The sequence below is a fragment of the Emydura macquarii genome, unplaced genomic scaffold (assembly GCF_026122565.2).
Source record: "Emydura macquarii macquarii isolate MOO-44397 ecotype Brisbane River unplaced genomic scaffold, CSIRO-AGI_Emac_v2 contig_312, whole genome shotgun sequence".
Taxonomy (NCBI): Eukaryota; Metazoa; Chordata; order Testudines; family Chelidae; genus Emydura; species Emydura macquarii.
In genome coordinates, this window is record NW_027130449.1 from 1,329,533 (window position 1) to 1,394,692 (window position 65,160).

Below are 65,160 nucleotides of genomic sequence, written 5' to 3' on the forward strand. Positions count from 1 at the left end.
TCCCAGGCGAGACGGAAGACGTTCCTGTTTGCTTCAACCAACCCGATGGCGGCTGCTTTAAATCATCTCTCGTCCTTTGAGATGTGCAGGAGAGCCCAGCCGCCGGGCCGATAGCGCTGTGAGAGTCAGCGAGGAGCGGGGTGGAGGTTGCCAGGTGCCAGAGGGGCAGGCTGCACCTGTCGACGGGCTGTAGTGCCTGACTTCCACCCCGAATAAGAGAAGAGCATGACCCAACTGTGTCTGCTTCCCCTCTAGCCCTGTGTCTGTGTTTCCACTTGTGATCACCTCGGGCCAGGGGCGTTTGTGGTGTGAGCACACTGCTGGGCCTACAGATAGCAGCATTCAGTGCCAGCCAGGCTGGGGGACTGTGTTAGAGGCCTCCAAGCATACACAGCCCCCAGCCGCAGCCGTGAAGAGAGGGCGGTAACTGCATATGCAAGAGGAATGATTGCGTATTGTGTCCCACTGACCATAAATACACAGTCACGGTGGACAGGGCCACTTCAGAAAGCAGAGGGGCCTCCTGCGCTGGGGAGAGTGATGTATGACATGCAAATTCAAGAGGAGGATGAAAGGCATCTGGGTGCCTCAAACAATAGCTCCAATTAATTGCTACTCTGAGAACAAGCAGGAGCAGAGGACCCTTCCTTCTCCTCTACCTGCTCCAGCTTTCTGATGTGACTGGCCCAAGCGGCGCTGGGCGCACATCATTACGGCACAGGAGCGCTGTAATAGATTGTGAGCCAAGTGACATTATTTCATTGTAAAATGAACAAACAGGCCTAATGTACAGGCCAGGCTGCATTTCAATCAGCTGTTCTAAATAATGAATTTTTCAATACGTAATTAACCGTTAACCTCATCTGCATTCCTCAGACACTCTGGACCATCGAGATCCCTTCTAATTGTGTTCTGATTATCTCCCCAACAGGAATATTTTCATAAGGCAAATAGGCGGCTGTGCCCAGGATGAACCGTCTTTTGAGCAAACAATTCCGGGAACGAGCTTTTCACTCCGTCCCGATACGTCAGGGTCTTAGCGGAGATGGAAAGAACGATCCAGCCACCATGGTTGGGAACAAATCCTCTCTCTGTGTTTTGGGATTAGGAGGCCAGAAATCTAATTTAAATCCACATTACAGCTTGGCTGTCTAATTCTCCCACTGCCGGCAGAAACCTTGAAACTCCAGGAACCGGCTAAGACCAAAAGTCAAGGACGTTTTGTTACACAATGGAAGCAAAGAAAAGATAAGATCCATAAACCACAGCCAGCCATGCCTAGCCAGCCATGCCTAGGCAGGCCAGAGTCCTGCACTTCCATCCCTGCACCTCCCGGCTTTATGTCAGACCAAGACCTGAGCTGCCTTCTGCCAGCCAAATCCTCAGTGTGGGTGAACTGATGCAGCACCGTTGATGGACGCCAGCTGAGGATCTGGCCATTGCACCTGTCACGCTGTCTGAAGTGGCTCACAAGGGTGAGTGCCACCCTCGGGGCAGACCGTCGAAGGGCAGGGCTGATACCCCAAACTGGTTGTATGTTCTATAATCAGATTTCACCGACCCAGTGCCAAACGTGAACTCCTAACGCGCTATAACAGTCTTACCATGGAGTCACAGCCAGTCCCCTGGGTCACTCCAGTCTATCGTGCAACCCAGGCAAACTGGACTATGTGATAGACGGTCACTTTACACCAAAAATCACAAGAAGATTCAGGTTACTCCACCGCCCCAAAGGACTTAGCCCAGGTCAATTCTACTCAGATCTCAAACCAAGGACGTCGGTAGCCAGTCCTGTAATAAACTAACTAAAGATTTATTAACTGAAAGAAATGAGAGTAACTGACAAGATTAAAGCAGGTAAGCATACACGCACAGAGAGGCACAATCTTACGTTCAAAAGGTAATAAAGGCTGCTACAATAACTCAGAGCCTTCAAGGCCAGAAGGGACCATTGTGATCATCTAGTCCCCCTGCACATCACAGGCCACAGAACCGCACCCACCCACTCCTGTAATAGAGCCACAACCTCTGGCTGAGTTACTGAAGTCCTCACATCATGGTTTAAAGACTTCAAGTTACAGAGAATCCACCATTTACACTAGTTCAAACCTGCGAGTGACCCGTGCCCCAAGCTGCAGAGGAAGGCGAAAACCCCCCAGGGTCTCTGCCAATCCGACCCAGGAGAAAATTCCTTCTCAACCCCAAATCTGGCAATCAGTTAGACCCTGAGCGTGTCGGCAAGACCCACCAGCCAGACCCCTGGGAAAGAATTCTCTGTAGTAACTCAGAGCCTTCCCCATCTAGTACCGCATCTGCAGCCATTGGGGATTTTTGCTACTAGCAATTGCAGATGGGCCACTTTAGACAATCTCATCATCCATCCATTCCATAAACGTATCAAGCTCAGTCTTGAAACCAGCTAGGTTTTTTGCCCCCACTGATCCCCTTGGGAGGCTGTTCCAGAACTTCACTCCTCTGATGGTTGAAACCTTCATCTAATTTCAAGTCTAAACTTGTTGATGATAAGTTTATATCCATTAGTTCTTGTGTCAACATTGGCACTGAACTTAAATAACTTCTCTCTTTCCCTGGTATTTATCCTTAAAATATATTTATAGAGAGGGCAATCATATCTCCCCTCAGCCTTTGTTTGGTTAGGCTAAACAAGACAAACACCTTGAGCATCTTCTCATAAGGTAGGTTCTCCAATCCTCTGATCATCCTAGTAGCCCTTCTCTGCACCTGTTCCAGTCTGAATTAATCTTTCTTAAACACAGAAGACCAGAATTGCAGGCTGTATTCCAGAGTCTCACCAGTGCTTTGTATAATGGCAATAAAGCTTACCTATCTCTACTGGAAATACCTTGCCTGATGCATCCTAAGACTGCATTAGCCTTTTTTCATGGCCATATCACATTGGTGGCTCATAGTCATCCTGTGATCAACAATACACCCAAGTCTGTTTTCTCCTCTGTTGCTTCCCACTGATATGTCCTCAACTAATAGCAAAAATTCTTATCTGTCCCTAGAGTGCATTACCTTGCACTTTGACCTATTAAATTTCATCCCATTTCTATTACTCCAGTTTTCAAGGTCCCCCAGATCTTCTTGTATGATATTCCAGTCCTCCTCCATAGTGGCAATACCTCTCAGCTTTGTGTCATCCACAAATTTTATTAGCACACTCCCACTTTTTGTGTCAAGATCATGAATGAAAATGGTAAATAAGACTGGTTTCAAGACTGATCCCTAAGGAACTCCACTAGTAACCTCTCTCCAGCCTGATGTTCACCTTTCACTATGATCTGTTATTGTCTTCCCTTTAACCAGTTCCTTAGCCACCTTTCAGTTCTCATATTAATCCCCATCTTCTGCAATTTAACTGATCATTTCCCATGTGGAACTATATCAAATGCCTTACTGAAATCCAGGTAGATTAGATCCACTGCATTTCCTTTGTCTAAAAAATCAGCTATCTTTTATATTCTTTCGGGCTAACCCAAGCCAAGTAGCCTGCGAATCTCTTGCTTGTGTCTAGGAATCTTTGCCCCTCAGAAAATATAAAGACACCCAGTTTCTCCTTGTGAAGGCTTTTTATCCCCCCCTCCCCGCTTCACCCCAGAATCCAAGCAGATGGGAAGAGCGTTCCTGCATGTAACCTCTTCACAGGTGGGTGGGGGAATAACTGACAAAGTCTTTGTTCCAAAGTGGCCCATTTGATGGGCAGGAGATAACACCTCTTCGGGTAAACTAATATTTTCACACTTGGTAATGCTTCTCCCCTGGCTGTGGGGAATTTACAGTCTTAACAAACGCTTCTATAGTTACAGAGCAAACATTTAACCATTGCCTTATAACATGGGTGTGATGGGGTGGACGAGGTCCAGAGACCCCCTGCTGGAGGCCTCGTAGCCCTGCCTCACCCCACCCCAGGATAGAGCAGAAGAGAAGTCCTTCATGCAGCCTAGAAGGGCTGCAAGGGAGCAGCCAATCAGAGTGGCTGCTGGAGTGACCAATTGGGGCCAGAAGGGCCATATAAAAGCAAGCAACAAAGGCAGAGCATTCAGTTGCTGCCTGGAGCTTGAAAAGGGAGGACTGGGTGCCTGGCTGGCTAGAAGAGCGGCAGGACCATGGACAGGTGAATGTGGGCAGGCTGAGCCCAGGGGACTGAGCCCAGAACCTAGCCAGACCAAGTGAGGGTACTGCTGGTCTGGTTGAAGGCTGAGCCCAGGGAGGGCTGAAGGTACCCAGATGGGCCCCTGTTAGGTTTCTGAAGAAGGCAGTGCCTCCAAGAAGGAAGCCATACCAGGGCCATGAAAAGAACAACAGACTCTATATCCTGGAAGGGGGGCAGTGTGTGTGGTTTGGTGTTAGGGCTCCCCTGTCCCCTCTCTCCCGGTTCCCAGACATAATTTGCCGGAAGGCAACAGTCCAGAGTCCAATCTGCAGGCGATGCAATGGGTTTATTGGGGCTAAACAAGCAAGCATAAAACCATAGCCCTTCACACCCGTCAAACTCCCTCCTCCCCTGACCATAGCTCTGATGCCGACAGATCTCCACCCTTCTTCTTGATAGGCTTAATTATACCTGTAGGGCCCCCTCCAGGTATCACCCCTTCCAATGTATGGTCATGTTCTGTTTTGGAGGGGCTTAAGGCTGGAGGCTTTGGTGCTACGTCTTTTATATCTCATGGAGAGAGCTAGAGAGTGAGGTTACATTTTGGCCGTGGTCATGTTGTGGTCATTCAGTGTTTCTTTCTCAAACCTCCCTTTATCCCCCTTACTCCACACAATCAGTTGCTTGACCTTGCTCTGGTGTCTGTCTTGAAGAGGAGTCAGAGCTTTCCTTCATTTGTACATTCATGTATCAAACCCCCACTACAGTCCTTATCTCGTCTCGCAGTAATGAAGAAAACCTATCTGGTTGTGGGTAGGCAAGAGCAAGACACAGTATCTTTGTTCTCTGCTTACATGTGTATCTTGAAGACCTTAGTTACCAGGCGGACAAGCAGGCCCAGAATACCACGTCAGGCAGACACACAGGCCTAAATAAGTATACAAACCTAAATTATATACTTATATCCTAGTACTCGGCCGGCTGGCTGAGTCGCTGTAGACCTGCTGAGAACCATCAGCCAGGAGGGATGCCTGTGAGAGGTGGTTGCCACCCCATTGTAAGACCAAAAAAAGAAGCAGGTTCACACCCGAACAGAAAGAGGGCGCCTGTGAGAGGTGGGGGCAGCCCCATTCCAAACTGAGAGATTACAGGCACGCATCAAGCAGAGAGGTGGGTGCCGACCCTGTTACAATGGGATACAGATGCTATATGTAGGATTAATACATGCCGCACCCTACGAGCATTCCATAAAGGCTGAACACTGAAGACCGCGTTAGAACTGTAATATCTATTTTAACACAGGCGTGCTGGGCTGGTTTCCAGCTGTGCATTTGTCAGTGTTCAGTCAGGCCGAGGGACCTTGCCATGAGCTGGCACCTGGCCTGCCCGTCTGGCAGCCCCTTTAAGGCCCAGTTTGGGGTTGGGGCAGAGTGGAGCTACCCGACCCCCAGGGTGATCTCCAGGAGAAGCGGTGCGGGGCAGAGCCTGGTGGGTGGGGCACTGGTGCAGGAATCAAGAGACCTGGAGTCTATTCTGTCTCTGCCACTGTCCTGCTTTGAGACCTTAGGCAAGTCCCTTTCTCTCCGTGTCTCTGATTCCTCTCCCTGGGGTGTCTGTTGAGACTGTGAGCTCTCGGGGGCAGGGTCGCCTGGGCTGTGATGAGACGGCAGCACCACTGAGAATCGGGGCTGCATTGTGGCACCGAGCAGGGAGGTTATGCACTCTGTGCAGCTCTGATGAGACACACCTGCAGCTCCTGCCACCTCATCCCCGGGAGGATGCTGACCAGGAAGAGAGAGTGACTGGAAGAGTCCATCTGTCTGTACTGGATCAGAGGTGGCTGGGGGTTTGATATAAGGCACTGGCTGGAGAACGGCCCAGGGGAGTGCTAGAGAGGACGAGGTCAGAAGCAGAGAGACTAGCCAGAAGGTGGGCCCTGAACACCCCTTTCTGTCTGCAGTGGACATACAGGGGACCATGCAGATCTCTGACTCGTGGCCGAATAGGTGTGCTAAGCACTGCAACCTGTGGAGATGAAGCTGGATCTCTGGCTGGTGGGACTCTCAATAGTGGTAGGAAACTCTTGAGAGGAGTTCAATGGACTTTCACTGGATACGCCGGGCCCTTGTCTCATTCCAAGAGTCCAGTCCTCTGCAATGCCGCCCTGGAAATGGAACGGCACCCAGCACCAGAGCCCCATTTCTTCCCTACCCTCAATCTCCCAATGGCTGGCATTGGAGCCACACAAACGCAGCAAACCCAGGGCCAGCTGAAATGTGCTCAGCGAAACGAGCGTGGATTCAACTAACCAGAGAAACCACGGCAGATTAACCACCTACACTAAGGGCCCTTATTTACTGTGTCTTTTTTAGTCACATCACATAGGCAAACTCTTTGTATCGATCATCTCAGACGATGCTGATGCAGGAACGAGAAGCAAACCCATTGTAAAGGCAGGAACCTCTCTTCTGGCGGGCTGTAGTGGCAGGACCCAGAGAGGAAACTTTTGTCAGATGTTAGAATTACAAACGGGACTTGGGGGTAATGGGTTTGCTACACAGCATTGCCAGGACTGGTGGGGGAGCAGGCAAGTGGAAGCAGCAAAAGCCACTGACTGCAGAGGGGAGGCGAGGAGCATTCAGAGACCTTCCCGGTAAAAGCACATTATCAGGTCTCCTATTCAGCCTCATGGACCAAGGACACAATGGGATTTTCCGTTTCAAACCATCTCCTATAGCTGATCTTCCACCCCCAGCCCCAGTCCCTGCTGCTTTTGCACAGACAATATTTCATCAGGTCTTAGAAAAGGCCAGCGTTCAATAGCGGGGTGAATGGATAAACCCAGATTGGATACTGACACCTATAGTTTTGATGGAATGTAGCTGGCTGGGAGGCTGTGGATGCCCCAGTGCTGTGACGCTGGGGAGTGAGAGGAAATCAGATGGCGTACGGGCAGCCTTCTGCTTAGTACAATTAAGCCCCAGGTGCAAGCTGTCAGCTTGTTGGGAAATCAGTACTGTAAGTTTGGGGGGGGGGCTCATTTTGCCAGATCCTGCCCCCTGAATCAGGTGAGTCATTCCTGGCCCTGAGTTTCCTGCAACGCCATGGCCTTTGTGTTGCTTTGTAACGGAGCAGATTCAGCCGTGATTAAAGATTTGGATCAAGAAACCACTGCCTGTTTCTGGCTTCTGCCTGTGCTGTGCGGCGGGCTGCAGAGACACTCACCGCTGAGCAGGCGGGGGCTCGGGGTCCCACAGCGTGGCAGCAGCAGGAGGAAGGAAAGGCAGGCGCATGTGAGTGGAATAATCCCTCCAGCAAAGATCCGGCACCCAGGTTGGTTGGCTGGTTTTAATGAGGCAATAAACGGACGGTTGTCGCTGGAACCCCAGGTATTCATTAACTTGAAATGAAAGGCGCTTGCTGTAACTGCCAGCTCCTCTGTTGGTCTGCCGATGGCTGTCTCTCTCTTTAAAAGGGACACGGTCGGTTCTGGCAGCACTTCTGTTAAAATGCTGTCAAATCAACACGCAGAGCCAGGTCATCTAGAAAACCGCTGTGCCAGATAAGGTCTCGGGGTGGTGTTTGGGGGGCTAACATGGGATCATTTGGTTGAGGGGTTCCCAAGATATAGCCCCCCACTCCAAAAGAGATGAACCGTTTTTACCATTTCACTTGTACTTGGCTGGGAGAGAGAGAGAGGCTCGACTCTGAGCAGCGCCCACGGGGGACGTCAGTCCCTGCTCTGCCCTGGGAGAGCCAGGGTCAGGCACCAAGGACCAGCTGGCAACACTGTAAAATTAAACAATCACGTTAGTTCTCCAGGGGGATGCACCAGGCTCCAGTCAGCAATGCCCATGTGCAGAGCGCCTGGGAAAAAGGCCAAGGACCCTGTAGCCAAGGGCACAGGGACTGCGCACCCACTGTTCATCTCTCCCCTTCCAGTGGCGCCGTTGCTGGGCTTTCTTATTCCTGACTGAGGCTTTGCCCCAGAGGGAAGCAACGACCACTCTCACGCTACCTGTAAATGGGAAACCATCAGTGAGCAGGGGCGTTGGGTTTTGTAGGAGGGTCTTGCCGGGATCGGTTCGTGGTTCACGCTATTTTAATAGCGGTATCAATGAGCTGGAGGAAAACATAAACTCCTCGCTGATGACGTTTGCAGGTGACACAAAGATTGGGGGGTAACTCACGAAGAGGACAGGTCAGCGGCACACAGCCAGCGGGAAGGGGAAACTTTTTAACAGCGCCGGTAATTAACCAGCAGGACAAGCTCCCCAGGACTGTGGCGGATTCTCCATCAGGGGACGTTTTAAAATCAAGAGTGGATGTTTTCCTAAGAGATCTGCGCTGATTCAGCTGCTGCTGGCTGGGAGGCAGGAAGGAAGTCCTAGGGCGTGGGTTAGACAGAAGGTCCGATCACAGGAGTCCCTTCCGGCCTTTAGACTGTGCGGTCCCTCACTTTGCAGGCCGTGCGTGGTCATTTCTACCTGAGCTGGGCTAGACCCCATGGCTGTGCTGGAGCAGCAGCCCTGTTCCCGCGGAAGCCAGGCTGCTTCCATGGGGCATTCTGACATCTGCGCACGGTGAGGCGGGCTTCGCCCGGCCCAGACTCAGTATTGCTAACCTCGAGAGTTCAGCAATCGTGAGATCGGCCCCCGAAATCAGGGGATTTTTTTTTTTTAATCGAGTGTTTTAGTTTGTTTTTTGCCTTAACTCTCCTCTGCCCAGAAGTGTGAGACCTGCCGGTTGAAGAGTTTGCATTCAGTGCACCCATCTCCCGGGCTGCTCAGATGGAGACTTTACTTACCCTTGTCTCACCCCTAAGATAGGGGACCCACCGTCCATTTCCTGTTACCGTCTTCACCCTGCAGCCAGAGCTTTCTACCTCTCGCTGCCCGGTGTTCTCTACCCGCAGCCCAGGATCCTCTCTCTGCTCTACATACATTAAAGGCTGGGCTCAGCGGCAGGGCAGATCCATGTCCCCAGCCTCGAGGATCTCACACAGAGCTCTGCCCGTGGGCCAGCCCTGAAAATCATGGGATCAGAGGAGCTTCTCGGGGCATCATGACAACTCCTTGTGCAGATCCTGTGGCCTGTGATCAATGAACAAGTTGGCAACATGGCCTTCCCCTGGCTGGTCGAAGGGGACTCCCCTTCTCCACTACTGCCCCCAGGTTGGGGGAGCTGCCTCCCTAAACCCCCATCCCCCTGTGCCCCAGCTTCCCTCCCAGCACCCCAAATCCCTCTACACCCTTTTAGTCTCTCTTGCCCCCCAGCCTCCTTCATGCCCCCACAAAGAACAGGCTTCCCCGGTCTCCTCACTCACTCCCCTTCGGCGTGCAGGAAGCATTTAATGTATTCTAATGCCTGCAGCTCATGCAATTTGTAGTGCCACGATCTCTGTAATCCCTATCATTAGAATTGTATAATTACGGATCTGATTGCCCCTCTTCTGTTCTCCCACCAGCTGCGGTTGCATCGGACGCTGTATTGCGGCAGCGTTCCTGCAGCCGTCCCTCCTGGCGGCGGAGATTAGACCCCCTTTCTCCAAACACTGATTTGTTTAACCAACATGGGTACAAATGGCTCTAATTAAAGCATTTCGCTTAATGTACAGAGCGGGGCATCCCTAGCAGAGAGGTGACACCTCCCCATTGAACAGCTGCAGTAGGGACACAGCTCCCAGGGCTAGGGTGCGTTGCTCTAACATGCCATGCCCCGTAGTCTCGGCTCTCCCCGCAGAGAGGCCCTGGAAATATATCAACCTGCCCTAAAAATAGAGCTCTGATCACGGGACACGGAACCGGCCTCTCGGTTACATGGCGTGCAAGGCTTTCCTCGTTGTTTCTCCCCTGCTCGGGGAGTTTGCTTCTCAGCACACACTCACCCAGCATGCACACACGTGGGTGCACTGTCTCTCTTGCACACGCTCAGGAGTTGGTTGCCAGTGACACGTCTCCCTCCTCCCTGGAAGCAGCTCTGGGCATCACTGATCATTCGGGCTGCGTTGAGCCATGTCGCGCCCACGGCCTGACGCCACCGTCAGACACGGCCCTTCACTCCCTGGCTCCTGCTAGCCCCATTTCACAGCCAGGAGCTGAGACCCAGAGAGCTGGACACGGCATCGTGCCCCACTGTGATAAGCTGCCTTGTCTGTCTTATCTCAGAAACCTGACTTAGGAGGAGAGGCTGAGGGAACTGGGCTTGTTTAGTCTGCAGAAGAGAAGAGCGAGGGGGGATTTGATAGCAGCCTTTAACTACCTAAAGGAGGTTACAGGGAGGATGGGGCTAGGCTGTCCTCAGTGGTGGCAGATGACAGAACAAGGAGCAACGGTCTCAAGTTGCAGTGGGGGAGGTCTAGGTTGGACATTAGGAAGAACTTTTTCCCTAGGAGGGTGGTGAAGCACTGGAATGGATTACCTAGGGAGGTGGTGGAAGCTCCGTCCTTAGAGGTTTTTAAGCTATGGCTTGACAAATCCCTGGCTGGGATGATTTAGCTGAGGTTAGTCCTGCTTTGAGCAGGGGTTGGACTAGATACCTCCTGAGGTCCCTTCCAACTCTAATCTTCTCGGATTCCCCATTGCAGCTCACGCGAGGGCACCTTTCTCTCTGTAGTCTGGCTTTTCTGCTCATTGCTGAGCTCCGGGAGAGAGGAGAATTGCGACGACATTTCTGTGAAGGAGTCCAAGCGTTTCCAAAGCTCCAGCGTTGGCTGCAGCGCTGCATGAAGGTTCAGACTTGCTTCTCACTCGATCCCAGCTCTTCTGCCCATCCCAGCTCCTGGTACCGTGACCTGGCACGAAGTGAGACGGTGCTGATGAGCCAGCTGTGTCCCGGGGTGATTCTGCTCTTCCAGGTGACGCCCGGTCATGGGACAGGTTAGATTTTCAAATTCCCACCTCCCCCCTGAGTCACAAAAGCGCCTCTTCCTTGAGTCTCCCTGGAAGGTGTCTCCGGCAAGGGGGCGGGGGGCCACATGCTTTGCCTCACTCTGCCCCTGGGGATTTGCTTCCTGATTCGTCATGACTGTCCAGCAGTGGGGGAAGCGGATCCTTTCGTTGCAGGTTTCATTTGCCCACAGAACAGCCGTGGTGCCTGCTGTTATGGGCACATGCGGCTTCACATTCTTCCACGGCGCCTTGTGCCCTCAGCCATGCTGACTGGTGCCTGCCCCTCGCGACTGGCTCCATCACACAGATAGCGGTTAGCGTGCGAGGAGGGGGTTTGCAACGGAGCCTGAGGACCTCCAATCCCATCTCCACTACGGCCCTGGGAAATCCCAGAGCTGATCCAGTGCTGAAAGGCACCGACAGGAGTCTGCGCCTGCAGACCTTCCCACCACCCATGCTCCTCACCAGCACGCTTGCCTGCCCAGCAAAGAAACTTCCCCTGCACGTGATGGAGAGTGCCATGGATGTCAGATCAGGCCCCCCAAGCTGTAGAGAGTCCAGGGCCCAGGTCTCTCTACGGTATATGGAGGACCAAGCGGAAGCTGTAAAACAACAACCTGCCCAGCACGGGGTGCTCTGGTTCCATCCTGGCCCCCCAGTTTTCTGCCCATCCCACGCTAGCCGTGGTGGGAAGGCAGACAGATGGGCAGTCTCTGCCAGGGCTGGCTGGGGCCATAGCAGAGCCCCCTAACACTGCAAGGGCTTGGCACCGGGTGCCCACTCGTACACAATGTGGCGTTCCCGTCGCAACCCAAACTTCTCTCTCAGAAACCGACGTGCCACCCCCTGCGACTGAGCCTTGATGGCTGAATCCCACGGCCAGTTGGGGTTCCCGCTCCTACTGGTGCTGCTCCAGCCAGCTCAGCCCCGGGAAGAGCCAGCCACCTGGCTCGCAGGACACACGAGGGTATTTTGTGCCCGTCTCTGAGTAACTCCCCCAGGAATCGTGGGTCTGCTCAGTGGATAGTTGTCGCCCAGCAGGGATCTAGCTTTCTGCGTTCCAGGCACGTCTTGGCCCATCCCCTGCAGAACCCGCCAGTTGTTCTGCTGAAGAACAAGGCAGATTATTATGGTTTGTTTTATCCGAGGGCCTAGAGGCTCCAGCCAAGGGAGGGCCCCAGTGTGCAGGGTGCTGCACAGGGAAAAGCTAAATACACAACTGAAGGATCATTGTCCCCATTGTACAGAGGGCAGCTGATGCCCGGACACTTGCTCAGGGAGCCCCTGACAGAGCAGGACCCAAATGTAGGTCTTCTGGCTCCCAGGACAGAGCCTTACCTGCCTGGCCATCAAGACCAGACCCTCCTATTGTGTTTCATGCCCAAACCCCTCACCTCCCCCAGTGATGGCGCCTGGTTACTCTCCCCTCGCTATTAGCCGGGCAGGAGCTGCAGCGACAGACACAGCTCAGATCTGCCAGGCCTCTGAAAATCAGCTTCTGAATTTCCCTCTGGAAAGGGCTGGGCAGCTTCATTACAGACAACGCAGCGGCCAGGGGCTCCAACAGCAGAGCATCTTGCTCCAGCCTCAGCTCCAGCGTGGGCACGGAGCCTCCTCGGCCCTTCCGGCTGCAAACGCCTGAGCAGGGACCATCCCAGCCCACCACGGGCAATGGTGTCTGTGGCCAAAGGGGGACGTCAAATACCATCGGAGATCGTTCTCTGCATAAATGATCTAAGCAGAGCAGGGAAAGCAGCTGATGTCCTGGTCCCCCATTGCGGGACCACTGCGGCTGCCCATAAACCTTAGCATCTCCCCAGAGAAGGGAGATGTAACTCTCTGTTCATTAACTCCACCCAACCTCATTAATCAAAGCTGCAGTGAAAGGAGCCCCAGAGAACACAGGGCTTTCCCCCTCTGTTTCCAGGCTGCTTTAATTACATTCTCAGTGGGAGGGCTTCCTGCACACACACACCCACTAAGCCCATTGTGCTGCTGGGGATCTGGGGCCGCTGGCCACAAAGGCTCCGGGTCACGACCTGGCCATAGTAAAACAGACATCTTGACCTCTTCTTTGTGGCCGCTTGGCAAGTACATGTGGCTTTCCCAGGCTCTGAAGTGGCCCCGTCGACAGGCGGAAGGATGAGTCAATTAGTCATTTCAGCCCAAACGCCGTCTCTCCGCGGTGGCCGTGGCCGCGGCTCAGCCCAGCCCCACCCCACAAGGAGACAGCCGGCTGGAGCGGGACTGGAAAGGCCGCGCCAGCCTGCCCTGGTTAGTCTCTGAGCTGCACTAACAGCCAGAGAGTGCCCCTCCTTATCCCTTGGCACAGCTAAGCGGGCAGAGCTATCTCATGGGATACAGAACATGCTCCACTAGGGACCTGCAGCCCCGCCTGTGCAGAGCACATCAGCTCTGGGGGGCAGAGGCTAGGAGCAAAGCCTAGAGTTAAAGTTAAGTGCAGTCTCCATTGAATCCCCTCATCTTGGTTGCGCCGAACGTTCACAGGCTGAAAAGGGTCCAGATCTGCTCAGGGGCAAAGCCCAGGGCAACGTGCTGGCGCAGCCCGGGCAGGTGTGTTTGGGTGCCGCGTGTGTCACGCCTCTCCTGCAGGTTCCAATCGGAAACGTGGAACAGCTGGGCTGACCCGCGTCAAAGGGGGGGTGAGGTGTGCATCTCGTTGGAGGACACCGGCTGCACAGCTCAAGCTTCTGAGTGTGCTGAGCATCTTCAGACAGAAGCTGCAGGACTTCCCGGCACTTAGCCCCTCCGTCTCTGGAGTGAAGGTAAGCGACGAGGGCTCTCCAGGCCCAGCAAAGCACGCAGGGATGCTGGGTGGTGCACAGTCCCAGCAGAGAGAGGCGCTTGCCAGCCACCTGAGTATTACAGCCCTGGTGATCTTTGTGTGGGGCTCAGACAGACGCTGCAGTGCTGGGAGTGGTGGGAACGCTTTGCAGGGTGTCCCAGGCACGAGGCAGAGCAGCGGCCCTGCTCCCAGAGGCTGCATGGCATGGAGAAGAGAGCACGTGGCTGGGCACCCCTGGCTTCCATCCCTGCCTTTGGCCTCAGCAACACTTACAAGCCCAGGTTCTTTCCGGGGTCCCCACGGGCAGGTGCCAGCACCGCCCGGGGCTGTGCAGAGGCAGAACGCCTCCCAGCACAGCACTGCACCCCCAGGGTCTGTGCCAATCATCTGGGGTCCCAGCTTTGGGTGGGAGCCAGTTCCGGGGACAGGTAGCAAACGTGCACCAAGGCAGGGAGCACACACTGCACCTCGCTCTCCTGGCCGCTGCTGTGCATCCTCCTCCGGCTCAGCAATGCACGGCCCTAACTCCAGGCCCGCGGCTGCAGCTCCCGTGACACCAGCCCTCAGGATCCCAGCATCCTCTGAATAGCAAGTGACACGGCAACCCACCCAGGTAGAGCCAGCATGGCCAAGGGTGCTGGTCTGCTCTGGGACGAGACACCACCAGGAGCCCGACAGGAACGTGGGCCTGGAGCCTGGGGAAAGGGGTTTTGCAGGGGGGGGCCAAGAGCCAACCCTCAGGAGTGGGTGATATTCATTGTGGGGGGCCAATCCCATGGGACTGTTGGGCCCCCAGCTGGACGGGCCGTCTGCCTCCCACCCCAGACTGCTCCCGCAGAACCCTGTCCCGCCTGTCCGGGGAGCTGTTCTGTGCCTGGGGGAGCGAGTTGAGGGCTGTGGGAGCCCCTGGCCTAGACCCACTCAGGGTTACGCCCAGGCCGTTCCCCAGGACACACGCTCCTGGGGTTTGCCCTGAACCAGGCCTCGCCAGCCCCCATGGGCTGTGGGGGGTGCATTCAGAGCCACGGGCCCTGAAGGGCGGGCGCTGGAGACAGCCGTGTGGTGGCACGGCAAAGACTCTGCGGTGTGCGAGGGAACAGAAGTCCAGCCCAGCGTGGGGCAGACAGTTGCTTTCAAATGAGGTGCTGCGGGTGATGTGGGGTGACCCGGGCTGCACGGCAGGTGCTGCACCCTGCACTGGGATGGCTGCTTTTCCAGGGGTGCAGGGAGTCACCACAGCGGGAGGGAGAGTTCTGGGGGGCCATGGCTCAGGAACCAGTCTGCACTGTGCATAGGGAATGGAAGGGGGGGCTGGGCAATGGGGGACCGGGAAGGCGGGGGGGCTGGGCAATGGGATGAAGTGGTGAGGGGTGGAGGTGGGAGCTCCTGAGGGCTCTGCGCGGGGAATGCAGCTCACACCCCAAAACCTAACTGCCCCCCCCACACTGGCCCTGCCTGATGCCTGGTGTCTGGGCCGGCTGCGACAAGCTGTGCGCTCTCCGTGCCGGGCTCCCTCCAGCCCCCCCCCCAGCACACTAATGAGGCGCCGTGTGGGGGGGAGCGTGCCGCGCCGCATGCCCATGGGTGTGTTTGGGGATGTTCCAGAGAATTACTCCACTGTCTCCGTCCCGCTCAGCACCTGCTCTTTCCCTCCTGGGGGCAGCCTGGCCTGAGGTGTTACCGGCCCCCCCGGGAGCTGGCTCAGCTGGGGCTGCAGTTGGTAAAGAGGCCCGCAGAGAGGAACGGCCAGGCGAGGCTCCCCCCGTTACACTCAGCCAGAACAAGGGAGGAGCAATAAATCTGGAGCAGATGCTGCTCGCTGAGCTGGCTGACAGGAACGCGTTTGCCATGACCCGACTCTTCCTCGGGACCGGCCTGCAGCTCCCTGCCACCCTCTGCTCGCCAGCAGGGCCCTGCCAGTCTGCACAGGGCGGCAGGGGGGTGATGAAGCAGCTCCTGTGTGCGCGAGGCTGAATGGGGCAGCCCCCCCCGTCCCCGGCAGGCCTCTGTCTGCACCACACTGGTCATCAGGGTGTGAGAGCAGCTTCCACGCTCGCTCCACGAGCCGCCCACACCCTGAGACCCGACGTGAGCCCTGTGCACCGTCATGCTGGGGGGGCAGGCAGAGCTGGGTCCTGTTTGCCCCTGAACGCCTGACCACTGCAGCATGGAGTTCCATAGGTGAGGGGCAGCTGATGTGAGACCCGTGCCCAGCCCCGCCAGTCACCCTCTACTGCTGAGAGTCCCATAGTTCCTTGTCCCACCCAGGGCGCAGCCCTCCATGCCCGGGGTGGATGGGCCCAGCCTGTCAAGGGCTTTCAGGGTTGGAGGAGAGCCCGCCCCCCATACGGACCAGTGGGGCAGAGTGTTCACACTGCCCTACGCTGCGGGGTGGGGGGGCTGCATTCCAGACCAGCCGGAGCTACTCCAGGGCCCCTGCGCCCCGTCCTCAAGGCAGGCTGGGGTTAGGAAAGGCTCCAACCCTGCCACAGGCATTTCTAGGCGCCGCTGCTCTCTGGGGATCTCATGGCAGCCAGCAGTTCCAGGTTCCTGGGGCTACACCCCCCTTGGGAGCAGGAACATGCACCCTGGGTGATGGCCTTGGCCTTTCTGCCTGTCCCCCAGCATTGCCCTGTCTCACCTAGGGAGCTTGTCCCGCTGCCTTTCCCCTAGGCACTGATCTTACTGAGGCACCAGCACGGCAGGAAGGAGAATGGATCTTTGAGGTGAGGCACGTAACGGGAGCTGTCTGCGCTATCGCCTCCGGATCTCGGCCCGTGTGCGCTGAAGAGGCAGGGAAGGCACAGAGCGGGACCCACGCATGAGGGTGCTGGATGGAGGTAAAGGGGTAACTGCCCAGGATGGCCCTCGGGAATGGGTCTGAGCTGACCAGTCTGAGCCAGCTCCATGCATTGCCATTTGCCCGCTGAGGGACAACATTTAACACACAAAAACCAGGAGCGGCAGGATCCTGGACATTAGAGATGGAAAAGCCCCCACCCGTCTGCCGTGTCCATCCTCCCCAAGAATGCAGCACTGTGCCCTGCAGGCATCTGTCCCAGTCTGTCTGTCCCGGTCCAGGGGATGGGGCTTCAGCCCCTTCCTTGGGCGACAAATCCATAGCCTGAACGGTTTTGATTTTCTGCCTACATTGGCTGCCTTTTGCCAGTCACGTCTCTTCTCCCAGCCCCAGCGATCCCCCCACCCCAGCGCTTGCACCTTCCCCGTGTTTGCAAGCCAGGTCCTTCCTCAAACTAAACAGTTAGTTGTGTCACTCTTTCTGCGTCCATCAGTCCATCCAGTCCCCTGGGCATTTCTGTGGCTCTTCTCTGAACATCCACCCACTTGTCAATGTTTGTGCACAATATCCACAGGACAGGGGGCCCCGGAGCAACTTCCCTGCATGCTGCATGGCTCTGATACGAAGCCCAAAACTGCCTTGGCCTTTTGTTCTGCTGTAGCACACTGCAAACTCCTTTATAACTTGCTCACTGACGTCCTGAACTTTCTTACAGCTGCGACACCTTTCCAGGCTTCTGCCTGCCCCGGGGCAGTTGGATGTAAGATGATTTCCCCCCACCCGTCTTAGCTGCATTTTTCTAACGTGCCTACAACCCCAGCTGTGTCCCGGAACAGTGAAAGTGACACAGCTGCAGTTATATGGGTTTAATGGTGCTTATTCTGGTGTAGCTATTACTGGAAGGGAAGGGGTATAACTATACTGGTATAAAGCACATTTATACTGGTACAGCAGGATCCACACTCGAGGTTGTACTAATATAACTATTCTAGTCAAAAATCACAGCTCAACCCATATCGTTAGACCAGAACAAAGACTTTGTAAGTAGCCCAGGCCCAAGGGTAATGTTTTCAAAGGTGTCTAGGTGATTTAGGAGCCTCTGCCCCATTTCACCAGTGAGGTAGGCACTCAGGACCCTGAATGACACCCACCGCCAGTGGGATTTAGGCTCCATCACTTTTGAAAATGGGACATCGGCTCATACATCACCCAGGTGCTTTTGAAATGTTTGTCCTAAAACTCCCAGGGTTAGCTCCCGCTGATATTTCCAGCCTCCCTAGGCTTCTTTGTTTTGTTCTGGGTGGTCCCCAGAGTCTGTAACTCTGCTCAGTGTAGCATTAGCTGTGAATTTCATTCCCCTACTGTTTACTCCTACTCCCCCATTAATGAGACTGGTCTAACACTGATCCCTGCGGGACCTACGAGACGCCTCCCTGCAAGCTGATCCATGGCTCTTTATCGGTCCCCTTGTTTACAGCCTTTTAGCCAGTTTCCAGAGACATATCCAAGCCCCTGTGAGTTAAGGATTCAGGCAAGATGCTCTGGGATCCAGAGTCAAACACGTGCAAGTACCCCAATATATCACTGGGAGGTCCTGCTGAGGTCACCCAGATCTGTGAGCCCCGGTGTTACCACGCTGCCGCTGCTCAACACCAGCCTGTCTGCCTTGCCAGCAAACTCCTCGGGGCTCTGCCTGTCCAAACCTTGCCTTGCCGGTAACAGTCAGTGAACCGGAGTTCCCCAGAAACATCTCCCTGCAGTGTCCAGTCCCTCTCCCTGCGACACTCACAGAAATGAGCGAGTTCTTTGCCTCCAAAGAGACAGAGCACACACCAGCCGGTTGGTTTGGCTGAGGACTCGCGTGCCACTTTCGTACCCAGCGCTGAGATGGTTTTGTAACACAACAATAATAACGGACAAGTTTCTTAGCGAAGAAGAGAGATTGAAGTGGTACTCAGCAAGAACAAAAAGGCCAAGGCGGGTTGCAAACCAAACACGCTTTCCAGTGACTCAAACAACGTTAGCAAGTTACAAGCTGTGCCTGAGCAGTTTCTCACTTACATCCAGGCTCCAGCAGCTCTTGGCTTTCAGACCAAGAGGATCCAAGTTTCACAGGCTTGGGGAGTGCTGTGCTCTACCATCCCCTTTGTGATGGATCCCCTGAAGTTCCTTCTGCTCACCCTTGTATTACTCAGAGTCCATCATCTCTGTCTTGAGAGCCAGGAAAGCTTCCTGGGGTGCAGACTCTGTCCCTTGGCGTGATTGTTAAATGGTCTCCTCTCCAGCTTGATTTACCTGGTGTGTAATTGTACTTCTATCGTCCTCTGCAATTAAATACAGACAGAAAAGGCCACGTTCCCTTGGGTTCACGTACTGCCTCCCACACAGATTTTAAGAACACATTGCTAGCATACAGCTGTAATGCTTTACACACAACCCATGCGTCACATAAGGATTTTCAGGACCAAGGAGGTCTTGAACCTCGGGCTGTAGACATGAGTTGTAGCAAACACTGCCACGCAGGACCTGCTGCAGAAACAGCCCACAGGAAGTCCCACCTCAGAGTCTGACTGATAGCAGCTTTATGGCGCCTGATTGGCTCCCCACCCTATATAAATCCAAGGGAAAGGGGGGTCCAGGTAACAGTGTGGCTTTCTTGTAGCTTCCCTGACTGTTCCTGCTCCTGGCTTTGACTTCCGCTCGAGACAGACCTGACCCAGACCCTGAAACCTACCGAGACTCTGATCCTTGGTATCAACCCTGCTCTGGAACGTGACTGCAAACTTCTCAGCTACTCTCAGCCTCAGGTTTGACCCTGCTTTGCCCATTGGTCCCCACTGCCCTTGGCAGGATCCTGACACGTATCGCCAGTTTACAGATGATTCCGTATGGGATACCTGTGGGATATGTGTGATGCCAGCCGCGTTTGGGGCGAGGAGAGCGTCAGGCCTGCTGTGCGTTATGGTGGGGGGGGCCCTCCTAGAGCCCAGTCCCGTGGCTGGGCGCCCTTCCCCTGCTGATCTTACACTCCTGCCAGCAACGTGATCCCGTTTGTCTGACCAGGGCAAGTCCCGCAGTACTCCTGGCCCCATTACTTTGCAGCTGCTGAGAGTGAAATCCCAGTGCCAGGGAGCTCAGTTGACTCCAGTGGGGCCTGGATCCCTCCCTTCGTGGTTTTGTGTCTCCGTCTGCGATTGGAGCAGGCACAGAGCTCCCCGTGTGCAGCCCTTTCCTGCTCGGGCCATGGCCCAGGCATGCCAGGGGGTGATGGTTTTCTCAGGAATAATTGTTAATGGCACCTTAAATCTGGAGGAGAATCCCCCAGGATGCAGATCCGGCCAGGGCTTCCTGCAGGGTCACAGAAGGGCAGTGGAAACCCTTGCCCTCGAGCGCCACATGGCCAGATCCCCAAAGGTAGAGGTGCCTAACTCCCTTTCACACCAGTTACTTTTGGAGACCCGGGCCTTACAGCTCCCAGGCCACCAGCCCTTCTCACTGTCCCTGCTTTAGGGATGCAGGCTACACTCCTTGCTATAAAGGAGCCTGACAACCAGGAATTCTCTCCTTTGGGTCCTGATGCCCAGCCCTGGGCCCGGACCCCGATACTATAGTGCTGCTGTGACTCATCTTCCCCACCAGAAGCACGAGGACTCCCGAGTGGTGTGGCGCGGTGCGCGTGGGGCCGTGGGGCTGGGGTACGCGCCGTCCTTGGAAAGGAGGAACATGAGGTGTTTGCTTGTGTCTCTGACTGCATCGTGCCCCTGCATCTGGCCCTTCACCTTCCTCGATGGGCCAAACCCGTTCTGGTGCAGCCTCAAGATGCCCTGAGCCCCCCAGCTCTGGTCCTCCGGGCACTCACGGGGAAGGCTACGAAATGCTGCCCGCAGAGATCAAAGGCTTTCCAGCCTCACCCACCCTTCTTGTTGGTTTGCTGGCTTTAAAATGAGGGCAGAGACGTTACCAGCAGCAAGCACAGGTGTTCACGGAAAAGACAGCCGTGAGATCCCTGGGGAAGCCGGCTCCCCACTTCATTGTGTGGGGCTGGCTGGTCTACGACAGGCACAATACAAGGCAGCACGATCGTGGTGCCGGCTGAGCAGGAACCGGGCTCTGGGCCGCTCCCAGAAACAGGCGCCTGCTTCTCTCGTTCTGGCCTTTGGAGGCACTTTTCTCTCGTGCATGAGAGGCTCCGAGAGCTCCCAGGAAATGCATGCGGACAGTCTGGGCGGGCGAGACCTCACCGGCTGTCAGGGCATGTTGTGGTGTTAGACCTAGACTGGAGAGGAGGAAGGGCGGCCCGGTGGTCAGGGCACCTCCGAGGACTCCCTGCAGAGTTGGGGATCTGCCCGCACTGCCCCACCGCCGTGTGGTGTTGAAGATGTGAGGTGCTAGGCAGGCAGGGCATGGGGCAGAGACCGAACGTCACCAGCCTTGTATCGTACGGCCATCAGTCCAGCCACGCCGCCTCGCCAGCTGGCGTTTGATGGCCAAGGGGCAGCAATACCTCCCCGGTGCTCTCTGGAGAGGCTGGCGCCTGCCATTCAGGGCTTGGCCAGAGAGGGGCAGCGCTCAGTGGGGCAGGGCTCCCCGGGGGCCGAGTCCCTTTGGCGCAGGAGGTAGCACGGCTTCGTGAGTCTCTCTCCTCCCCCCTTTGCACCCCGGGCTCGGTTCTGGCACCAGCGGGATGGATGAGGCTCCCTAGGACTGCTCTGCCAGAGCGGCCCCAGCCCAGCCCCGTCTGCTCCGTGGGGACACCCACGCCACGCAGGAGCGCTGGGCTCCCCTCCGGCTCCTGTCCCATTGCCACGTGCTGCCCTCGGCGGCACAGGCGCACGCCAAGGCTCTGGGGCTGGGCTGAGATGCGCCGTGGCCTTGGCCCTGGCTTTAGAAGTGAGGCATCCTGCAGAGCTTCATCCACAAGAATTCCCCCCCCTCGCCCCCTGTCAAGGTCCCCCTCCAAGCCGGGCTGCTGTGCTCTGAGCCATGCTACTGGCAGCGGGTGTGAGACCCCCCCACGGGGACTGGGGGGTGTCTTACTGCCCGTTGCGCCTCCCCCCAGCCACGCTGGGGCCCTTTCCCAGTCTCCTGGCACAGATAGGCCCTGGATGAGCTGCTACCCCGGCCATGCCCGCTATGCAGTGGCGTACCCAGGAGAGGGTCGGGGGGCAAGCCCCCAGACATCGGCCTGTGTGTGTGGGGGGGGGGGACGCCGGGCTGGCTGTTCATGATGCACAGGGGGGCGCAGGAGTCTGAGGGGCGGCTGCTCCCACTCCTGCACCCCCCCCCCGTGTGTTGGGAAGGGCCGGCCAGGTTCCCCCCCGGTCGAGGGGTGAGGCTGCCCCCCGTCCGAGCTGGTGCAGGGCTGCAGCGGGAGACCCTCCGTACCCCACTGCTGCTCGGGTCACGGTTTCAAACATGCAGCGCAGTGGGCCTGTGCGTACCGGGGGAGAAACTGCGCGGGCACCTGCCAGTCCAGCCCTGTGCATGCAGCCGCCTTCTTTGGGGTGTAACTTAGGGACACGGCTTCCGACCAGCGGCTGCCCACAGCACCGATTTCCTCCAGGCCCCCGAAGCGGCGAGCCCACCCCTGCCATCCGTTCGGCCGGGAGAGAGGGCGAAGAGAAACAAATCTCCCAGCTCTTTGGCACCTGAACCAGTCGGTGCCTCCGAAGCAATAATTCCTCCGGCTCGGCGTCTTGCAGGGAGTCAGAGCTCCCTCTAGAGTGCTTAGCCAGCAGAGCCCTTCCCTAGCGGGTCCCCAGGCCGGCTGCCTGCAGAACAGCTGCAACTTCAGAAAAGTGGGGCCCAGCCATTCTGCGGCCATGCCTCTGCTCCAAGGGCCCCAGTAAGCGGGGCTCTTCGCCGGGGCAAAGCATCTGGGGAAACCACCGGGTGTGATCAGCTCGCCCATAGCACACGATGCGGCCAGGCCTTGCGCTTCCCGGCCCAGCCCTGAATGCTGCAGCTGCAAAAATTGCATGTGGCCCCAAGGGGAAGCAGTTTCCTGTCGCTTGGAGGAGGGGGGGACCTACCGGGGGGGCAGGCCAGAGGGGCTGGAATCTGCTGGCCGCGGGCGGGCGCTGCTCGGTGGGGTTGTGAATGAGGGCGCTCGCCGGCAGCGATGCCAACCCCATGCAGGCAGCAGGCCACGGGGCAGTTAAAGCACTGGTAAATGGCGCGCGCTTGGCTGACGTAATGTTTCCGGGGATGCTCCCTGCCCGCTGCTGGCGTGTGATCTTTGCGGGTTGGAAACACACCAAACACGGCCCCTCTGCCTGCTGCAGCAAGGGGGCTCTTCCCCATGGGGGGGGGGGGAGCTGCCATTCTCCCCTTCGTCCCAAGCAGTCTCCAGCCCCCGCACTGCCCCCTGCTACCCCTCTCTTCCTAGGTTTGGGCACCCTGGCTCCCACATTTGCTGGCTTCGCTGCATGCAGATTCTCAGGTGCTAATGTCCTCAGAAGATGGGCAGGAAGAGGCATTTCCTCAAAGCACCGCAGCTGGTGGGTGTGCTGAGAAACCGAGCTGCATCAGTGCAGGCCCGCTTCACACAGCAGCAGAGCACTGTTTGGTCCATCCCTGTGCCCCGGCACCAAAGGAAAGGCCCAGTGCATGCAATGAGCAGCCTCTCAGGGCAGTTCTGGTGTGTCAGCTGGTCTCTAAACATGGGTCCTTGCAGTCACGGTCAAAGCACATCGTGGTGGTGGCGGCCTGTGTGCTGTTCTGTTACAGGAAAAGTAGCACTACACGTGGGCTGGAAGATTCTGCTCAGTCACCTAGAATTCTCTGTTAGTTAACCACATCCCTCGCCCAGGGGGATGTGTCCATGCCAAGTCGGGGATCTAAAGCCTCAGCCACTTTTAATGATCTGCCTGAGTGATGCCATTGTGCCCAGTGCCCCCTGTCGGCAGCTGGGATTTGTGAAGACCCCCAGATCTGGAGGACCCATGGTATAGATGGAAGGGAACTAGTGGCAGGTGATTCCCAAGAAGGTGCCTGGAATATGCTTCCTTCCCTGGGTCCAGCCCAGATCTAGTAACCCTTGGGACAAGCTGCAAGGCCAACTTTGCTCATGGGTGGCGGGCACATGATGGATTTATTTTACTGTTGGAGAACAGTGGTGGGCTAGAGCTGGCTGTGCTGTCTGTCGGTCTGTTGTTAGACTGCATCTTAGGTGCTGATGATCACAGACGATGAGGGTTGGAAGGGATCTCGGGAGGTCTCTAGTCCAGCCCCCTGCTCAAAGCAGGACTAACCTCAGCTAAATCATCAGGACTGGAGGGGTGGGACTAGATGACCTCCTGACGTCCCTTCCAACCCTCCTCTTTCATGATTCTCTAAAAGACAGGCTCCAGTCCAGACGTTAATGGCTCTGTGTGGGGTTCATGGGGGGGGGGGGAGTTCTCCGGCCTGGGCTATGCAGGAGGTCAGAGCAGATGCTCATATGGGTCCCTCCTGACCTTGCACTCTCTGAATTAAAAGCAGATCCTTGGGAGTGTGCGTGGTGGGGCTCGTTCGACCCAACCCCATGACATCTGGGGGGTTAACGTGAGAGAATCAAAGGCTGGGGAGCGGCTTGGGGCCAGGACCACACCCCCATGGTCTGGCTGAAGGAAATATTCCGGTTCACATTTTCAGAAGTGGGCAGTGCCTCCATTTTTGGGCTCCCTCCTCAAGGCACCTTGGGCCTGGGTGTCTGAAAACCAGGCCGCTGGCCTCTAGGGGAAGGGAGCTGTTCTGCCTTCCCCACCAAGGGATACACATCGACACACCTCCACGTCATGAGGTTCTCAGTTCTCAGTCTGCCTTTCTCTGTGTGCTGACTGGCCAAGGTACACATCCAAGGTACACTGGCCAGCTGAGGGGCAATCCTCTGTGAGCTGACGGAAAGTCGCCTTGACTTTCCTTTGGGGGGGCAAGTGATCTATTTAAGTCTCATCCGATGGCCTGAGAACCCAGTGCTGGCAGCACCCAGGAGTCATGGAGTTGGGGGCAGCCACAGCTGGCCGGTCCCTCTTGTCGTGTCCACAGTCCAGCGAGGAGGTTGAGCAATGGGAGGAGGTTCAGAAAAGAGCCACAAGAAGGACTGCAGGACTGGAAAGCGTGCCTGGCCGCGGGATGCTCAGGAGGAGCAGGGACTTGAATGGGGCTCTCCCGAGTCCTAGGCCGTGTCTTTAACCACAAGGCCACCCTTCCCCTCTGCCAGTGTTTGGTGCGGAGTCTGTTTCCATCACCAGCACGGGCGCAAGCTGTGGCTGGCAGGCCCATGGGCTGGGACTGCACCTGCAATCAGACAATCTGAGCTCTCGCCTGTCTTACCCCTTAGACATACCAGGAATGCCAAGGGGGGGACTCCCAGCTTTTTTGGGGACTCACTGGGCTCTCAAAGGGAGGGCCGAGTCTCTGCCAAAGGGATTGTTCCACCGTAAGCGTTAGCGAAAGCAAAGAAAAAGCAACAAGCTTGACACAGTCTGAATGTAAGTCGCTGGGGCCGTGTCTGGAACGCTCCCACCACCAGCTCAGTGCTGTTGTCGGCAGGGCTCAGGCAGTCCCAGCCGGTTTCTCACCTGCTGTCCGCACCTGCTCGGAGCCTGGGGAGTAAAAGCACCAGCCCTGCTCACAGAAGTGCTCCCACACCAGTGGGAGAGTTCCAGGAAAAGGCGCTTGTAGACGCAGCCTCCCCTTTCAATGAATCAGGTTTGATGGTAACGACTGCTCTCATGTCATCATCCTCCCGGTTCTTCAGTCACGCATCAAGAGAAACAAGGGAGGCAAGACCTAGATCACTAATGGGGGGGAAAAGTAGGAAGGAAAACCTCTTTAGGAAACCCTTTCCTTTCAAGGCTTCCTTATCCAGCACACAAGCAATAAAGACACAAACCCTTTAAAGCCCCTCTCCTACGAGCTGTCTCAACAGATGTCTGGAAGCAACGGTCCTCGCACCTGTCATGCTGGGCAGAGGACATGGCCGGTGCCATCATAAAGAGGCTGACGCTTTATTAAGATCTGCTAAAAATCCAAACAGATGTTGACCAAGCTTGCTTAGAAATTATTCTCAATTGCTTAGGCCCTTTTAATTTTACATCCCCCCAAAACCTAGTGAAGCGTGTGCCTCTCACTAAGACCTGTGACCAGTCCAGGTTCCAAACTCTAGTTGGTTTTTGTTGTTTTGGGCGTGGGAGGGGGGGGTTGTAATAGGGGAAAAAAAACAAAATAAACAAAATCTCCAGTTATTCAATGAAGACTGAAGAAATTTTCCTAGGTGTAAAAAAAAAAAAAAAAAAAAAGTTTTGGAGACTGCACGTGGGAAATGTCACCTCAAAAGGTGAAAGTTCTCCAGAGTTAGGAGAGCTTAGAAACAGGAGCTAAGAATGGAAACTGTTATGAAAACTTAAAACGAGTGCTTGCGGGAGCAGCTGCTATAACTTTAGGTGTGGGATTCAACTAGAAGTGTCATTGGATTCTAACGCACAGTCCAGGGAAAAGCAAACATTCTTTTGCATTTAAAAATTGTGAATAGAAAAAGTGTTTGCAATAAACGTTCCGACTTTGGGACTCACATTTTCTAGAACTTTCTGGCATGAAACCTTCACAGTTTTTAATAATGTAACTATTATTATTCTCATAAAGTTGCTATTATTCTTTATTAGCTGGTTGTGGTAGTTTCTGGGAGTCCCAGACGGAGTCAGGACCCCATGGTGCTAGGACACAGAAAGGGTCCCTGCCCCAAAAGCTCACACTCTAAGTCCGGATGCTGCGAGAGGAATGAAAATGTCTTCTGCCATCGAAAGACAAACATCTGCCTGTCCAACACTTCCTGGAGTCAAGGCTGCTGCCCGCTGGAGCCTGGTTCCCCAAAGCTCGGCTCTGGGGATGCGGGGAGCCAGGGCTCTGAAGTTAAAGAGAGGGAGGAATGTGAGAGGGGCTTGGGCGGAGGAAGGGGGATTTAATATTCAGACAGGAAGGAGTCCTTGACCGCTTGCTCTTTCTGTTCAAGCCTTGGTGGCCAGCCTGGCCTCGGTGCTGTGGGGACAGCGACGTACAGAGAGGCCCTTGAGGGGTGAGCAGGGACTCTTTGGATGCGGAAGTGTGCTCAGTGGGAGGGTGAAGGTAGCATTAAAGGCCCGGTCGCCGCTGTCGCGCGGCTGAATTAGCTGAAAGCGCTGTGGTCCTTCGGGGTTATGAAGGCCTGTCAGGAAGCCAGGGCTTGGGTTCTGTGCAGATTCTGTCCTCCGGGTGATTGTTAATCAGTCTTTTCACCCACTTGTTCAGGCTGATGGCTTTGTTTACCCTATATGTAAATGTACCTTCATTGTCCTCTGCCTGGGACCATACAGGTCAGACAGGTACATACACACTCCTTTGTCTAGGGCAGGCTGGGTTCACACTCTGACTCCAAAACACAGTTCAAGAATGTATTTCCAGCACACATCTGTAACTCTTTGTGCACACCCTGTCCGTACATCACGCAATGATTTGCAGGATCAGCATGTCCCCAGTTTACATAGACCTTACCTGACACCGTTGCGAGGTGTGTCATGACAACAGTGTGTTGAGGCCTGATGTGAGTTACAATATGGGGGTCCCTCAGCCAGTTGGCACTGAGCAGATCCTGGGGTCACAGATTCATAGGTTCCAAGGCCACAAGGAAGCGATGTTATCATCCAGTCTGACCCCCTGCATAGCACAGGGCAGAGAATGTCCCCAAAACAATTCCTACAGCAGATCTTTTGGACAAACATCCCATCTGGATTTAAAGGTTCTCAATGAGGATGAATCCACCACGGCCCTTGATAAATTGTTCCAATGGTTAATTACCCTCCCTGCTAATTGCTATCGCTCTTTTCTCTAGGGTCCTAGCGGCACTGCAGAGACTGACCACAAACCAAACATTAATCTTTACCACACGGGGTCAGCCGGAGACTTTGTGCCAAAAGACAAACCCGTGTATGCATCCAGAAAAGGGGAGCTCTGAAAACATTTTCTCAAGACATAGACCCGCCCCCAAAAACCAAAACAATGTTACGTTGTAATTTATAAGTGTGGAGGAAAAGTCGAATGATTGCTAATTTGCGAGCCTTCATCTGTTTGTTGTATCTGCTTTTGTCTCTAGCCTTATACCTGCCCTGCCCCAAAAGACGTACAACCTATGTCTGTGCAGTGCTAAGCAGAGTCATGCCCTACAACTTAATGAGGATCGCTGGGTGTTAGGACAACACAAAGGTTAAATGATAATAATGATAACTGAATGCAATGAACAACAAAGAACTTGGGTAAGCACCAGCATGCATACAAGCCATTGAGTCTGGAAGCACGCACACAAGAGATGACCTTCCGGCTGCAGACAGGATGTTAGCTAGTAATTGCTAGTCCAGGATCAAAATTGTGATATGCGCCACTCGCTGAAACCCAACCAGATGATGTGGAACAAGCAGGGCCCATAAACGTGAGCGTGATAAAGGCATCGTGTGCCACAGCCCACGGAACAGGCGGTGATAAATAGCTACGAATGAAATGCTAAAGCAATAAACAAGTGATCTACACTTCCCACCTGCCAGGCCCAGTACAACAGTGAGCTTTCAGTGATTTAAGGGGTTTCAATGGGGTGTACATGCCCCACGCTGGCAAGGAGGGGTTTAACAAAGGACTGTGGGCCCAATTAACTCTGCCCTGCTACACCTGCTATAGGTGTGGGTCAGCTGGGGGCTGCCTGAGAAGGAGAACAAACCCGTTTCTCCCTCTGCGAGGGAAGCCTGATTATAACAAGGAAGCGAAGTCCGTTTGCCAGCTAGACAAACCTCTCTGTGGACAGAGAAACTGGGCCGAGGAAGACTGACAGGGGAATTGTTTATCCAAAGACAGGCACAGAAGGGCAGAAGGCCAGGGCGGGAATTTTCTGTGATATTTTAATGAATCCCAGGCATGCCTCAGTTTCTCCCTGTACACTTCATTGCTATCCAGGAGGTACAAAAGGGTTAACACTGCATTAAAAATTAACCTGACTCGAAATCAAACTTGAAACAACAATCAAATCTGCCCCTTTCCAGCTCCAAAATGGTTTGTGACCATCCCTTCAAACTTAACATCTAGTTAAATGGCTTGGAAAACTCATGTGTTGGCTATATTTTAAGAAAACAGGTTATAACTCAGCACAGTTATTAATGGATTTTTGTTGTGGATCAGCCGGGGCCCAGTCCAGCTCCAGTGGATGTGAATGGGACTCTTTTGACTGTTGATTTCCTTGAGGGAATAGGATCAAGTGCTGTATGTCTGTTGCCTCCTTGGTCGTCCTGCGAAGATCCTCGTCTGGGCTCATCCTGCTGGCCATTTGCCCTGCCTGCCCCAGTGGCTTCCTTCAACAGGTCAGGTCAGGTCAGGTCAGGCTTCTCGTCCTTAGCTGCAAGACCCTTCACAGCTCTGCCCCGCTCTGTTTGTCGGCGCCTGTATTTTAGAAGGTCCCACACGCTCCGGCGCTACAACCCCCTTTTGTGCACGTCTTCCTCCAGGCGTCGCCAGCCGGGTTCGCACTTTGGTCTCTGCACCGGCCCGGCCCGTGAAGGGCTGGACCCTGAATTAATTGCGAGTGGCCGGAGGAGGCGCCTGCTGGCCAGCGGTGCGGGGCTGGGCGGAGGGCTGTGTACCTGGCAGGGCTGCACCCCCAGGGGTGGGGTGAGAGGGCGCAGCCAGACACACAGACAGGTGCTTGCCAGACACGCAGACACGTGTTTGCCCAGCTGTCCCCACGCAGGGTCTCACCCAGCGCCCCGCCCCTCCCCAGGCCACGCCCCCTACCCTGTCCTCGCGCGCCCTCCGCGCCGCGCCCGCGCGACCCCACAACCATCCCCTCCCGGGCACGTGCTTCCCGCGCGCGCGGCTCCCCCGGCTCCCGCCCGCCTCCCCTCTCCCGGAAGCCCCTCCCCCCGGCGCGCGTCATATCCGCCCGCTCGGCTCCGCAGCTCCAATATGGCGGCGCCCTGTGGCTCCTCGCAGCTCCCGGCCGCCGAGTCGCCGCTGAAGATCCCCAAGATGGAGGTCCTGTCGCCGGGCTCGCCGGGGGCGCTCAGCGACGGCAACCCCAGCCTCTCCGACCCCTCCACGCCCAGCGGCGCCTCCCCGCTGGGGCCGGGCGGGCCGGGCTCCGCCGCCGCGGGGGCCGGGGCGGGGGGCGGCGGCGGCGCCGGGGGCCGCGGCGGGGCCTCGCCCTCCGTCTCCTTCCCCCCCGGGGGCGCCGCCGCGGCCGCCGCCGCCGCCGCCTGCCGGGGCATGTCGTGGACGCCGGCCGAGACCAACGCGCTGATCGCGGTGTGGGGCAACGAGCGGCTGGTGGAGGCGCGGTACCAGCAGCTGGAGGGCGCCGGCACCGTCTTCGGCAGCAAGGCCCCCGGGCCCGCCATGTACGAGCGCGTCTCCCGGGCCCTGGCCGAGCTGGGCTACGAGCGGACCCCGTCCCAGTGCCGCGAGCGCATCAAGGTACCCGCCGGGCTGCGGGGCCCGTCCTGTCCCGCGGGCGGGGTGGCGAGGCCTGGCCCGGTCCCATCCTGTCCTGTGCCGCCGGCTGGGGCCGGGGCCGGGCTCGGTGGGGCGGGGACCCTCGCCCTCTTCCGGGGCTCGCCGGCAGCACAGCCGAGCCTGGCCCGCGATGCGTCCCGGCCTGACCCCGTGGACAGCTCCCGGGGACAGCGGCGCGGCTCTGTCGGGGGGCACAGTGGGTCCGGGCCGTGCAGCGAGCTGCCGCGCCGCTTGGATCCCCCGGCCGGGCGGTTCGGGCACCCCGGGCCCGTCCACTCTGCACTGGGGTGGGCGGTGTCGTGCCAGGGAGCCCGCTGCCCGGAGCTGGGCTGGGAGCTGGCCTGTGCATTGACACCAGCTCGGTCGCTGTGCGATCCTTATTGGAGCATCGGATGATCTGTTAATTTCGCTGGGCGGGGAGGCTGTGTTCTCCAGCCAGGCTTGTCTCCTCTTCTCTGGGACTCCGGGGTGGATGGAGCCCAGTGGAATGGGCAGAGACAGGTAGTGATGAGCAGCTACTCACCTTAATCTCATGGGATGTGAACTCTCATGCAGTCTAGTTTTCTTGCCAGATTTTTAGCCATATCATAAATACGGTGAAAACAGCAGTATTTCTACTAGAGCCAGTTGGAACCAGGTGGTGTGGGGGGCACACGCTTCTTTGAGATTTTTAGTCTGTGGTAGGAGCACTTACAGATTCAGTCTGGTTCTTATTAGCTGAATGAGCTTGCTTCTCCTTTGTTCCAGGTTAGAATGTGCCCTACAGAGCAGTAAGAAACTGAACAGCTTTCACTTTGTCTTGCTGGTGTGTATAAAAAGTAGTAAAACACCTCTCTAACAGGTTTTCAGGTATGGCAGATGTGCTCATCAGAATTAGACCAATAGCTTTTCTTTTGCTTATATAGGATGTCATGCTGAGAAGGAGGTGGAGCTTTTCACGAAACCCAGATTTACCATTTGGGTAGTGTAGTTTTTCCTTATCAGAGGTTTTAACCTTTTTAAGGTTAACCATTCCACACTTTCTGTTTGTTGTCATTGGGTGTTTTGTTTGTTTTTAAAAGAGAGAGCAGGAAAACCACTGTTTGAAATGTTAATTTTTTAACCTGTTAAGATACGTTGTAACAGTTGCTGGTCAGCAGAGGACAGGCACTGATGGTCTAGGATGAATGTCTAAGGTCCTTTTTTATATAAAAGTGAATGAAGTTTACAGAAGTGAATTAAAATGGTCTGTTTCAAATTCCCAAGTGTTAATGTTTTTCCTCTTTGTATTCTATGATATTGACAAGTAAGTCATTGAAGATGCTGATCCGTAAATGGTAACATCCTGGCATTGCCTCTTGCTCACATCTTACGGCTTGGCAGTCAATGAAGTTTTCTGGGTTCCCAAGATAGTATTTCTAAGTAAACCAAATTCTAGTGCTCTGAGTAAATACCTCAGGTGTTTTGGCTTTGCAACATTCCAAAGTAAGTTTTTGAGAGTCTGGGTTACAAGACACCTCAGCTGTGATTCTTCTGTGCTGAATACTTTAGCACTGTCTCTAGAAGCAGTGGGCTTCCTGCTTTACCCTGGACTCTGAAGACAGACTTGTCACTGAAAAGTTGCCTTTTGCAGGGTGCACCAGGAGGCAGACATCTTAGAACACGGCTCTATAGCGATATTGGGCTTTGAGCCTGGTGAGATATGGCCCTGGCATAAATTCTTAAATGGCTAAGATATTTCTGTAGTCACTTAATTGTGGGTTAGGCAGGAGTGTTTGAGAATACCGTACTACTGTGGGTTTTGGGTGAGGTTTCTGTGATTCTTAAATGTAAGAGATTCACTCTCCTTAGGTTTCCTTACATTAATAGGAATCTAATCTTCATCTTTGGAGAGAAAGTACTGTGTGTTCTGTCCTACTCTACATGTGGACTTGATTACTTGTCTTACTTTCCAAAGGATTGTCTCTTTCCTGCTTCTTGACATATCTCTGTGCAGACCTCTGCACTGCTGGTCAGCTCAGATATTTGCATTTACACTTAGAATGCATCAAAATACTTGTTCTTGAAGCAGATGCTGGTTTTATGCTTCTACTTGGTCTTCTGGTGCACTGTAAAGCTTCTTTGAGTCCCATGCTCTTGGGCATCTACCAAGGATTTGCAGTGTGACTCAGCTGGACTTCCATGAAACTTGTGCATTTCCAGTTTTGCTACAGGATCTAGTGCATTGTGGAAAAACTACTTAAAGCTAGACTTCACTAGGGCTGCATTGTTCATCCAATTTTCTTTCATGACGGTCTTGGGTGTTGTCTAGACTTTACAGCAGTGATACTGTAGCATTTTGTGTTAAATGTAGACACTTACAGAGATGAGAGAACCTTCACATGGATGTAGTAGGTAATCCAGCTCCCTGAGAGGCAGTAGCTAGTTGGACCTAACACTGTCTACACTTGTCATTAGATTGGCTTAAATACATCTCTTAGGGATGTGGATTTTATCTCAGGGGTGTGGATAATTATGTCAATGTATTTTTCTTCAGTGTAGACCAGGCCTTGGTTGCTATGGGATGGTGAAAGGAACCACTGCAGGAGACTGTTGGATTAATTCAACTGTACTTGTTACGCACTCTGGAGTAACTTTAATGTTTCCCAGGAACGTTATGTAGTAGGTTCAATGGTGAAAGGCTTCATATTTAGTGGTGTTGGGAGCTCTTGGGTTTGGGTGAGCCTTTTGGTTTGAACATGTCACAAGAGGATGATTGCCAGAAAAAAAGTCTGTATACCAGAGTGAAAATCTGAATGACTTTTACATTCATTCATGGTGACTGCCTCTACAGAAATAAGCTTAGAACAGATTCTTCCTCGCCCCTTCCCATTATTAGTGTGAAAGTTTTGAACAGAACTTTGCCAATTCAGAGCGCTGTGAACTGTCAGCCCTAGTTTGGTTAATGTAGAGAGCTGGATGATGTGCGGCTCGGATAAATGAGGTTCTACTGTATATGTTTTTATTTTTTCACAAAATGTAAAAACTAAAGATTCTCTGTAAACACAAATCCCGCTTTTTTTTTTTTTTTTTTTTTTTTTTTTTTTTGAGGCAAACTGATTTCTATGATCCCTGATGATCACAATAGTGCCTTCTGGCTTTAAAATGCCAACTCCTGTAGCACTTCAGTGAGAGTTGGATGCTTGGTTCTTTGGAAATAACAGCCTAAATCGCTATCAACTATAGCTTTATTTAATTGTTTATCTCCACATTAACGAGAGTTCTGTGGCATCTTAAAGACTAGAGCATCTGATGAAGTGGATTTCTGCCAACAAAAGCTTATGCCCCAATAACTGTTAGCCTTTTAGGTGCCACAGAACTCTTGTTTTGCTGAAAGCAGACTAACACAGCTACCCTCTGGAGCTTATCTCCACGTTGATTTTTTTATAAGCTATTTTAACTGGTATCCCTTGACATGCATTAAACAAAGAAACCAAAATTAATGGTATTACAAGTATAGGGTATAAACAAGGGAAGTGGCATCCAAAATATTTTGTCATGATTTACGTTTAGTGTTTTTAAACAGTAACTTTATTTTGGTTTTCCTCAAAAGACTGAAGTTCCCTGGAATCTGTACAATTTTGATTCACCTCCCCCACTAAACCCTTCTAAAGAACAGTGTTTTCCACTTTTCAGTTGTACCAAATACATACATCCTGTTTGAATTAGAATAGAATGCAGAGCATGATCCCAATTCAAATCGCCTGTCTTTTAACATCTGCATATACTTTTCTCCACATATGCAGAGCTGGCCTGCAATCTAGAAATGAGACTGCTTTTAAATTTGGCCATTCTAAAGATTCTGGTTCAGATTTAGAGATTAATACACAACAGTTCTAACCATTATTACTATCTTATGTCTTCCAAAGGAGACACGTTGAATATGACCCAATTGATTTAGAAAGGTCTCTGGACCAATCGGCTTGGTAACCATGATGCACAGAAAATTTAGATCTTCTTAAATTCCATGTCAATGAGATCCCAAATGATTTTGTTTGACCATGTATTTTCCCTATCCTACAAATTTAAAATGATATTCTTCATTTTATAATTTCTTAGACATTGATACTTTCTACTGATTATTCTGTGGGTTTTCAAATTGCCTGTGGTCTCATAGTTCTTGTTAACAGAAGAATTGTTTGCTAAAATACATGCAGTCGTTGCGCTGTGCTATTGTTACTCTTCACCTGTGTGCGAGCTGAACAAAAATTATTCAGTAGATAAGCCAGACAAAGTGGTTACATGGCCGTAGGCTAGCTGCTCCTATGCAGTAACGTGAAGAGCGAGTTTCTACTGCTTGCTTTTCTTTTTCTTTTTCTTTTTTTTTTTTTTTTTTTTTTGATTCAGCATTTCAAAAAAACAGCTGTAGTCTGGAGAAAGTACCACAAAACATCCCAATCCTGCATGAAGTGCAAATTCATTTTTTAAGATTATATACCTTCCATTCACTTAAAATTCTTTGTTACTGCTTTAGAGAGTGAAGCATAGAGATTAACTACATACAAACTGAGCCTATAGTGCTTTGCATTGTCAGCCTGATATATATACACTAATATGAAGATCAAAAGCTGACGTGTTAATAAAAATGGTGTTCCTTAGGATTAGTTATAAGTGAATTACAATACTTGAGTTATGTGGTCTCATCCCAGTCCTAACATTTAAACGCATCACTGAAAACAATACTTATAAATGCATTGTGACACTGGGCGAAGTGTGACTGATCAAAGAATTTACAATCTTCTCTGGCCAAAACAGCAGAACTGTTTAAAGGTTCTATTGCTAGACTTTTCTTGAAGGAAAAAGAGTACTGTTGAATAGTATACCACGATCATTTAAAAAAATACTTTGCAGTAATCTTATTCATTTTATAAGCCTTTAAACAATTTCTCCTCCAATAACATTTACACTCTTCAACAGAGGAGAAATTGTTTACCTTGTGCATTTGACAGCACTAAGTTTATAAGTCTGACACACAGGCAGAATTTTCATGTTAATTCATTTCAGTTTATCTGCACCTCCTATAGCTACAACTATCACATGGCATCTTTCAGATTAGTGTGACTTTCCAGGTGGATAGTACCCTTAACATTGTATTGATGCTAGTAGTTTGAACTTGACTCCGTTTTTTAATAAATAATCAGACTATTTCTCTTCCATTGTTGTAGCCCTGTTGGTCCCAGGATATTAGAGTGATAAGGTAGGTGAGGAAACACCTTTTATTGGACCAACTTCTGTGGGTGAGAGAGACAAGCTTTTGAGCTTACACAGAGCTGCTCTTCAGGTCTGAGGAAAGCTTGAAAGGTCATGTCTCACCAACACAAGTTGGACCAATAAAAGATGTTACCTCACCCACCTTATCATGCTATTTATCTTCAGCTAGAGTGTGAATCCATTTAAAATATTAACACTATATCCACTGTTGTGACTGAGCCCTATACGGCCAACCTAGTGTTGAGATTGATATCCTGCTGATCTGAAGGGAAAGAACTTATAACCTAATCATCACTTGTCCAATATCTTGAGTTGTATTAGGGAGTAACTACCTCCACTGTTCTGTCCATATGACTCTCATTATCTTAGTATTACCTGTGTATAGCAATCTCAAATTCCAAACTCTTCGGTAGATTCCTGCTTGTTTTTTGGATATTCTCAGCAGACATTTTATTTTTAATTTGCAAGAGTAACTTTTAAACAGTTTTCATATGATTAAATGTGTCAATTTCCAGGCATGTGGTTTAAATCACAGAAAGGGAAAAAAAAAACCCCAGAAGATTCTAATTTAAGTCCTTCCATTATGGAGAGACACAAGTAAAAGGGAAATGACAATCTGTGTTTGAATATTGACCATTCATGTTCCGTCACTGTAAGTTGTGTATTAAAAGAGGTGACCTGCAAAGGTTTACTTTTTTAAAATGAGGCTTTGCCCTTTTATGCTGCTTTATGAAGTTTAAGATCTGTGGCTTTTAAGCTTTCTCTAATGTAAAGAAATAATGTCAGTCAAGGTAGTCTGGTCTTCCCTGGCTTTTATGGATTACAAGACCATTATAATCATCTAGTCTGAATTCCTGTAACACAGGCCATTGAATTTCATCCAGAAATTCCTGCACTGAGCACAATAGCTTCAGGTTAAGCTAGACTCTAGAGCATATCTCTTGAGCATTCAATTTTATATATTTCAAATGATGATCTGGCACATCTACTATTAAGCTGTTCTAGTGGCTAATTACTCACTTTTAAAACAGAAACAAGTTGCGCTTTTTGAAGTTTCCTCCCCAGCTTCAACTTTCAGTTGCTGGCTTTTACCACTTCTGTCTGAATAGATTTAAATGCCTCAAGTCTCTGTGTGAGGCATGTTTTCCAGGCCTTGATTGTTCTTGTCGCTCTCCTCTGAATACTCCCCAATTTCTAAACTTTCTTGGTGGGAGGACCTCCTGAATTTCTGCATATGTGAGAGTAGCTCTTCGTGGTGGCACCTGTAAGGTGGGTAAAAATTATAACAGACAAATAGAGCAATGATAGGGGTGTGTTTTTGAACTTTCTTATGGAGATCTTTTTAAACTACATTGCAGGAGCAACTCTTTGAGATTGCAGTGGACTGTTGCTGATTGTTAGTGTGTCCTCTTCTAGAAGATCAAACTATGAGTAGCTTCTGTTTTTTCAGAACTCTTAACACTAGAGTCTGCAAAGTATAAACTTTCTCTAGGTTACTGAGCCTTGTCTGTTTACTCAAATATACAATGGAGGCGTCTCTGTTCCTCTTATAAATTGACTACAAGAGTATTGACATATACAATGTAATCTGCATTAGTCACTTCCAAGTGGATTGTGTGGTCTGTCCCAGATAGCAGATAGCAAGTCACATTAATAATCCTGTAAGTGTTGGTCTGTTGGCACTTAATCCACTTTTTAAATTGTGTGTCCTTAAATGATGAAGGCAGACTAGAATTTGGGCCTCCTGTCCTTGAGGATATTGTTCCCAACAACTGTTTTTTGTTGGTAGGCAAGAGTCTGAATGGCTAAGATGCAAGAGTTGCTACTGGAAGATTGAATGTTACTATCGAGTCTTCTACATTCTGTTAAGTGTTTCAGAATTTACTGGATGCACCTGAAACTAACGAAACCCACACATTCGAAGATTAAGGTTCCTAAAGCAAAATTAATTGTGGTACAGTGGAGACTAATCTCTTTCTAGTGATGCCTAAGGTCAAAGTGTCAGTGCTGATCTTAGGTCTGTCAGCAGCTCTTGATGATGATTAAATAACCTTATACTGATTTAAGGCCTTCTTCCTGAGATCTCATTGGTTAATGCTGCTCAGCTCTACTTCCATGGGTCCATCACATCTGCTTTCTTTGGCTTCCTGTGAAGCTACTAGTGAGACCCAATGGGATCCACAGTGTCGCCAATACATTAATACTGTCACCTCTCCATCATTCCTGCTCTCAGATGTTGTGCCATTCAGCAAGACAAGGTGGCTCTACCCACCATCCAAACTTTATCCCATAAGTAAAGAGTTTCACTGTTCTCCGAAAATAATTTCATTCTTGAAGCCAAACTTTTTTTAAAAAAATACTGCTTGCACAAGGAGAGCTATTGGAAGCCATCTGAACAGAACAAAAATTCCTAAACACCTATATTTTTCATCCAGTATGCAGATTTTTAAGGGCCTGAAGGGACCATTATGATCATCTAGTCTGACCACCTGCTTAACAAGCCATGGAAATTCACCCAGAAATTCTTGCATCAAGCCCATCTGTTTGAACTAGAATGTATTTATGGTCTTTTTGTTTTCAGTTTTCATTTTGTTCAAAACATCCTGGTAATTGTAGTGTCTTATTACAAAAATATTCTTCTCCTGTATCTTTTGTTCAGTTTTAAAAAAAACCCAAACCTTTGTGTTCTGAAATGTATTTAGATAGCTTTGCATTTTGAACCCATTTTAGCATGAAAAGTAGTTCACTAACTTCATTTGCCTTGAATACTGATAGCATGGATAATTATCTACATCAGTGGTACTGTGTATGTGCTGGGCGTTGCATTCAAAACAGTACGTACGCCAGTGCTCAGGTTGTTCTGGTACTTCTGAATTGGCTTCCCCAGAGCATGGACTGGCTCCTTGCTCCAGTTACCTACCATCTCTCCTTCCAGAGCAGGCAGCCAGGTCCACGGAGTCCTGGCACGTCCAAAATATGGGTGACAATCAGTAAATATCAATAAACTGAAAACAAAGGGCCTATCTTTGATCAAGATATGGAGCATCTTACAGCAAAGATCTATAAGACCATTATCTAGTCCTACATAGATTCTTAGTAAGCACTACAAAAGACTACCTTTCTACTGAATTTTTTTCCTTCAATTTGAAAAGATTGTTTGCTGTTTGATAAATAAACAAACAAAAAACAAGGGGCTGAGGATCATTGACTTGCAAAAAATGTTAGCAGCTCATCAACCCATTGCCTTTTCAGTCTTCTCCATGGAACTGATTACTTTTACTTAGCTACATTGGTGATCATAACTAAATCACGGGAGTCAGGTATACAGCTTCAGAAAACATGTCTGCGGTGCAAACCGATTGGCACTGATGTCCTTGTCCCCACCAATGCTGACAACCTGGCAAACTGGCTGTAGCTGCTGAGTAGGCCTCGGTTCCGGGATTAGGGGGCAAACCACCTCAGGTACCTGTACACTACCGCAACAGACAGGGTGTCCTGGTTCCAGTGGGGCTGAGCATGTAGTGCAAGTTTCTCTGGATTTTTTTGGTATCACATTTTCTGTGCATGGTTTTTTGTTTTTTTTTTCTTCTGAAGAGACTTAAGGTGATATACAGTTTACTCCTGGGGCAAATTCTGTGCCACTGCGCATGTGCAGAATTCATGTCCCCTGCAAGAAAATGCATTCTGCCGGGAGGCACTGCAGTTACCCTTTCCGCTCACCAGGGGCTGCTGTGGTACCAGAAAAGAGGGCAGCCAGCTCTAGGCTGGAGCAGCTAGCTGGAGAGCGGGAAGGGGGCAGTGGCTGTCTTCTCACGGCGCCTTGTCTGTGGGGCCAGGTGATGAGACACGGGATGGACAGAGCAGGACACACAGGGCGCTGGGAGGGTCACATAGACTGGGGTTCAGAAGGGCTGGGAGGTACAGGAGCTAGTGGGGGTGACAGCATTGAGCCAGGGGCTGAATGGGAGTGGGGATGCAGGGCCACATGGGAACAGGGCCGGATATGCCTGACTGAATCAAAGAGGCTAGGAGTCAACCAGGGTGTGCATGGGTGAGGCTCCCTAACCAGCCCTCTTCTCCCCCCCCAAAAACAAAACCTATTCCATATGCACCCAACAGCTCTCCAGGGTTCGCTCCCAGGCTCCTTCCCAGCAATTACTTCCCTCCCCCTCAGCTTCTCCGTCACCACTGACTCACCCAAGCCTTTGCACTACTTCTAAGGAGTGTGGGAAATAAGTTTCTATACTGCAGTTTAATTGAATTATTACTCAAAGTTCTGTATTAATATGCCTGGTAAGGAATCTATTTGTCAAAAAACATTTCTGAATCTTGCTTGTTTGTCTGTATTGTGACAGACGTACTTGCTGACAGATATTTTGAAATAAATTACCAAAATAATTGAAACTGGCATGATTGAATCGTGTTATTTTGACAAATAAAATATGCAGAATTTAAAAAAAAAAATGTTGGTGCAGAATTCCCCCGGGAGTAAAAGGTGGTGGCAGGACGTTGTATGGAAATGCAGGGATGCAAAACCATGCTCTGAAGTGTCCCTAGCCTCTGTTGCCAGAAGCTGGGAATGGGCGATGGAGTGGATCACTTTGTTGATTACCTGTTCTGTTCATTCCCTCTGAAGTACCTGGCGCTGTCGGAAGATGGGATATTGGGCTAGATGGGCCATTGGTCTTACCCATTACGGCCATTCTTATGTTCTTTATATTCCAGCAGTTCTTAGCAATGGGGTGGTGGCAGGAGATGCTCTTTTCTTTCAGAAGCTAGTGGAATTGTAGAAAGCTTTAATTGTATCATACCTCTACAAACAGAGGTGGATATGAAAGATATATGCAAGCAAGGTCCTGGGTCCTCTTGGCAGTAATCTCAGCACACACTTTCCATTCTACCAAAGTATCTCAGGATATTTTCTGACCAGGACACTGCATCCTTCATCTTTTGCATTGGCCTCTGGCGAATAGGTGCTCGGTGAACTTTTTGCCATGGTCTTAGCAAAATAACATAGTGATGAGGTCTGAACGAAATAAGTGGCTGCTGATAAGATTGCCTCTGCTGAAGTCTTAAATGGATAATTTGGTGACATCAGTGCAAGAGAGAACTCATTTTTTGAAATGTAAAATTGAATCTCAAGCATTTCAGCCAATGTTTGCAGATGTTGAGGCCTCCCAAAGGACCTAATCAGAGGATATTGAGGCTTCTAGGTTAACTGTGCTGGAGACAACATTGTGTTTAGCTTGAATATTAATAAAGCAGTTAGAATCTCTTAGGCCTTAAAATTGAGACAGCTGTAATATTGTTGCTCAGTTGGATAAGTAAGTATTGCAGGCTTGTAAGAATATAAAATTTTCAGGAAAAATATTTTAAAATCGGAGTGCACTGATTTCTAAAAACGTGTAGGAATGATATGCAATGGTGTAGTTGTCAGTTGCAGGATCTTAGAGAGAGAAGGTGGGTGAGGTAACGTCTTTTATTGGTCCAACTTCTGTTGAGAGAGACAAGTGTTTAAGCTTACACACACAGCTCTTCTTCAGGTCACAAATGATGTAGTTAGCCTGTGAAACTAATAAATGAGATGAAAAATGTAGCCTGAGTATAGAGAGAGACAAAGAATCTTAAAGTGTAGTTATGCTCTGAAAAGTGACTGCTTAAAACTGGTACCTTCTTCGTGTACCTGGGTCTTACCTGCTTGTTCTAATTACTGACCTGTTTAGTGTTTACTTCTTTAGTCCTGAAGCGCCACCCTAGCTCTTGAAGAGGGATTCAGTTCTCTAATGGATCATCAACAGATTTTTTTAAGCATCAAATGCAGGGCCTGTTTCTACCCTCAATTACCTATCCAATCCCATTGAACACTGTGTTGTTGGACAGATGGAAGGTGATGATCAGGACTCGAAAACTTTACCCAACACCTACTAGACGGAGGACTCTGCCTACTAACCAGAGGTAGATATGAAAGACACAGGTGGAGGGGGGACAGTAGCCCTAGGAACAATACCCCATTGAAAGGCCTAGTACCTCTGTCAGCTATGCTTGTATTTCAACTAGAATATTATCCTATGACCTTGCTTGGGGTGTATTTCTTGTAGCTGCTCTGTTTTCTAAGAGTCCTTTACACTTGAAGCCACCTTTATCCAGTTGTGGAAGAAAAGGGGTTTCTCTTCTTCTCCCTCTGGGGTCTCCTGGCCATTGCGTCTTGGGTGGGATGAAATCTCTGCTACTCTGCACTGCCCCAGCTTCCATTTTTGACTCTCCACCAGTGAATAACTTTGTGCCTGCTGCTGGTGATGTTTATAGCTTTCCCAAGCAGCAGCATGAAACTGACATGTTCTTTGATAGCTGAACTCCTGCCTTCAGGGTTCTGAATGTCAGCCCTGGTCATAGGTGTCAGTTTCCCACTGCTGCTGTTAGGGCAAGCTATGAGCAGCCCTGGAGGCACTGGAGCTGTCTTGAGACTCAGGAAGAGACATCAGTTTACGCTCTTGGCTTGGAAGCTTGTTTTTGCAAAGCTGCTAAAAACTTGGTGGCTGTGGAAGGTGACATAGTAGGGCCTGTCCTGTCCTTTCAAGCCCTAATGGTGGCTTTTGTGAGAAAGATCCCAGCTTGATTTTCTTTTTTTCAAGGTTGAGCTTGAAGTGCTGGCAGTTACAAGAAAAATGTTTTGTAAATTGAATACATCTGATAGGGAATCATTTGAGAGAGTTAAATATGGAATCCTACAATTTTTAGTCACTTTTCAAAGTAGAACCACACTTCAAATTAAAAACATATTAAGGGACATGAATAAAGACTTTCTAACCAGCTCCTCCTTGACTTGAAAAATTAGGAAGCAGATGCAGAAGAGTGTTAGATTTCATATTATATCATAATGCATAACACTTGCTACCAGTCCAGACACTAGAATAAGAAATCAAATAGATATAAGAGAACTTAGTTAGGCTTGGCAATCTGATTTTATTGGAGACTTCAAAATCTGGACTGGACTCTGTTGTAATGGATCATTAAGTGTGGCCATCTTAGTATTGTTTCTTTCTTGATTGATGTTTGAGTCTGGGAATTTGGAGCATTATTGATTTGACCTCTTTTAAATTTCAGCAGCTTCCCAAGAGACAGAGTGAGTTAGTAAGGAATGCAAAATATGTAAGTAATACATTTTACTAGCTAAATAGTTTAGGTAAACATTCTGTACCTTGTATCTTCGTACCAGAATAAGGAAGGTTGGACTGTCTTTGCTTTTGGGGGCTCTTCTTTCTAGCTCTCCCCCTCCTCCACCTTCTCCAAACTGTGGGCACAACATCTGTACACTCTCTCCTTCCTGTAGAAGGTGTGCATTCTACGGGCTCATTGGTATATTTGATGGGATTTGTGTTTCTTTCCCTGTAATATGGAGCAGGCTTGGGGAATTTGAGGGGCAGAGGAGCATAAAATACATCACTTTGAAACTGGTGAACCTGTAGATGCTATGCAGCTTTGTTCTTTGTAATAGATATTCACGCTAAAGCACCGTGTGTCAGGAACATCAAAATTGCGATGCTTCCTGTCTTACCAAGGTTAATTTGGTGATTGGATTATAGTACTTGAGCACGACACAGACTGAGCAGTATAAATGAAAATAAACAGAATACTAGACAATCTGCACGTGAGTGTGTGCTGTTCTGAAAAGCTAGCAACAACGGAGTAACAAAAGGTTTTGTGTCTTAGACCCTTCGCAGGTGTTACAGTCGAGTGAAAGAACATGGTGTTGGGAAAAGGAAAAGCAGCTACACATTTGAACAGTTGGAACAGGTGTTTGGCCAGGGAGGATGGGACTCTCAGCCCTGCCAGCCTGTACTCATTAATAGTAGCGGCTTGTACCAGGAGCTGGAATCAGATGGCAGCACTATGGAGGAATATTCACAGGAGGATTGGGGGAACCACAGTCAGGATCTTCACTGCTACCAGGGAGGAGACCAGGAATTGGGTAAGAAAATGACTCTTGATCCTTCCGTATGTTTTGGTATTCCTGTATCTACTGCTGTATCTACTTCTGTGCATGTCGTCGTCTTGCAGGCTTAAAACTTGTCACAAGTCAGAACAGTTATTGGGAAGTAGGGGAAACTAATTCCTATAACTTGTACAATTGTTCAAGTGTAAGGTGCCTAATTTGTACGGCTCCCTAAAGCTGTCCAGCGCCTTCTCTGTGTCACTGTAAGTTGTGGACTGAACTGCTCAACTGCTAGTTGTTGTTGCTAGTGAATTCTAACAAGTAAAGTATTTGAAATAAGTCGACTTTAACTTATTTGCGGAGTCTTATTTAAAAACATGTACAATAGCTTTCTTCTTTCTGACAAGGTGCTAGTGTGGCCCTTTTGTTTAAAGTTTGAGATTTGAGTCTTGCTTAAAAATAACTTGGCTGGGGGAGGTGAGGGAATATGAATTGCTGAACTTGAAGTTAATTGATCTGTACTGCTGATGCTCATGGTCACACAACACCACCACCTCACAGGTAGGTCTCAGTATGAACTCCTAATTCGTTAGGAGACGTAAGCTAGCAAACCACTGGCCACAACTACTTCCTTACTGTGCATGGAAAATTGCCAATTTTTTTCCTTTACCAAAAATACTCCTTAGTCTTCCACATGTTGCCCAACCCAGACAGATATTACAGAAAGATCCACTTCCTTGAAAATATGCTTACATCTCGCTTCTGAGTAAGTATTTTGTATAGAGATATAGTCTTGCCTACAATAAATAGGAAGGAAAAAGGTTTATATATTTACTGAGTCTATGGAAACTTATCAAAGTTAATTAAAAACATTATTCCAATGGGATTGTAAGAGTGAGGCACATTTATAAGGAGAGATGGATAAAGGTGCACTGTTCTTGCTTTTTCTGTCATATTTGTAGGCTAGGTTGGGAGGGAGAAGACACAAATGTACTTCCGTCTGCAGTTGTATTCAAGGAGCTGGTAAATTCTGACTTTCATCAAGAGATGCATTAATTTTTGTATTTTCATATGAAAATAGCAAACCTTCTCAAACTAACTGAATTAAAGCATGAGAAAATTATGAATGTTAGTACTTCGTTTAAAGAGGATCAGAATGTATGGAGGGCTTGGGAGAATAAGATGTAAAAGGGGCTACTTGAGATACAAGAGAAGGGAAGGAGAGAAGCCAGGGCAGTTTCTTAAATCATGTATTTAAAAATGTACATAAATGAGGACCGTAATTCTATACAGGGGTTCTGGTGACTCAGGCTTTGCTCTTGTGTTTTGTCACCATTATCCTTCAATAGAATTGCACAACACTTATGTGCAGTTAGGGCTGACAATATCTTTATGGTCATGAGAGAGGTACTTAATGCACGCACAATCTAAATGGAATACAGCTGCATTTGTTCTGGTGCTTGCTCTTCAAATGTGCTATTGAAAGCAGAATGGCCTTTTTCAGAATGTAGTTTACAATGAAATCAACTTGTGATTTCATAGCCAGAATTAGCCTTGTCCTTGAAAAATCTTGCACGTGTGAAGCCAGATTCTGATCCTGTAGCTAAGGATTCAGTTATGGTGATGTAACTTACATAATAGCTGGTTTAAAGAGCTGATGAGGTGTCCTCGGTGTGTGACATCAGAATTTTTACTGGAAAGTGAACAACTTTTATAATTGCCTTCCAAAAGAAAAAGCTTTGGGAACGTTATTTTAAATATGTAACTATCTGTTGGAACTTTGCTTTTCAGATGAAATGCCTGCCACAAAGAGAACATTAAAGATAAAGCAGGAATCTTCAGAAGAAGCACAGTAAGTAACTTATGAGTGTTTTACCATTGAATGCATTTCCCTAAGGGTGCTGCGTGGGAGGAAGATATTTGAAACTTCTGACTATAATTATAAATAAACTGTGCAAGACTATTGAAGAATCTGTTTTTTGCATCATTCCAGTTACCTCAAAACATGTGGAAAGCTTCACAACTCAAGTCTCTTTTGACTGTTATACAGCAAATGAAACAACTCTTTACATGAATGCAAAGATTTAAACTGTGTAAAATACACATCATAACCTTTGGGCATTTATGTGGACAGGCCTTGGGGTGGTTACAGCCAAGACTCTGGACTTTTGCCAATTTGTAATCTGTTTCTATCTACCTAAACTTTTGTTGTTTTTGGGCATGTAGGTAAAGATCATTTTAAATGTAATATGTTCATTAAATTGTAAGGGTATTCCCACTAATGAATATAACTATAGAAACTTAAAACTAGGTACCCAGACACCTATCTAATACAAGCATAACACTGGAGAATACAGAAAATAGCTTAAACAGAAAGGGAAAAGTCAAGAGAAGGAGGAGGGGTATTTCAGGTTGAGCAGTGCACATTTCTTTTAGCTTTGAGCCTTACTTGCCTTGTACTTGAATGCAGACCAGTATTTAGTGTGGTGAAGGATGGGCAAGTTGACTCTGTGCCTAGGTGATAATTTTTTCTGTAACTTCGCAAAGCTAGATCATAATCCTTTTGCTGCATTGGTTTAACCAAAATGGTGGGACATCTAATGCATCTTTGCTCTTGTGGGAAGCTTTTGAATCCCACTTTCGCCACCATCAATTTTTTTGGACATGCTATGTGTGGATAGTCTTTGCTGAAGAATAAGTCAGTATGGACTAATAGTTTTATCCTATTTGGGGGAAACATTTTTACGTAATGGCATGCTGACAAAGTCATGGCTGCTGTACATATTTCTTTGTATGTCTTAATAGAAGGAAGGCCAGTGACCTCTACAGTTAAGTAAGCACAATGATTTCCATTCTAAATACCCAGTTTTCAGTCTCAACTTTTTCAAGTTTCAGGCTGGTATTTTCCAGGTTTCACCTATGCATATGGAGGTGAACTTCAAATCTGAGCAAAATCATTTTAACAGATTGAGTGTGAATTAGAAATTTTCATTTCCCCTGTGTAAACATTTGTGACTTCTTTTTTCATTGGTTTTTTTTAACAGCTCTACAGCTGGAGGTCACAATATATATTGAAATAATCCTGAGAAGTGTCTTGGGGAGGAGTTGAGGGGGGGGTGTTCCTTAGAAAATGGAATTTCATTTTACTATGCTGAGACTCTGAAGGTCATGTTGGTATGAGTCTAGAAAGATTGCATCTGTGCTCGACAAATCATTGCTAAATTAGCACTGAGGTTTTAAATCCTTCATGTTTTAAGATATACTTTGCAAAGTGCATAGGAAGTGATCCTGCACTGAGAGAGGTGCAAAGCATCTTCTGTAGCCAGACTGTTCCTGGGGCTGTGGCCTGTAGCCAAGGAATCTTTTAACTCTGCTTTATTTATTTAAACCAGGTTTAATTACATACAAAGTTAACAAGTTTATTTGTGACCTTTTGCTTGAATTTTGATGGCTTAATGCTATACTATCAAAATTAAAAGAACTGAATGAAGATCCTTCATTCTGTACTTTATACATATGCAGTATCCTGTAAGATGTAATTGCACCACCACAGATTATTTTAAATGGATGTGTATGTAGGGTTGTGGAGAGAGCTAATGTCCACATACACAATAGGACAGAGCTTACATTGTGCCTTCAGCCTTAATTTACACATTCCTTGTCTCTTGAGGGCTTAATTAGGGCTATATTAGAATTGGAAAAGATACAGAAAAGGTCAGCAAGAATTATTAGGGCTATGGAACAGCTCCCATATGAGGGGGGGATTAAAAAGACTGGGACTGTTCTTGGAAATGAGATAACTAACGGGGGGATATGATAGAGGTCTATAAAATCATGAATGATGTGGAGGAATAGAATAAAGAAGTGTTCTATGAAAAAAGAATAAGGAAGTGTTATTTACTCCTTTAACACAAGAACCAGGGCTCCCCTATGAAATTAATAGATAGTAGATTTAAAACCAACAATAAGGAAGTACTTCACACAACGCACAATCAACATGTGGAACTTATTACAAGGGGATGTTGTTGTGAAGGCCAAAACTAGAATGGGGTTCAAAAGAGAATTAGATAAGCTCATCAATGGCTATTAGCCAAGAGTGTTAGGGATGCAACCCCATGCTCTGGGTGTCCCTAAACCTCTGACTGTCACAAGCTGGGAGTGGACAGCAGGAGAGGGATCACTCGATTGCCAGTTCTGTTTATTCCCTCTGAAGCGCCTGGCATTGGCCATTGTCAGAAGACTGGATACTGGGCTAGATGAACCCAGTATGGCCATTCTTATGTTCTAATTTTACAGCATTCGCAGTTCAAAAGTGTTTAATATAAAAATGCAGAGCTGTGATAGCTTGACTAAAAGTTGAATTGCATATCTCACACAGTCTGTTGTAACTGTTACACTGCTTTGTCATGATCACATACAGTAACTTTTTTTGTACTTGCTAAGCACCAAGCAGTGCCTCCACTTCCTTTTTGGAAATAAGACCGGACGATAAGCTTTCCAGTTGGACTGATTAGAGCAGAGTCAGGACAAATTTAACCTAAAATGCAGAAGTGCCTGACATTGATGTGTAACTTCTATAATAGTGTGTTTAAACTCTTTGCAGTGTGTGTTAGTTACACTGTGCTAGTGCATGAGAACTTTTATGTGAAACTGACTAGAAACAAAAGTGAGATGAAGTAGGCTTATTTTCATGGTCCAAGATGAGATTGTACAAAGCAAACTGCGTAAATAGTAAACTAGAGAATTTTATTTGCGATCATGTATTAGGAATAGGCAGTGTTAGATCTTTGGGGGCCCAGTTCAGCAAGGTACTTAGGCACCTGCCTATTTTAAGCATGAGTAATTCCATTGAAATCATTGGACTACTCACATGTTTAAATATAGGCACATGTTTAAGTACTTTGCTGAATCAGGGCATAGGTCACCCCTTTTTTAAAAAAATGGGTGAAAGAAGGTCCTTGGGCTACTTATTTTGGTACCAAAGTATATGTTTAGGAACCTAATTCAGGGTCTTAGCCTAGCTTCCATTCCCCAGGTCAGCATAACGCACACTAAACCCAGGTAAGGAAGTGAGCAATGGCAGTGTGTTTATGCTCCTTTTCTCCTCTAGTTCAGAGAACCTGTGTCTACTCTGCTCCTCTGGGATTGCTCTGATTTTAGGGAAGTGGGACTGAGGGATGTTTGTCGTATGGTCCCCTCCAGACCCTAGAGGTTGACTTTGAATTGGAGGCAGCTGTTAATTCAGTGACTGCTGCTTTTATCCGTGGCAAGTGGGACAGGGTAGGCATCCAGCAGTAGCATACTTCCATGGCCAAAGGCAGCTGTAAGAGTAAAGTGGAGGAGCTGATTGCTTGCTCTGCACGTCTGTAGGCCGTGCCATGCCTATGCTCTTCCAGTTTAGGGAAGCTTGGGAGAATGCCACAGGGCATACCTTGCCAACTGTCCTCAGGCTTTTATCCCCCTTCTGCAGGTCTACAATGAAAGGGCATACCATATGTCATGGGGTGGCTTTTTTTTCCCCCCCCCCCCCCCCCCCCCCCCCCCCCCCCGACAATGGCCCTCTGAAGTGGAGGAAATCATAATGCAGCTAGCAAGAGGTAACTTGACAGGAGACGTATCCTATGGTTCAGTGACAAATGCATTGGAATTAATATGGTGCTTTCTGGGCACCGGTGGCTCTGACTAAGCATTCATGGCTGCACACATACAGACGTACATAAAGACACCATTCCCAGCAACCAATTGCAGGCCTGCAAATGTAAGGAGAAAATGGTACATTTTTGCTTCCGACCTGTACTGTGAATTAACGCAACAGTTCCACTCCAGGCACTGTTCCAAAGAAGGATCTGGTGCATATGAGTAGGTTTAATGCATATTCTCTCTTCACTAAGCCAGTTGTGTAAATACACGACTCATCACACTTAACTCTGCTGCCTCTCTTGACTTAAAAGCAATGAGTCCTGTAGCACTTTAAAGACTAACAAATTTAATTTCTGCAGGCATAAGCTTTCATGGGCTGTAATCCATTTCATCAGATGTAAGGAATAGAAATCACATAGGAGTTATATACATATATCCAAGGGTAAGTAACAGCAATGGGGAAGGTAGATAAAAGCAAAGTCCATTCAGTTAGAGTAGTTGAGGCCTATTCACAACCATTGATTAGGAGGTGAGAATGTGTGAACAGTGACAGTTACTGCTTGTAATGAGAGAGCCATTCCAAGTCCCGATTCAGACCCAGTTTGATTGTGTCAAGTTTGCAGATGAGTTCTAGCTCAGCAGTTTCTCTTTGAAGTCTGTTTTTGAAATTTTTTTTGTAGAAGTATGGCAGCTTTCAAGTCCCCTGACAGAGTGTCCTGGGAGATTGAAGTGTTCTCCAACTGGTTTATGGATGTCTGAATCGGAACTTGGAATGGCTATCTCATTACAAGAAGTAATTGTTGCTGTTCACACATTCTCACCTTCTAATCAATAATTATGAATAGACCTCAACTACTCTAACTGAATGGACTTTGCTTTTATCTACCTTCCCCATCATTGTTACTTATTCTTGGGGGGGGAGGGGGTGTGTGTGTGTGTGTGTACACAACTCCTATGTGATTTAAAGCTTATGCCTGCAGAAATTAAATTTGTTTGTCTTTAAAGTGCTACAGGACTCTCGTTGTTTTTGCTGTATACAGACTAATACGGCTTACCCCTCTGGAATGTCTCTTGACTTAGGATCTCAAACAGTAAATGCCTCCAAGCTCTCATGTGAGATTGGTAATTAGAATTTTTCCCATTTTATAGAGGTGGGAGATATGGAACAGAAGTGAAGTAACTTGTTCAGCATTACACAGCAAATCAAGAACATCTGTGATAGAACCCAGGAGTCCTGCCATAGTCCCTTACTCTGTCCATAAGACGTTTTCTGTCTCTTCCAAAGTTGGCTTTGATAGTTGGGCCTGTAATATCTGGATAGTGCATTTTGGCCTAGCCTGCTGGTGCTTCTCCTGCTGGACCAGCATAGTATGAAACCACCTAGGAATGGCTTCCTAAATTTTTCTACAGTACCTGCAACAGAATTGCAGGGTGGGAAATGTGCGTATGATCATGCAATGTTAGTTTTCTCCTCTGCTGTTTGGAACCCTGTATGTAAAGTCTGACATGCAGTGAGACCCTTTCTTAGCTGATATGGGCCCAACCATTGTATGAACTGGAACTTGTTAACTCCGTTAGCTACTGTCTCAGAATAAAATAGAGGGAAAATATTTAAGAATTTGTTGTGCTATTTTTATTCACTTGTGAGACAAAATGAAGACCTTCGAAAAACATTGGCTCCTTCACTAAAACAGCTGTCCTGGTCTCTGCTGCTTGGAGTCCGATTTGTATAGAAATGGTGTCTTTAAAACAAAATCACATCAACTTTCGAATCACGTAGGATTTCAGCAAGACAAAGGGACCCATCAGTGTGCTAGCTGCAGCCTCACAGTTGGGAATTCCAGCTCTACTGGTAATTTGCTGCATAGCCTTGGGAAAGTTACTGAACTCCTTTCTGTCAGTCACTGAGTGACCGTCTCACCAGCGGTTGGGAGTGTTAATTCATGGTTATAAAGTGGTTGAGGAAAGTTAAACTGAGAAAAGTGCATGACAGTGTTGACTGCACAGGTGGTCACTGTTAGTCTCTGAAATTCACAGGTAATTGGTACACTACGGCCTTTTAAACTGGAGGCTTTTTGGTTGTGGCTTGGTCCCTGTTCACAGCTTCCCTATTGGTGGTAAGATTTCCAGTCCATAAAGAGATGCTGGATAGAATCGTAGAAACCCTGAGTTGGAAGGGAACTGGTGCTGTGAGCCATCTACCCCTCGAAGATGTCAAAATAGAGTTTCCATCGTCTTGCAGCTTCCCGAGTGCTTGGATTGGTGACTCTGTCCTGGGCAGTCCCCTGCTCCTTCTCTAAAGTGTCTCCTGTCACTCCTAGGAAATCACACCTGTGCCTGCCTCCACTGGCCTGTTACAAGAGATGTTTTTTCACCAGGAGCCTCAGTCCCTGTTTGAATTGATCTGAAGTTAGTTTGTTAATCACCTTGTATCGTACTATTTTACAGGAGACTTCTTGTTCTAAGATGTCTCTTCCCCTGCTCAACTGACAATTACAAGTTTTGGTTTATCAGGTTTTGAATGGAAGTGTTTTTCTAAAAGAAAATCTGTGGTAGTTAGCTGCCTTTTAGCTAATAAATGTATAAATGCTGTTGCCAGCGTAAGACTATACAATCAGACAGCAATGTACGGAGTGAGACAGCCAATTATAATGTCTCCTTGTCTGTCTTGTCCCTAGAAGATGATGAACTTACAGTCCCAAATGTCTAAAGTGAAAGTTTGAGATGGCTTATTCCAAGCTGTAAGTGACACAGCGCTGCCCAGCATCTCTGAGGCTTGGAAGCTGAAGACCCAGCAGAAAAGCCATATATAGAAGGCTGTCTTTCCATCTTTAGCCCTTGAAAAAGTACAGGCTTGTATGCTATAGTCTTTCATGTGTAAATATAAATGTGTATCTTGTATAAACACTTATGCACCTTTACGATATTCCTCTCTTTGTCCCTGTTTCATGCTGCTAAACACGAGCAGTTCCAGGTACTCCCCCAGACTGGTTAAATAAGAAACAGCCGTTCACAGAGCTGCTCGCATGAGAATGGAGCGCTAGCACAACAGGTGCTCATAGCAGACTGCTGGCTGAGGCAGAACTCTGCTTCTGTGGTTTTTCAGCAGGTTCCTTTGATGGCTTTCTGGTAACTTCAGCACGGCAGCGGTCACAGACAGATACTTAATAAAATGTTTATTTCAAAAGAAACCTGTCCAGAAATTATTGTGGTTTTTATGGTGTGATTACTCTTGATGTGTGGTTGAGGCACAGTGGGTGTTGTTAACCTAAAGCCACTGCTGTGTGAAATAAGCAATCTCAGACCACTCTTAATAGAGGGGTCGCATCATTAAATCCTACACCAACATTGCACCATCACCCCCTTGTTCATAATCTCAGTTGGGGGGAGGGGAGCCCAAGGCTTGAATGGAAGTGGGAATACTCTACCCTCTCACCTGGAATTGGCCCGTGTACGTCAGGCGTGAGTAATGTGGGAAGCGTCCACTCCTGCTCACTGTAAGGTGAACTAATGCAGATTAATGCTTGACCTCTGTTGCTGTCAGCCAGTCACCGTTCCCTGTTCTGAAAGGAGAAGTGGCACTCTCAGCTTGCACCCCCTGTAGAAGGAATCCTGCTCGCTTGTGCGGCTTTAATGTTCACATTTAGGCCTTGTCTTGACTGAAGTCTACCTAATACAGGTTGAATTCAGCCACTGCTGTAATTACATGTCCACACTGCCCTGCTTGGGTTGGTGGAGTGTGTCTTCACCAGGTGGGGGGCGGGGAGGAGCTGAGAGACCGGTCTGTCAGCTCCCTGCCCGGAGACTGCTGGCTCCTTATGGGCTTACCCCCCACTCCATTCCCTGGTTTCAGTAGGGAGCTAGGGGAAGCTGCTGGGGACTTCTCCCTTCCCCTTTCCCTGCCGGGACCTAGGGGAAGCAGTGTGGGGCTTCTCTGTTCCCTGCTCTCCTCCAGACCCAGCAGCCATGTCAATTTCAGGGCTCAGTCATGTCATTGACCAGGCTACCCAAGTGCAGAAGCACCTGGACTTCTGGCCCGGGAGACCCCTGCAGCAGTGAAATTGACAAGAATGACAGTCCTACAGTCAATATAATGGGATGCAGTGTCTACATTGACACTGCATTGACCTAACTATGCCGCCAGAAGCCCTATGCCTCTGGTCGCGGTGGTTTTATTTTGTTGAAAAAACGGGAGTTTTATCGGCTGGGGGGTGATTGCAGCGTGTACACCAGCACTGGTCGACTAACGCTGACTTTGGTCGACAAAACTCTGTAGTGTAGACCTGGCCTTACAAATGCCTATTATGAAGTCAGTGTACAATGGCTATGTAATTATCAAAAGGCAAATGCAGTGCTCTGGTTATGCACAGGAAGGGCTGCAGTGGAGGTGTGTGCATTGTATTTGGTAAAACCCTTAATGAGTGCCTATCCTACCAAGCCTCCAGTTCAGATTAAATGTCAGGGTCTAGCTCTTCTGTAATGGAGTTAGTTCTCCAACAGCCTCTAGCAAAATGAAAGGAAGTCTGTCTCATCGTTGTCCTGTCATCACTTACGCCAGTGCCAAAGGGGTGGGAAATGCCATAAATGCACTTGCTTTGCGGTGGTGGTAAGTAAATGATGACACACTGCGTGGGGGCCCAGTTCACCATTGGCCTACAACCCTCCATCTTGGGTATCACGCCACCCCTCCAGGACGTCACCCAGCCCCTCCCCTGATGTCTGGGAAAAGAGATGTCCTGTGTAGCTGGGGCAGACATTGGCAAAGCGGGCTCCGGGGGTCTGAGAGAAGAGAACGAGACCTGAGCTGCCAGGGTTTCATGGAGATTAGCTTCCTTTTGGTTGTAGCAGGGGGCTCCAATTCAAGCCCCTTTGCTAATTCACCTGTGGCAGTGTGCCATGGGCTGGGAAAAGGGGCCTCAAGTAACCTGGACCTAATCCTTGTAGGACTTAGTCAGAAGCATCACCTTGAGTTTCACCCAGCTGCACTGGTCTGTGCGGCTTGTGGAATGGTGGAGCGATGCTCTCTTGGCATGTAGGCTCACTTAACACACCGGCTGCTGCTTGTTGGCCTAATTTCAACTTCTAAACCATTTTAAGACCTCGCCCCAAATTACAAATGGTACCAGAGTCTGATCTTGGGAGGAGGGTAGGCTTCATTGGAGTGATCTCCACCCAGGAGATGCAAATCACCTGCTCAGAGTAAAGAGCCTGAGCCAGCTCCTCTGTTGGCGTTCACTGATCCTCTGCTGATTTCAGTGAAGCTACGCTGTGGTTTACACCGCTGTAGATCGAAGCCTGAATTTCTATGCCAGTTACCTTGGTGGATGGACATTCTGCGTATATGGTATTTTCCTTTTTCAACAGAATATTTATAAAGCATTCAAGGAGGCAGCAGTAGTTCTTTAAATACTGAAATCAGTGGGGTACACAAAGAAGAATCTGCAAAATAAATGTTTTCTGTTTTTTACTCTCTATGTAACGAGGGGCCCAATGTGGAAAATGGCAACATTTAAGAAAAATATTGCCGGAGGAAATGATTGATTAAGGACTCCACATGCTCCTTTGAGAGCTCTCCTAAGGATCAGTGTAGTCCTTTTCCACTGCTGAAATGCCAATTTCAGCTATAGGAAAAAATATTGATCTGCAGCAAGAAAACAAAACCTGGTGCTGTGGGCTTAATGTTTGGTCTATGCAATATGGAATGGCTGTAGCCAGAGTCCTGTAGCACCTTAAAGACTAACAAATTTCTGCGGGCATAAGCTTATGGTGCTGCAGGACTCTCGTTGTTTTTGCTGTATACAGACTAACACGGCTTACCCCTCTGGAACTTGTAGGCATTTACACTCTTTTTTTTTTTTTTTTAATTCTAGTTGCTTGTAATGTTCTCAGGCTTTCCATTTGGGCTGAAATGTCCCATGCTTAGTCTTCTGCAAAATCCATTGTCACTGTTGCGTTATGAGAGCATGAAAAAAAATTGTTTGATTTAAGAAAAAAGTTCCGTTTGTTTTTTACAAGCTGAAGTCAAATTGTTGAAATGTCACAGTTCCATACACATGGCCCTCAGTGAAGACGTTGCAAGGCTAAGTGTGGGGGAAAATGTAGTAATTTCAAAGAGACAATGTTTAAAATGATGTATTTGAGCATGCACACAAAAGTAATATCTTAGATTGTCACGTTGAGTTCCTAATTCCCTGTCTATAGCAGCAGAGGAATGTTTGCTCAAAAGCGTTATTAGTCAGTAAAGGTAAAACCTATTTTGTTCGTGCACTGCCCTTTGCATTGTCATCATGAGAGGATGGTTGTGGAAGGCAAAAGGGGGAGAGATGAAATTTTCCACAAAAGTGGAACTTGAAATGCATCCGGAAAAATGCACTTTTCTCTTCCAATTTAACAACAGTTCAGCTTTTGCACAAAATTACCCGTCAGTAGAGACGCTAGTTTGCTAAAAAAAGAAAGAGTCCTGGTGTCTCCGTTTGTTTGTTGGTTTGTGTGGTTTTGGTTTGTTTGTCTGGGCGGAGGGGAGACTGACATCAAATGGTAAATTTACTGCAGTGTTAAGATAAAAAAACAAACAAAAGTAATAACATTGGTACTGCAACTGTAACATGGCCTCTTTGCACAGTGTGAGAATATAATGTGTCATGGGGCCAGACTTTTAAAGGTATCGAGATGCCTATCGCCCACTGATTTTTTTTTTTCAGATTTCAAGGCCAGAAAAGGCCATTATGATCATCTCGTGTGACCTCCTGTATAATATAGGCCCTAGAAGTTCCCCCAAAATAATTCCTAGAGCAGATATTTTCAGCAGAAGATTTTAGTGGGAGTTAGGCGCCTACCGAGCAATCTAGAACACCATGTATGTTGTCTGCAATATGTCTAGGTTAAATGTTCCTGTAGGAACTCTGCTTCTGAATTTTAGGCAACTAAATTTCTATCTGTATCATTGTATTAACATAGGATAATACTTACCTACTTCACAAAGATCTTAGACTTTTCTAAAGCACTCGGAAAGAGTAAAATGCTGAAATGCTAATGAATTGTACGTATTAAGGCTAACTATGACATTTTTGATGGCAGTGGTGTACCATGTGTCTCCGGAGCGCTGGGGCCCGTTTCCTGCTCCCCCCCCTCCGGTGTGGGTGTGGCGGCAGTGGCTTAGTGAGGGGGCCATTCAGCCGGGCCCCAGCCTTGGGGGTGGGGAGGCGTTGCTGGCCAAGCCGCCCCCCTGCTGGCATCCCTGGCGGCCACGCCAGCCCGGCCCACGGCTCCCTCATTGCGCCCAGCACGGGGGCGGAGAGGACAGGAGGCAGAGGGGCCGGTCACAAACTCTGCTGGTCAGAGTTTTTGGCATTACACCTGGTCGATGCAGTGGATGGGGATGTGAGCAGGGGGGCGGATCCTCGGAGGAGGGCTTGGGCTGGTGCCAGGGGCATGGTCCCCTCCCAGCCCCCCTTGGGTACAGTACTTTTTGATGGCCACTGTTTCTCAGTTGGCCACCAGTTTCTCAGATGATGGATGTTCTGGCTTTGGTCACTATTTTCTGCATGTCGATGTGCTCTTTCAAACTTGAGGTGTTTTTAAAACTTTTGCTGCAGTCTGAGTTGAGCTCCATCTTATGGCTTACGTTTGTGTTCATTTTTCTAGGAAGCAAGACGTCATGCAGAACATTATGCAAATCTTGGAATCCGTCCAGTTAAAATGGGAGCTGTTTCAAAGCTGGACAGATTTCTCCAGGCTACATCTTTCTAACAAACTAGCCATTTTTGGCATTGGTTATAACACCCGCTGGAAGGAGGATATTCGCTACCACTACGCTGAAATCAGTTCGCAGGTGCCTCTTGGCAAACGGCTTAGGGAATATTTCAATTCGGAGAAGCCAGAGGGCAGGATCATCATGACGAGAGTACAGAAAATGAACTGGAAAAATGTTTACTATAAATTCCTAGAAATTACTATTAGCGAAGCAAGATGCCTGGAGCTGCACATGGAGGTTGACTGGATACCTATAGCTCACTCCAAGCCAACTGGAGGAAACGTTGTTCAATATTTATTACCAGGGGGGATTCCCAAAAGCCCTGGCCTCTATGCCATTGGTTATGAAGATTGCCAGGAGAAACCCCACTCACCACATGCAGATCGCAGAGGCCAAGATCCTGGGAAAGAGACTCAAGAGGAAGTAGACGTCCCTTCACCACAGGCCTCTCTCAGGGTGGAGATGGAGTCCACCAGAATTATCTATTGTTACCTTGGCATTGCCGAGGTCAGAACTCTCCAGCAGTGCTTGTTTTTACATTTTCAGGCGAACACCAAAACCTTCAGCAAAGAGTGGGTTGGGATCAATGCGTTTTTATCTCAGAACTGCCTCGTAGAACCCGGGGTGTCGCCTAAATCCATCTACATCAAATTTGTGGAAGTGGAGAGGGATTTTCTTTCTGCTGGCTCTTTGGTAGAGTGCCTGGAAAAAGCCATTGGATACCCACTAAAGTTTAACAACTGAATCTCGTCCTTCATAAGGATTAGGGCTCCTGCCTGTGTGGCTAACAGACACTGACGGATCCATCCTGTCTGTTCACAGTGAGGCAAGTAAGACTTTTTTGGAGTGAAAACGAACTTCAGAGTGAAAGATGATTCAAAACAACTTGTCCCGGGCAAGTAAAATAGACAGCTAACTTGCTTGGCAGGTCACCTGGTTTTGTAAAGAGAAGAATAAGAGTGTGAGCCTTGTAAAAATGACTCTAGGTACATTCCACATTGGACAGACCTTATACTTTGCATTTCATATGAAAAGCTGTTTTTTCCACAATGTTTCATTTTTACACATCTGTCTCTCTAAAGTGTTATTACCGATCTGAATAAATAAGCAATAGATAATGGCAAGTTAAACCTTGGGTCACATGAAATGAGACTGTTTTTCAATGCCACCCTTAGCTACTATTGTATATAATTTAGTTTCACTTTTTTCACCCATCAAGTGTTTTACTATTTCCAACCAGTGTTGCCTGCAAAGACTTTTGTTTCTGTGATGTATCCCAAATTAGTGTTGCCATATCAGCTCTTTTTTAACATTAAAGTAATTCCTGGCCTTTTTTGAGTTCTAGTTAGCCTCTTTATGGCAGTGAGAATAACCTGACACCTGGAAAACATTTTGTCAATCCATGCTTATCAATACAATCAAAGCTGTGAGAATTTTGGGGGGAGGGTAAGGGTGGGGGGGCTATGGATGAGGGGAGTAAACATTTAATGCCTTTTCAAAACTGTTACGATATAAGCCCCATTATCCGGCTGGCTGGTGCTGGCATTTTGATTTTTCTAAAACTCATTGATCAGTGGAAGTTGTGACATACAATGAATGTGTCAGTCCTAATAAAAAAAACCAAACACAACCTGGACTTCTAGAAATGTGTTTCTCTTACTAAACCTGATTTCCCTGGACGGGTTTGTAGTAGAGATGTGCATGTTTAGTTCAGTTTGGGTTACAAATCACAGCTGTGGAAACCTGCACCTGGCCTTCATTCCTGTCCCGGCTGTTTGTTTGTTTTATTGGTGGGGAGGGGGAGGTAAAAGATGATAAATCTGTCTGTACTTGTTGCTGTAGAAAGATGAGCACATGTAAATTTTTCTGTACACCAGCAGGGCACTAGCTGCTAAATCTAATCTGGACCATCATGGTCCGTTTAGCTACTAGAGCTTGATTCAGGATTACCACTCATTCTTTTCCAAGTGTGCGTGTAGGAGGCAATTTTCTGTAACGCTGCACTAGGCCGGTTCCCATGAAGGCAACGAGAGCTGTGTCAGTGGGTGAGCAGGGAGATGTTTTTATTCAGCACTGTTTAGAGACTAGTGGGTTTGTAATGCAGGCAATTACAGTCAATGTGTTTGAGAGCATCGTTCATTGATCTTGGGGTCACTGGGGTTTGAGGGGTGAATTCAGGCATAGAGGAGCTACGGTGAAATGCCACCGCAATGTAGAGAGGCCTGCTCGACCTCTGAAGCCCTGCACTGGAACGCTGGCGATGCTGTATGACGCTTCGTGCCCCGAGCGTTGCACGCGTATTCTATTACTGGCGCTGCCGCACCATCTCGGGGCTAATCTTGGAAACCCCTGGGCCCACATCGCTTCAATTCAGACTGTTCCGGCAGCCTGGAGAACAGTTAGTGGCATTGCTGAGGCCCAGGTCTACACCCCAGCCCTGTGGTTACAGCATGCCTAAGCAGTACTGGGGTGCTCTCCGTCCCATTCAGATCCTGCCTCTCTGCCCTGTCGGCCCCTCACCCCCAAAGCCCAGCTGCAGCACCCCAGCGGGACAAGAGAGGCAGTGTGTGTGCATACTCTGCTTTGGAAAGCACCCCCTGCAGCGTTGCCCTGATTCATGAACAATAAGGTGAACATATTTATTCCATATATTTTAGCTTTGAAACGCTACAATGTTTGCTATGAAATGTTTGTGCAGATGAAGTTAGCATGTAACCAACCGTTTTTTTGGTAACGTTTGCCTTTTTGTTGACTGATTCTCCTGCCCGGTGTGTTTAGATCTGTATATGCAGAAAACACGTAATCATATATGTGGCCCAGAGGCTAAGGATCTCTTAGGGTTGGGCCTTTCTAGTGCATCTGATCAACAGAAGAAGAAAACCTTGCCTTGCTGTTGTGCAGGGTTGGTATTGCAGCTGGCAGAAGAATCTGCAAAGTGCCGGATGACCAAGATGTGAGATGATCGTATGATCCAGTGAAGCATCAGGTAACTAACGTCACACCCCACTAAATCTTCAACCTCAGACTAGGTTTATCAATCAGGGCTTTCCAGCCACCAATATCTCCCACGTGTGCAGGACTGGGACAGCTGCGGTTGTGTCCTGGGGAGCTGAGGATGCTGACTGGGGCAGAGATTTGCTCACCTTGACTTAATTCAATCCCCAGTCTAGTAGTTAAGGAGGAAACACAAGCAGAATGTCATGCAGTGTGAAAATGGGTAAAATCTTAGGGTGGGGAATGGTGAGCTCCCTAGCAATATATTTGCATACCCCTGCTCTCATTCGTGGTAGTAGATTCCTGCAGGCCAGGCCCCGAGTTGGAAATAGGAGCAGGGGATCCCATGCCATCATACTGCTGGCATGTGAGGATACTGCTTTGGGTGTGTGAGCAAATCCTCGGGCCACAACAAACCGTTTCACTCACAGGGTTCCCAAACGTTCTCATTGTGTGACCCATTTCGGACACGTTGGCTGGACATCTGTCCTCCCACTCGCTGCCGTTCAGACCCAGCTCCATCCCGTAATGACAGTAGAATAACATCCCTCATTTTACCATTTGTTTATATGGAAAGGTAATGTTAGGGAATTAAGGTATTTTTAGCTCCTTTTAGAACACTGCAGGACCTGGAAATAGCACCCTCTGGCCAGCCAGCTCTCTATGGACCTCCATGGGAACCACTGGGCTGAGCCATGGGGACCACAAACCACTGGAAACCAGTGCAATGTATTTTAAACAGATTAAAAGAGATGTGTTATATGTTTGCCATCTGGACACATGCCGCGGTCAGAAGGGGCCATCAGATAAGCTAGTCTCATCCACTGTCTAGCCCAGGCCATTGAATTTCACCCAATTACCCCGGTGTTGAGGCGTAAGGCCTTGTAGATTTGGCCAGCTAAGAGCAGAAGGGGAAAGTGGAGCCACACCTCCCTGCAAGAGCTAGTCTGACCTCGCCAGGATGGAGAAGGTCAGAGACCCAAGTTGGTGGTCGGTAGCCAAGCCAGAGGCAGTCACAGAACGGGAGTCACCGTCTGAGATCCTGACTGGTGCCTCCTGCATGGATGGGGGATCTGGCCTGAGATATCCAATGCAGGTAAAGAACAGGACAGCGCGCGGCCTTCCGGGAGCCTGGCTAGATGTGATGACCAGGGCGGCGAGTACTGGAGACGCTTGCACTCTCCATCTCCGCAAGAACAAGCAATGCAAGGATTGTGGATTACCTGTATTTTGTTCCGCTCGTGTGCAGTGTTAGCCTGATCGGAAGTTTTTCCTACTGTCCAGCCTGAACGTTCCCTTTACTCTGCAGCTCGTTACTGCTAGCGCCAACTTGCTCTCTCCTGCTAAACAGGCCCTCCGCATCCTTGGCTAGCTCCTGTCCCAGCCACACAGACTTAGTTCTTACATTCCCCTCTGTCCCCCCACAATCACGTGTGGTGTTGCCTTAGTCTGTCAGTTTCTCCAACGAGGTGCTGAGAATTAAGGGCTCCGTTCAGCAAGGTCCTTGAGACCCGACGTCTGTTCTCCCTAGTCTGCCAGCCAGAGGGTTCCTCTTGATTGCAGCTATTGTACTGGCATGTGGCGGACGAGCCAAACTATCTCGGATCAACCCTTGTCTATGAAGGGTTTTAAAGGACCTTGTTACTGGTGCAGACTCTGATATGGAACCAATGCAAAGAAACGGTGAGATGTGCTCCCACCAGCCAGCCTGGCCTGGAAGGCAGGCTGCAGGGTGTGGAACCAGCTGTCGTTTCCTTGCGTCCTCCCCAGCTGACCCAAGACCAGGCCATTGCAGGAGTCAACTTGGAGCAGAGAGATGCTAGCATCACCGTGGACCATCAGTCTTGTGAAGAGAGCGCGTTTCTAGCCACTGGCTGTACGAGGAATGAACTCCATGAGCCCCCAAATCTCTGCACTTCCTTGAGGGCACCCTCTTCCTCCAGCCTCCTGGGGTAAGATCACAGCCAGTTCCTCAAAACTGTCCTCATCTTCCAGCCAGCACCCTACAATGAATACCGCTACAGGTGCCGTGGGAGAGTTTGTTCTCTGTATCGTCTCTGTTATAAGCGCCAGATACCAAAGCACCCAGTAAGGCAGATACCTTCCAACAGCTTCTTGCAGCGCACAGTTACCGACTGGGGGTAACAGTGGATAAAAAGCTGGATAGGAGTCAGCAGTGTGCCCTGGTTGCCAAGAAGGCTAACAACATATTGGGCTGCATTAGTAGGAGCATTGCTAGCAGATGGTGGGAAGTGATTATTCCCCTCTATTTGGCATTGGTGAGGCCGCATTCCGAGTATTGTGTCCAGTTTTGGCCCCCTACTACAACAAGGATGTGGACAAGCTGGAAAGAGTCCTGTGGAGGGCAACAAAAATGATGAGGGGCTGGAGCACAAGACTTATGAGGAGAGGCTGACGGAACTGAGCTTGTTTAGTTTGCAAAAGAGAAGAGTGTGGGGGGGTGGATTTGATAGCAGCCTTTAACTACCTGAAAGGGGGTTCCAGGGAGGATGGAGCTAGGCTGTTCTCAGTGGTGGCAGATGACAGAACAAGGAGCAATGGTCTCAAGTTGCAATGCGGGAGGTCAAGGTTGGATATTAGGAAAAGCTTTTTCATTAGGAGGGTGGTGAAGCACTGGAATGGGAGATGTGGAAATAAGATGGACAGGAAAAATGGTGGGGAAATAGGAAAAATGAATCTAATAGAAAGCAAGCAGGTGTCGTGTGTGTGGGTGTGTGGGTGGGTGGGTGGGTGGGTGGGTGGTGCAGGAGGTCAGACTAAATGATTGTTGTGATCATTTCTGGCCTTAACATCTAGATTCATAGATGAGAAGGCCAGATGAGACTGCGGTGCTCACCTAACCTGACCTCCTGTATAACACAGGCCAAAGGTTGTTTGAACTACAGCAGATCTTTTAGGGGGAAAAAAATCCAGCCTTGATTTTAAAATGGTCAGCGATAGAGAATCCACTACGGCTCCTGGTGAGTTGTTCCAATGGTTAATGACTCTCTCTGTTAAAAATTTGCACCTTATTTCCAGTCTGAATTTGTCTAACTTCAACTTCAGCCACTAGATTTTGGTATACCTTTATCGGCTGGTTTGAAGAAGCTGTTATCAAATATTTGTTCCCCATGTAGGTAATTAGAGACTGTGATCAAGTCACCCCTTAACCTTCTCTGTAAGCTTGAACTCCTTTATTCTAAATGCATCAAGGGGGAATGTGAATAGATATAAAATCATGCAAATGTATGTAAATATATTCCAGAATTGAGACTCCTAGACTCCTGACAAGTTGCCAGTTCAGGCTTCAGTGACACACAGTTTTGCTCACCGCTACTCTAGAGGGTTTGTCAAGCATTTTGGGATCTTTTGAGCTAAATAGACTATGCCCATTTTAAATATGAGTGTAATAACTGCAGTGTGTTAATGAAGCCACACTGGTGAGCAGCACATGGAATAGCTGATTTCCGAGCAGTGACTTGGTCTCAGAATTTTTGGAGTGGATTCTCCCCCTGGCTTTGTTCCCACATGTAAGACGTTTTCATGACGGAGGAGCAGGAAAAGCTGCTTATCCGCACCCTGGATGTATAAACGAGCCAAGCCAGGTACGTGTGGAACGTGCGTGCAGAGGTCACTTGCTGGGGTGGTCAATGGGGGGGGGGACCCTGAAAGGTCATTCAGTGGCTGCCCTAGCTTCTCTCAACGCTCATGGGGAGGGGAGGAGCCGTGGAGAAGTCACTGAATGTGACAGCCTCTTGGTGCGCACACGGGAGGCCAATGTGCATGTACTCTCTGCAAGGAGGACCCGTCCCAGAGATCCCAGGTTGGGTACGTGAATGCGCTGGGTGCACATGGGACGGTCTCTGAGCACAGCTGCCACTTGGCTGAGCCGGGCCTCTAAGAACACAGGAAAGGGGGTGCTCAGTGTGTGAGGAGGAGTGAGTGCAGACACCTGCTGGGCACACGAAAGGGTCAGGCGGCGCTTGGCAGCGTGGCACGCGCCAAGATCTCACGCAGCATGTCCGTGCGGTGGGTGCTCTGTCGTGGCTGCTGGGTGCCATGGTCTCTCGCCGGCCATGGAGCGGCTCCTAGGCAAGACGGGTGTTTGCTGCGCGGCTAGGAGACGGCGTGCACGGGGAGCGCACACACAGAACATGTGCTGGGCACGGAGCCACACTGGACGCTTCACAGGCTCACTTGGTATGGGGGTTGCTGGGCAAGATTGGCACCCCCTGGGCAGGCTGAGTGCCAGGGGGAGCTCGTCCCGTGCCCGTTACGTGCCACGATAATGGCTCAGGATCTGCACACGGAAGGACTGGGGTACAACAGCATAAACGGCTGCTTGGTGCTGTGCTTCTCTCGCAATCTCTGGACGTGACGGGCGCTCCCTGCACCCGCAGTCAGTCCTCGGGCGCCCCGTATGCCCAGGAGCAGTTGCTGGGTGTGACGGGTGCTCCACGCCTAGGTGGTGGAGTCCCAAAGGGAAGTGCTTGCCGGCTGTGAGGGGGGCTCCCTGCACCCAGAGCTCGGTCCCCAGGGCCTCTGCATACTCCGGGAGCCGTTGCTAGATGTTCTGGGGCTTGGTATGCACAAGACGTGCACGCAGCCTTTCCTGGTGGATGCTGTATGGATGTTCCCCCTCTCTAGGGCGTCCTGTTGCAGCCTGGAGCCTCCGTTCCCACTGCCCCCTCGCTTTGCCTGCCTCCTGCGCCATCCGCCCCTAATCCCAACACAGGCCTTCTGCACCCAGACAGCTCAGAGGATTTTTAACTCCACACTCCCTGCGTAAGCCGCCTTGGGTTCAGCAAGCCGGGCGGGAGCTGTTAGCTCTCAAGCAGGGCAGCCACCAGCAGGGCAGCGAAGGCGACACAAATTTGCCTGGGCCAGGGGGGATCCTTCCCCAGAGGAAGCAATGGCGTTCAGCAAAAAGGAAGGGAAGTGCCCTTAGTCAGTGAATTGCTCTGCTAGGAAAGCCTCTGGATGAGGTCTGTGCACTTGAAACGGATTAAATCCACTGTCTGGATCCCCAAGGGGCTGGTTTTAACGTCTCTTCCATTTACAATCTAAAATCCACCAGCCAACCGCCCACTGAGGTCTCTGCAAACCATGGGCCCCGGCCTGCTGTCAGTGAAATGAAAGGGGAGTTTCCCGCCTGGGCCTGTGAGGTGCTCAAGGCCTCGGCCAGGCAACCTCTGCTCCCGCTGAGCTCGGTGAAAGCTGACGCCAGCAGCACCTTGCACGAACGGCTCCGAGGTGCTTTGTGCCGGCTCCAGCCTTACTCCAGCAGAGGGAGCCCGGCTGCAAAGAATGGCTCTCTCTGCTGCTCACACAGCTACGGCGAGCACCGGTGCTAACTCGGTCTGTACGAGCATCCAACCGTGACACCTTAGGCCACAGCCTGCTCTCAGATGCACCAGAATAAATCCGCCGACGGCAGGAGTTCATCTGGATCCACGTCCGTTTACCAGATCGGAATCCAGCCCTGGGCAGCC

At 49.5% G+C, this 65,160-nt stretch overlaps 1 protein-coding gene across 7 annotated transcripts; it reads left to right on the forward strand.

Moving 5' to 3' along the window:
- Positions 1–29,573: 29,573 nt before the first annotated feature.
- Positions 29,574–58,012, forward strand: MSANTD2 (Myb/SANT DNA binding domain containing 2). 7 transcript variants are annotated; one of them, XM_067563203.1, is made up of 5 exons: positions 29,574–30,080; positions 42,453–42,497; positions 43,059–43,317; positions 45,073–45,133; positions 56,566–58,012. In XM_067563203.1, the coding sequence occupies exons 1-5, from the start codon at positions 29,574–29,576 to the stop codon at positions 57,416–57,418; spliced, it is 1,725 nt and encodes a 574-aa protein (XP_067419304.1). In that variant the 3' UTR covers positions 57,419–58,012. The 7 variants fall into 7 exon arrangements, 6 of the variants coding, with proteins under 6 accessions (XP_067419304.1, XP_067419312.1, XP_067419330.1 ...); XM_067563211.1 differs by having other exon boundaries at positions 42,456–42,497; XM_067563229.1 differs by lacking the exon at positions 56,566–58,012 and adding an exon at positions 51,600–51,981.
- Positions 58,013–65,160: the final 7,148 nt, after the last annotated feature.

Coding starts and splice junctions, on each gene's coding strand:
- MSANTD2 (XM_067563203.1), top strand. CDS start 29,574: ATGGCGGCGCCCTGTGGCTCCTCGCAGCTCCCGGCCGCCGAGTCGCCG. Junction 42,498..43,058: donor TAGTAAGGAATGCAAAATAT/GTAAGTAATACA, acceptor TTTGTGTCTTAG/ACCCTTCGCAGGTGTTACAG. Junction 45,134..56,565: donor GAATCTTCAGAAGAAGCACA/GTAAGTAACTTA, acceptor TCATTTTTCTAG/GAAGCAAGACGTCATGCAGA.